The 72,089-nt window shown below is 32.1% G+C and overlaps 2 protein-coding genes across 3 annotated transcripts; both read left to right on the forward strand.

The window, feature by feature from the left end:
* Positions 1-333: 333 nt before the first annotated feature.
* On the forward strand, positions 334-41,148 carry LOC127724279 (zinc finger MYM-type protein 4-like). 2 transcript variants are annotated; one of them, XM_052231202.1, is made up of 19 exons: positions 334-572; positions 7,590-7,662; positions 9,999-10,670; positions 11,745-11,846; positions 12,210-13,222; positions 14,731-14,764; positions 18,572-18,675; positions 19,330-20,575; positions 21,626-21,760; positions 23,214-23,293; positions 24,161-24,320; positions 25,022-25,203; positions 26,223-26,355; positions 30,706-30,882; positions 31,527-32,003; positions 33,383-33,508; positions 33,963-34,223; positions 35,598-35,706; positions 37,303-41,148. In XM_052231202.1, exons 1-19 carry the CDS (start codon positions 528-530, stop codon positions 37,490-37,492), a joined length of 5,319 nt encoding a protein of 1,772 aa, XP_052087162.1. In that variant the 5' UTR covers positions 334-527; the 3' UTR covers positions 37,493-41,148. The 2 variants fall into 2 exon arrangements, with proteins under 2 accessions (XP_052087162.1, XP_052087163.1); XM_052231203.1 differs by having other exon boundaries at positions 30,748-30,882.
* A 12,857-nt stretch (positions 41,149-54,005) lies between these two features.
* LOC127724280 (zinc transporter ZIP1-like) lies at positions 54,006-56,751 on the forward strand. Its single transcript, XM_052231204.1, has one exon. It carries the CDS (start codon positions 54,091-54,093, stop codon positions 55,162-55,164), a length of 1,074 nt encoding a protein of 357 aa, XP_052087164.1. The 5' UTR covers positions 54,006-54,090; the 3' UTR covers positions 55,165-56,751.
* Positions 56,752-72,089: the final 15,338 nt, after the last annotated feature.

Raw genomic sequence — 72,089 nt, forward strand, 5'->3', positions numbered from 1 at the left:
TGTATATCTGATCAATATATTTTAAACTATTTTATCCAGGAAACTATACTTGAAAACATATAATTTTTTTTCCATATAAAATATGAAATACAGCAGCTTTACATTCAAATATATCTATCATCCTATTTCTTGTTACTGATTTTTTGTCAAACTATTAAGTTTTCCATTTAATAGATATTTGCCAATAGGGTTGAGAGAGACGGTTTTTAATTCTTGAACAAACTAGAACTAACATAGTATAGTCATAGAAAGATTAAATTATGGGGAAGTAACTCTTGACAATTTTTACGATTTAAAGGGCAGGTCGCAAGCAAACGCTTTGTTTTGGTTCGATTTCGAAAGTGAGGCTATTCACCAGCCATTCATCATTTAAATGAGTTACCGCACTTTGTGATGTGAATTAAGTGAATATTGACAAAGTAGAAAGCATACCGTTTAATAAAAAGTATTACAAAACCAGAGAAAAGAAGAATTTTAATTTTTAAACCGGAAGTGAATAAAAAACCGCGACCAGAAGCGGCGTGGAGATGGATGAAGAGAGCGGAGAGCTATTGTCCCAGAACAAAATAGAGGTTTTGTGTTATAATTTTCTTAAATTAAGCTTAATAATTAGTCCTTATCATTTCAAGAAGGTCCACTGAAATGCATGATTATAATTTTCTGCGTGTCCAGGCGGAATCATAACAGATATCGTGCATTTTCGAAATCGTTAAAGGGCGGCAACTCCAGCGCGGCATATATTAGAAATTAAGAAAATAATCGACAGATAAACAGGTGATGCATAAAAAAAACATAACATTTACATGTCCTTATGATGTTTCAACTAAGTTTCAATTTAAAATATGAAAGATGAAAAAAAAGCTCCTAGTGATATACAAAAAAAAAAGAGTGGTCATTAACTCACAAAGATCTGCCCAACCTAAGGGAGTACCAGAGATGGGTGCAAGACAACTCATACCCTCTACAAAAAGACAACTTGGACCGTCATTAATTCCATTTCGGACAAAGTATTAAAGGAGAGTAATGCACTTGTATTCAAATTATAGAATCACCATGATGAAGTAGAAATTAGAATTTACAAGTACATTAAACCAATTATTTTTGGCACAACATTTTTTTGCAAATGCAGCAAGGTACAAAGGCTACTTTAATGTGACGTGTTCGAAAATCAGTGCGATCATTAATTTTTTAAAGAATCGTGCCCTTGGAAACATTAATTATATTTAAATTCTCCCTCATGAATTCGTCCGAATTTAAAACATTTCTATTCTAAATACATGGCTAAATAAGAGACAAGTCATAATTTAGGTTTGTTTGCTCGCAGTAACTTTCTTATTTTCTCAGCGAAACAACATTTAATATCTTGTAAACATTTTACAAATTACAAAAATATACCACAATTCCATCTATATACATTCACAATGTCCTCTAAATACATATCAATACAAACATAACTGTAATATATTATGCAGAGCTTAACGTTAACTTCGTCTATCAAAGTTACTGGAGCACATCGATAATAACCAAACGTAATCAGGACTTATATATGCCTATAAAACCCCACCCGTACTACCGCCCTCGAAATATTCGTGCAGAAAACAACAGTAACATCAGACCACTTCTGATTTACATACTAGCCAAACTTGTACCACAAGTCTAAAGATAGAAATAGAATAGGGAAATTCCAAATATAACGGAATAGAAATAAATTTAAATTCTCCCTCATGAATTCGTCCGAATTTAAAACATTTCTATTCTAAATACATGGCTAAATAAGAGACAAGTCATAATTTAGGTTTGTTTGCTCGCAGTAACTTCGATAAAACAAAGGAATAAATAATTTGAGAACTATATGCCAAGATTCAAGGAAACAGCCATTTGAGATTTTAAATTGTCTTTAATATACCCATCTTAGGCTTTATCCGAAGCCCATCTACCGTGGACTTTAAGTAACCTATCAGAGACTCCTCTATTAGCCCCCGTAGAAGCGCCACCACTTCTCAAACTATGAAGCCCAAACTTAAACTTATCTAAACCAATATCTGATAAACTCTCTAACAAAATTTCTCTCGCTCTGGTATAGGACAATGGACTATTTATATTACATAATTTATAAACATCTTTCAATTTCATAAAAGACAGTGCTCTGAAAATATAGCTATCAGAATTTTTGCTCAATTCAGCTAAATTGATATACTTATTTAACCAAAAAACTGGACATAAATCTGTACCTGTAGCAGCTATAACAACAGAATTACCCCTTCTGTATAAATCAGTTTTGCTTTTATCAATGCGAATTTTAACATGACTGACTTGAAACTCAATATTATTCATCTTAATGTTAGCCAATTCACTATACCTCAAAAATCCAGAAAATCCTAACAGAAATAATACTACTACACGCAATTTTTTGAGATTATTATGATCTCCGAACTTCAAAACAATTTTCCTTAATATATCTGACGTAATAGGTTCTTTTTTGTTTATAGATTTACTTAGCAATCTCCTTCCTCCTTCATAAATAAGACCAAGGAATTTGTCTGAACAAGGATTATGTTCGAAATTAAAGTCATGAAACCATTTTATTGAATAAAAACTTGCATCTAAAATCGCAACACTGGATCCCTGTTGAATGAGTCCACCTATATACATAGAAATCGTAGTAGTTGTCGCTGGTAAACACTCAAGTGAACATGAAACACACCATTTTTCAAACTTTTTAAAATAGCACTTGTATTTCTTAATTGTAGAATTTGATCTAGACGATTCGACAAAAGAGGGTAAATCTCGTATGATACTGGCAAATCTCGAATCATTGGCATAACACTCAAATTGTTTCCATTGATCTGTAAAATAAATATAATAATGAATACCAAGTAATAACTATAAACAAAGTAAATATAATTAACATTACTACTATAAATGAATGCGGCATTTCCCTCGCAAACAACCCAGTGCGGCATTTCCCTCGCAAACAAATAAATGCGGCATTTCCCTCGCAAACAAATGAAAGCGGCATTTCCCTCGCAAACAAATGAGTGCTGCATTTTCCTCGCAAACAAATGAATGCGGCATTTTCCTCGCACACTTACTGTGGCATTCAACCTCACAGTATCTAAAAAAGTCATATACTTATATATATACAGTGGCATTAACCCTCACTGTATTCATAAACAATTAATCAACAATGTTAACAATGACATATCTAATTGTTGCAGTTAAAACATCACAATGTTAAATTTAACATACTTACGAATATAGTCTCATATCTGATAACTGTGGCAAATAACCATCGCAGAAAACTAAATCAACTACAGTCTGTATACAACATTCAATGCATAAATCTCAATACTTCGAGAAATCCAACAACAAAACATATACATTACTGTTAAAAGGTCTCTGTGCAAATATACTCTTTTCTTGTGAACCTTTTGTAAAAAAGTTCATAGGTTTTTAAAATAACGCACTGTATCACCATATTGCCAAGAAAATCCTAAATATTTTTGATGATCAGGGTGAATTTCTATATGGTGATAACCAGACTTTAAATCAAATTTAAACCCAAAACCGCTAAAATTTACAAATGTCATAGCTTCTTTAACCCTAACCAACCTAAGGGAGTACCAGAGATGGGTGCAAGACAACTCATACCCTCTACAAAAAGACAACTTGGACCGTCATTAATTCCATTTCGGACAAAGTATTAAAGGAGAGTAATGCACTTGTATTCAAATTATAGAATCACCATGATGAAGTAGAAATTAGAATTTACAAGTACATTAAACCAATTATTTTTGGCACAACATTTTTTTGCAAATGCAGCAAGGTACAAAGGCTACTTTAATGTGACGTGTTCGAAAATCAGTGCGATCATTAATTTTTTAAAGAATCGTGCCCTTGGAAACATTAATTATATGGAAAACTGCATCGTTAGCACTCTCATGTGTACAATTCTTGCCAGATTTTTATGAAACTTATATTGTAGGTTTATATCATCATTCAATGTAACAGACTAGTTCGAAAATCAGTGCCATCAATAATTCATGATATGGAAAATTGCATTGTTATAGCGCTCTCATGTGTACAATTCTTGCCAGATATTTATGAAACTTATATCATAGGTTTATAACAGCAATGTCTCAGACAAGTATGAAAATCAGTGCCAATCAATTATTTTTAAAAGAGTTGTGCCCCTTAGAAATATTAATTATATGGAAATCGCTTTCACAATTTTTGCCAGATTTTTATACGACCGCAAAAATTAAAAATTTTTTGGTCGTATATTGGTATGACGTTGGCGTCGTCGTCGTCGTCGTCGTCCGGCGTCTTCCGAAGACACATTGGTTTTCGCACTCTAACTTTAGTTTAAGTGAATGGATCTCCATGAAATTTTACCATAAGGTTCAATACCACGAAAGGAAGGTTGGGATTGATTTTGGGGGTTATGGTACCAACAGTTAAGGAATTAGGGGCCAAAAAGGGGCCAAAAATAAGCATTTTTGTAACTTTCAGACAATAACTTGTGTGTAAGTGTATGGATCTCTCTGACATTGTACCACAAGGTTCCATATCACAAAGGGAAGGCTGTAATTGATTTTGGGGGTAATTGCCTCAAAATTTTAGGAATTAGGGGCCAAAAAGGGGCAAAAAACAAGCATTTTTCTAGTTTCATGACAATAACTTGTGTGTAAGTGTTTGGATATTTCTGAAATTGTACTACAAGGTTCCATATCACAAAGGGAAAGCTGGAATTGAGTTTGGGGGTAATTGCCCGAAACGTTTAGGAATTGGGGGCCAAAAATAAGCATTTTTCTAGTTTCCAGACAATAACTTGTGTTCAAGTGTATGGATCTCTCTGAAATTGTACTGCAAGGTACCATACCACAAAGGGAAGGCTGGGATTGAGTTTGGGGGTGATGAATCATAAGGGGGTTCAAAAAATTGGGGGGGGGGGATTTTTTTTTTTTTTTTTTTTTCTTTTTATTCCTTTTTTTTTTCTTTTAAAATTTTCCATTTTAAGTTGGTTATTTCTGATTTATATTTAAAAGCAAATAATAATGATATGGTAGGAGATACACACCAAACAGGATGTGTAAATTATTATATAATAAGTATTGCACAATAGCAAGAAATCTTCAATTGCACAGTATTGCGCAATAGCAAGAAATCTTCAATTTAACAGTATTGCGCAATAGCAAGAAATATCCAATGGCACAATATTGCGCAATAGCAAGAAATTGTCAATTGTACAGTATTGCGCAATAGCAAGAAATATTCAATTGCACAGTATTGTGCAAAAGAAGATACTTCGTATAAATTGCTTATTTCTTGATCAATTTCAATGGGGTTTTATTCTTGAATTCTTGGGGTTCTTTAATATGCTGAATCTAACCGTGTATTAAGTTTTTGGATTTTGGGCCCCGTTTTTAAATTGGTCCACATTGAGGTCCAAAGGGTCCAAAATTTAACTTTGTTTGATTTCATCAAAAATTGAATTATTGGGGTTCTTTGATATGCCGAATCTAACCGTGTATTTAGATTTTTAATTTTGGGTCCCGTTTTTTAAATTGGTCTACATTAAGGTCCAAAGGGTCCAAAATTAAACTTAGTTTGATTTTAACAAAAATTGAATTCTTAGGGTTCTTTGATATGCTGAATCTAAACATGTGTTTAGATTTTTGATTAAGGGCCCAGTTTTCAAGTTGGTCCAAGTTGGGGTCCAAAATTAAACTTTGTTTGATTTCAACAAAAATTGAATATATGGGGTTCTTTGATATGCTGAATCTAAACATGTATTTAGATTTTAGAATTTTGGCCCAGTTTTCAAGTTGGTCCAAATTGGGGTCCAAAATTAAACTTTGTTTGATTTCAACAAAAAATGAATATATGGGGTTCTTTGATATGCTGAATCTTACCATGTATTTAGATTTTTTATTTGTGGGCCCGCTATCAAATTGGTTCATATTGAGGCCAAAAGGGTCCACAATTAAACTTTGTTTGATTTCATCAAAAATTGAATTATTGGGGTTCTTTGATATGCCAAATCTAACTGTGATTTTAGATTTTTAATTTTGGGTCCCGTTTTTTAAATTTGTCTACATTAAGGTCCAAAGGGTCCAAAATTAAACTTAGTTTGATTTTAACAAAAATTGAATTCTTCGGGTACTTTGATATGCTGAATCTAAACATGTGTTTAGATTTTTGATTATGGGACCAGTTTTCAAGTTTGTCCAAGTTGGGGTCCAAAATTAAACTTTGTTTGATTTCAACAAAAATTGAATATATGGGGTTCTTTGATATGCTGAATCTAACCATGTATTTTGATTTTGGACAGTGGACCATAATAGGTAAATTAAAAAAATTGAAGTTCTTAGACCACATTCTTTCTGTGTCAGAAACCTATGCTGTGTCAAATATTTAATCACAATCCAAATTCAGAGCTGTATCATGCTTGAATGTTGTGTCCATACTTGCCCCAACTGTTCAGGGTTCGACCTCTGCGGTCGTATCAAGCTGCGCCCAGCGAAGCATTTTATTATCAAATTCATACATGTCATATCAAAGGTTAATATCAGCAATGTCACAGACAATTTCGAAAATAATTGCTTATCAAATATTTTTAATGAGTTGTGACCCTTGGAAATATTGAATATATCAGAAATTGCTCTTAAGTCTTCAACTCTCTAAGATAATTTTAAAAAGTTTTAAAAAAACAAAAAAAAATGTTTTTCAGTCCGTGCATCCGTCCGTTCGTTCGTCATTCCTTTCGTCCGCCTGTCCCGCTTCAGGTTAAAGTTTTTTTTTTCAATCAACTTGAAACTTAGTGCACATGATCCCTATGATATGATCTTTCTAATTTTAATGCCAAATTAGAGTTTTGACCCCAATTTCACGGTCCACTGAACATAGAAAATGATAATGCGAGTGGGGCATCAGTGTACTAGGGACACATTCTTGTTTTTAGTTATTGACTTTGAACAGATAAAACATGTGCACAGCGGGGGACATTGGAACTCTGTTCATTTATTTCAATAGGTTTGGCTACAGAAATATCCAATTATGTTTCGTTGTTGATCATGTCACTTAGAATTCTTCAGCTTTCTTTCCATAATTTTGCTCATAGCAATCATGGTACAATGGTAATTAGACAAATAGTCATAAAATTGATAGGACATAAAGTGAGAATTAATTGGTTGTGAATTGTTTAAATAAAAATAAATATTAAGAAATATCTTCTTTTGATAGAATAAATAATACATATATGTAGACATTTTTTATTTGCAAAATTTTGAATGAAGATCTATATTCTAGTTATACAAAGGATATATTCCTTGACACCATGCATTAAACAACAAGACAATTTGAGCAGTTGAGGTAGCTTGTTTTCTTAACAATAACTTGATCATGTTTTTTTACAATAAATTAAGCTTGCAAACATGGCAAAGTAAAACAAAATAATCTCTAAACCAAATTTTGTACTTTATCCTGTGACCAAGTGGTCTTAATTTCAGTAAATTTTCAGTTAATGAAAAATGACTGTGTAAAACTTAGAAATAACATGAATGTATATATATGTTATTTCCTTTCAGGGAACCAACACAAAACAGGATTCTGTTACAACAGTGATTAATGGAGATCCTGAAAATAGTTCTACATCCAAAGGTAATCAGGTTATTTGATGATCAATAGATTATGATATTATGACAAATATGTTATATTTTTTAAACATTATTTCTTTTTAGATCAAACAAGGTATACTTGTTTCCTGCCTTCTAGCAGATTAAAATGGGTGAGGCAGGTGGTAAATTAATTATGTTTTGAAAAATATTTTTGGAAATATTCTGGACTTAAATGGTACTTGAACTAAAAATGTCTATAAAATATTAGGGTAACCGTAGGTTGGGAGACAGGAAACAGAACTACATTTTTGTTTTGCCTAAGTTGAAGAAATCCACATCAAAATGTTTTCAATTGTTTCTGGAATAGAATCTTGTGCACAACCAGTCTTCATGCTTAGCCACAGGCCCAGCAGCCCAGGCTTGTAAAATTGTTTTGGGGCCTGTCCAAATCATCTTTACAGGCCAACAGAATCTAACTAAAATTTGCTGAAAATTGAGCTCTGGGCCTGTAGATTCAAAGGTTTATCGTGAAGACTGCACAACATTTTTCCAAAAAATTGTCTAATTTTTAATAGGCCATTATGATTATAAAATTCGTTATTTTCCCTTTCACTCTCAACAATTTCTGAATGAGCTGAAGTCGCCTATAGACTTGCCCCTTATCCTTAAGGGCATACAATACAGTTACAGGGGAGGTAATGAAGTTGCTAATGTAAATTGTTATTTTCACGACGTCAAACTGTGACATATCGGGAAATGATGCAGTTTTCGACTGTTTTTATCATTCAAAATGATTTAACTTGAAAACGAGTTCATGGACCCCTCTTTTTTAAAATGACATTTGGTTTGATTACGATTATGTGTACCAATTTTAATGAAAAAGTCAATAATGCAATTTTTTTTAATTTGATAAATATACAGCAAAAAATGACGTTTTTTTTCTACATTCATGAACATTTGATAAATATGAGTTATTTGTGAAAATAAAATGCACAAATTTATAGGACATTTATATAAAACAGAATTTACAAATAATTTAAAAAAAAAACAGCTTGTGCTTATCTTTTTAAACAAAAAAGTTATGTATTTCTGTCGAAAGGAAAAATACGTCCACAAATCCGAATTTTGAGCAAATAACTGAAATTTCGACCACAATTTACTCAAAAAGTAGCACATGAAGGTATATTTTTTATTACATATTTGATTTAATCAGGTCAAGAATAGCCTGCATACAAATATTCATCAAAATTTCATTATGGGATCAAAACTGTATCGTATGCCCTTATTTAAGAAGTTCCTTCAGCAAAAACAGGTTAGTCAAAGTCAATTAATTTCAAAATGAAATTAATTTGATCCATGTGTACCAATTATCAGGTTGTCTGCATATTGATATTGTAAAATATCAGCTGCGAGTCACAATATGAAACTTTTTTTTCGAGTGAGTGCTGCAAATGAGTTCAAAAAGGCTTCATACATATGTATTGTGTCGAGCAAACAAGTGTTTTTCTTTGTTTCCCCAGCAAACCGAAAGATGACTTAATAAGTTCGGGTCAAACTTATCAATGTCGGTTCATTCATTACACATGACGTCAGTGATGTCCGGGTCAAGGTTATTTAGGCTGGGTTAATGTATTTGATGTCACAAAGCCTTGATATGCAATTTTATGAAGAGCTGAGCAGAGTGATACAGACAGTGGGAACACGGATAAATATTGCAAACATCTAGAAGGGTCTGTTAATAGGACCAGTTCAAACTAATATTATGACTAAGTTATTCATTAGACTTATCATGCTTATATAGGTTTAAATTGCCAAACTTGATTTGAATATACAATCCACTCTGATACAAATAAGTCCAAACATGTTTAGACTTCCACTAAACAAAATAAGTTTGACACAAGAGTTACCTTTCATTTCTTTTACTAGCCTCAACTGACTCTAACAAGATGATAGCTGTCAAATTTCAGTCATAGTTGACCTGAACAAGTCTAAAAATGTCAACAGTAACTGTGAACATGGTGAAGAATGGTGATTTCATTGATTTAGTACTACAGTGGCAAATTAAAAAAATCCTCTCTTGATAATAAATTAGCTGAAAACAGAAACCATTCTGAACGAGTCAAAAAATTTGCTGTCATCACATAAACAGAAGTCAAAACATGAATTCAGCTCTGTCTGTATAATTTCATTTGTTGATGACGAAGTACAAATTAGTGTTAACAAATTTTCTTTTTAAAGATTTAAATGGGTACAAAAAACTTCTTGACCTGATTCTATGAATCCAAATACAGTAGGTTATTCTCGAGAACAATCATATGCTGAAATATTCTTTTAAATAATTGACCAAAAAGGTTATTATTAGTTATTTTATTTTGGTAGATCTGAATGTTGAAGAAAATCAGAGGATTAATGGAGAAGTTGGTGATAGCATCACTGCAGAAAAATTAACAAGCGAAAGTATAGAGACAGGAACAAGTGTAAGTGGAGAGACAGGAAATGGAGTGACTGACGAAACTGGAGATTGTTCATCTGGGGAGAAATTAAACAGCTTGGCCAAAACCATAGATGATGAACCAGGAGTGGTTGATGCTTCAGGAGATGGGGAGGTTGAGGAGACAACTGATGGTCTGGAAGGAGAAATTGGAGACTCCTCTGATGTCATGCCAATACAACTTGGAGATACAAGTCAACAAGACGATGATGATGATGTGTTAGATTTAATGGACGATAATGGAGAAGATGGAAAGAATGATCAAACCGATGGAATGGTTACCTCTGACATGCAAGATTGTGATGATCAAGTCATTGATTTGCCTGAGGAAAGTGAACAAGTTTCGCAAACAAAGGAAATATGTGAAATTGTTGAGACTAATGAGCAGACATCTGGCCTGGTAGAGGAAAAACTGATAGAAGATACCAGTTTAATGGTACCAGAACAAACAGGGCTGTCTGGGGAGCATGAACAAGTTCCAGACATTTCTGATGGAAATGAGCCAAATACAGAGCAGGAGGATTATGATGTTTTGGATCTAAATGATGAGTCTGACTTGCGTAAGAATAACTCATTAAAACATGTTACAATATTTGTGAAAAAGATGTGAAAAGAAACAAAAGTTCTATAAAAAACCTTCATTCAAAATTTAAAAATTTAGGTTGAACAAACAAGACCATTTACAAAAGATGAAAAAATTAAACTACAAGATCAATCACTAAATCTACTCTAGGAATAAGAAAAAATGCATCCAATTTAGGAGCAAGAGTTGAATTAGGAAGATTGCATATAGAATGTTTTATTAAAACACAAACCCTTTTATATTTAGCTAGACTATATAATAATAATATTAATCCATTGATAAAGGTACTTTTTTAACTAACCGTAATAAAATTAATGTACATTAAAGGAGAATGAAAATTATGTTCCACGTTTAGCAGACATTCTGAACTCAAGATTAAAAGTCTGGAAAAAATGTCTCAAGTTCTAGATTTGATGTTTTTTTCTTGAAGGTAAAGGTCGTATACTTTTTTTTTCTTTCGAAAATACATCAATCATGGACTTCAAAATTTGATTCTCAAAATAAATTGGTAAAAATTTTATCAGACTTCTTACAGAACATGCAGAAAGCATATTGTGTTATTCATTTTATTCAGTCAAACAGAATATTTTGGAAGGCCTTTCATACTTTGCAGGTATTATCTTTCCCTAATACAAAATCAAAAGGCCCTAAAACATTAGAAATACACCTACTTCAATGTCTACAGACTTGAGCACTCAAAAAATAGAATTGAAGCAGAAGGCTTTATCTGAGTGAGGAAAAAACACTTTTGATGTATTCTAGGTGCAATCTTTAGTGACCAGAGTATTAGGCCAACAAAATAAAATGTCACCATTTAGAATAAAAATTGCATTTTTACAAGATTGGCCTTAGCATCATTGGCATGCCTGCTCTGTGCATGCACCACATTTGAAGACAAGGGAGATAATCACTTGCCAGTAAAATGTCATCTGGACCCTTAAAAATTGTGACAGAAAATAACCAGACGAAAATTTTACCCAAAGATGGCCTATGACTGTTATATATTTCACTTATTCCACTTACATATATATATTAAGATTGTTTTTTTCAGCTGCCTCTTCAGACCAGGATAAATTGGAATCGCAGGAGGATGATAAAGACCTAATAACAGACACCAGAGATGTCATTGAAGAAATTAAACAGTTAGATACAGGTATTTATCATCCTTTGAGTTAGTCAAAACATACTGTTTTTGACTTGCCATATCATTAACATTAAAGGAGAAATTGGAAAAAAAAGGTTACAAACATATGCGAAAAGGTAGTCATTATATAAATGTCTTAAATTTGATTGATTGACTTATTCATGGATGTTTTAAGCCCAACTAAAAGTATAAATTATATTCCGGAAAAAAACATTGTAAATTTAATATGAATGAACCCTGTTTTATAGTTTAGGGATCCAACTGACTCCCTTTGACTTGAGCCGAACAGCATATTTCATCTGCTATAATGCAGTAATGCATGTATTTAATAAGAACAAACTTGGTTTTATGAAACTTATTTTTATAACGTAGAAACTGAAAACCAAAGTGACATGGAAACAAAAGATGAGATTAGTCAGTCTGGAGAAAAAGATGAAGTCATGGAAGTTTGTAAAGATGAAATTGAAGATAATGTACTGAATACTGACATTAATGATGATGATGTCACAACTATCAATGATCAGGAAGATTGTCTATTAAATACTGAAATGGAGGCTGAACCAGAAGATGCTTCAACCATGGAAACAGGAAATGATGCAGGAGAGATTAATCTTGACACAGGTGAAATGGTTCAAAGTGAAAGTGGAGTGGAAAATGTTGACATGGAAAAAGCTGAAGAACCTGTTGAAGCAGTAATGGAGAATGAAGAAATAGAAAAAGATGTAGATATGGTCGGAAGTGAGGAGAAAGGAAATATAGATGATAAAAACAAAAATGAAAATGATGCTGATGTTTCAATGGAAAACATGGAGGATAAGGAAAAAACAGAAATTGTTGAAAATGTAAACAAAGAGAAAGAAACTGATGTTAGTCAGCCAGATGATTCCACAGTTGAGGAAGCGGGAGTCGATAGTGATGGGGGACTTAAAATTACTCAAGTTGAAAGTATCGTTGACTTGAAAGAAGACAGTGGAGGAAAAGAGAGTGGGGAAGAAATGGCTGTTTCTGCTCCTGAAGTGGAAAAAGAAAGTGGAGAGATAGAAAATATACTGGAGAAGGCTGTCACTACTAATGAAGAGGAAAAGGGGGTTGTAAAAGAAGGAACTGGAACAGAGGCAGCTGTTAATAATAGTGAAGAGAAGAAAGATAAGACAGAAGAGACTTCAACTACAGAAAATAAAAATGAGAAAAAAGTTGCTGAGATTAAGAAAGATACTGACGATGTACAAATTGTGGAAAAACCCAAAGAAGAAGAGATTGACATCATAGATTTGGATGCTGATGATAGTGATACAGAGAAAGAGGTAAAGAAAGAGAAAACTGATGGTACTAGTGGGATACAGATAGCTTCCGTTAGTGGTGGTACTGATATATCCAGTGTTAAGGTAAGTTTTGATGTCAAATAAGTTATGGTAACTACCAAACTTTAGTTCTTATTACATTTGATAGTATCTCATTGTGCTCTTGGAATTCAATATATTAGAGGCACAGCCTGATTATATATTGTCTGAAGGACCTTAGATTTTGAATGTTCTTCAGAAACACTTGTGTGGTAGTCAGGTCTTCAAATTAAAGTTAGAAGGGTGTTTGATTATGATAGTTTGCCTTGAAGGAAGTGTTACACTATAACTTATAATTTTATACATTGTAAGGTAAAATAGAAAGCGTCTAAAAAAAACCATCCAAGGCCAAAAATAAATTAAATTGTTTGATATTGCCTACTTACCAACCTTACAAGCAGCCTTCCCAAAATATTTTATGACACAAATTGTTTCAAATTTTTTTTTAAAGATTTTTCTTGCTTTTTTTGTCTAAAACATGTAATTTATGTTGTTGGCCCAAAAAAATCCCTACCTACCTACCCAACCCTACAAGCTTAAGGCATGGGTAGGCAACATCAAACAAAGAAATTTTCAAGGGTGGCACAAAAAAACCCACTGAAAATCCCATGCTCCGTAGCGGAGGGGGCATTAAGCTTTACCCTTGTCCGTCTGTACGTACTTACGTCCCAAAATTGGTTTCCGTTCTCTAACTTTAGTTTGCCTCAACCATATTTTATGAAACTTATACACGATGCTAATTACCACAAAATACAGATCAAGTTTGAATTTTGGTAGCGTCACTCTAACTGTTCTAGAGTTATGCCCCTTTATAAATGGAAAAATTCACAAAATTTTTAGTTTCCGTTCTCTAACTTAAGTTTGCCTCAACCAAATATTATGAAACTTATACACAATACTTATTACCACAAAACACAGATCAAGTTTGAATTTTGGTGGCGTCACTTTAACCGTTCTAGAGTTATGCCCCTTTAGAAATGGAAAAATTGCAAAATGTATAGTTTCCGTTCTCTAACTTAAGTTTGCCTCAACCAAACTTTATGAAACCTTTACACAATACTTATTACCACAAAAATCAGATCAAGTACAAATTTGGGTAGCATCACTTTTATCGTTCTTGAGTTGTGTCTCTTTATAATGTTGTATGCAAGCGGGGGCATCATCTGTGTCCATGGGGACACATTCTCCATTTATTTTCTAAACAACTGTCATTACAGAGCTGTATTAAAATTAGAGATTCTACTGGATATAAAAACTTTTACTGTGTAAAAGTCAATACTGAGTATCTAAATTTTTGCATGTGCCTAATTTTCACTTTATTTAAGGTAGTTTTTGTTACCACAAAATTTAGCCTTTGCTTACATTTCACTTACCATTTAAATGCATTATACAAGGCTGATTTATGCAAATAATAAACATGTAGCCAATATTGGCCTTCTATGGCCAAAACCCAAACAAAACCTGATATACTGTATATGAGATAAGTATGTGGGATTAAAGTGAGCATGTCTTTACTGAATTTTATGTATGACTGGTATTGTCTATCTTTGTAGGAATCAGAAAAGGTCAAAGTAGAGACAAAAAAAGGTAAATACAAATACAACTTATCTTTACAGAATTATTTCTTCATTTGTATAATGTTTTTTAGTAAAATAGGCAAATGATTATTGTGAATTCCAAAATTATTGCGAGGTTTTTATAATGTGAATAATGCAACTGGGTGAGTATCGCAATAATAAGAACCTGCATTTTGATATCTGATACATATATATATATATATATATCTGTATGCAGCTTTTCCAGAAATTGCAATAATTAATCTCACATTTTTGTTCATTCTTCAAAAATAAATGCATGCAATAATTTCTGTATTTCAGTATTTAAATGTTTTATAGAGAAGAAAGAAATAAAAAAAAAAATGTTAGAATTGAGCTGTTGTATTGCATTAGAATTTATAAATCACTGTAATTTCAGAAATTAATTTGATGTTTTTATTCATGCGAACAATGTGACAGTATCATGATCGCAATAATAAAAACTTGCATTCTTAATTTCAATAGCGATTTTCCTTCATAAAGGAGTAGGTTTGATACGGCCCTAAAATGGCCCCTATTTCTAGCTCAGAGCTCCAGATAAGAATTCACAAATTGGGGTGTTTACCCACCATTTTCTTATTTAATTGGGTGATAAAGTTTTTTAATTGCATTATCCATTTCAATTCACCCCTCAAGTTGATATCAAATTGGGTTTTTCACCACCAAGCTCATTATTGTATTGGGTTTTTTCATCCACACATTATTGAATATTTAAGCAATATCAACCCCAGATGTTTTTCAATCTTAAATACATGTGTATGTTCCTTTCTTTGTATATGTGCTATAGATGTTTCATTAGGTTTATTCACTGACGAGCGATTGTAGGTTTAATTTGTGTCCTGTTTCAAACGTCTGCCAGTTTTGTAGTTTGTCACAACTTATATAAACTGTAAAAAACGGATATGTGTATTCACAGACACTCGTCTCAGATTCCCCCCCCCCTTATATACCTTTATATAAAAAACTGAGACAAATGCATGTATGTGTACTCACTCATTAAATGTAAAATGGAAGAAATATATGATATAAACTGTATACTTGAATGTTTTTGTTTAATTTAATTTATATAAATCTGGGTCAAGCTGTCCCTCATTAGAACTTTTGGTTTCCGATGTTTTCCAACTACAATATTGGCCTTTAACTTTTTCCAACTGATTTTGTTTTTGACGAAACCCCGTGTTAATAAGCAATGTTCTCGATAAGGTACGCATAAACACCCGTGCGTTCTATGGAGGCTTCCTAATAACAATGGCTGAGTCTTGTTATCATCATAAATTTCACTTAGCTATTCAAAAGAAGCTGAAAACATGCTTCTATTCAATATTTCTACCGGACTTTCACTTTTGTTTTAATTCAATGTATGTTATGATAAATCCCGAGCAATTCGAAAAAAATATGATAACATGACACACACTAATTGGATAAACGCCGAGAAGATCAAAATGTTTTCAAAACCACGTGTACCTTTTGAGCAACGGAAAATTTAAACAGGGACCCATTTCAGCTTCTTGATGCAGAGATCTATTTTAAGAACGAAAGGAAATTTCCAATTATTATAAAAATAGATTTACGCGACGACTGTAAACAGATAAGGGTAAATAACGCAAACGGTAGCCAAAAAAAGGGTTGAGAACTCATGGTTTTGGCATATAATTGGGTTTTCCTTTGAATCAATTGGGTTATTGAACCCTGCAATGGTCAATTGCATTGGGTTTTTTATACGCTCGTTTACGGGACGTATTATGGTATACCGTTGTCCGTCTGTCCGTCCGTCCGTCTGTCCGTCCGTCTGTCCGTCGTCAACATGTCGGACATTAACTCAAGAATGCTTTAACCAATTTGCATAAAACTTTGGTGAATTGTTTATATCTATTGACGTGAGCTCCCTTTTGTTTTTTTATAAAATTTAGATTTTACGTTTCCGAGTTATGGGGTTTTATTCATTAAAAAAAGGGGGATTTTCCAGTTTTCGGACAATAAGTCAAGAATGCTTTCACCAACTTGCAAGAAATTGTGGTGAATTGTTTATATCTATTAACATGAGCTCTCTTTTGATTTTTATAAATTTTAGATTTTACGTTTCCGAGTTACAGGGTTTTATCCATAAAAAAAGGGGGGATTTTTCAGTTTTCGGACAAAAACTCAAAAATGCTTTCAGCAATTCTTATGAAACTTTGGTGAATTGTTTGTATGTATTGATGTAAACTCTCTTTAGAATTTTATAAATTTTACATTTAACATTTCTGAGTTATGGGGTTTTATTCATTAAAAAAAGGGTGATTTTCCAGTTTTCAGACAATAACTCAAAAATGCTGTCACCAATTCTTATGAAACTTTGGTGAATTGTTTATATCTATTGATGTAAGCTCCCTTTTTATTTTCATAAATTTCTAATATGGCATTGAGAATTAATTGAACTTTATTTGTTTATAGTCTTGACAACAGATTTACTAAGTGTTGCACAACAGCAAGAAATTTTTAATTGAATATAAATTCAATTCATATAACCAATTTAAGTTCTTTGAATACATTTATTCAGAAACCTATAATATGTCAAATATTTAATTACAATCCAAATTCAGACCTGAATCAAGCTTGAATATTGTGTCCATTTCTGCCCCAACTGTTCAGGGTCGGACCTCTGCGGGCGTATCTAGCTGCGCTCAGCGAAGCAGTTTATTATAATTTGTATTGCGTGATCACGCAAATACGCAGCTTATCTGGAGCTCTGCTAGCTACAATTTCAAATAAGGATTTATTGACTAAAGTTACAGTGAATCATAGCTAATACAATGTCTAGAAAGAAAATATGTCTTTTCATTGAAAATTTATGTACTTACGTTCTATTCATGACTTCACAAATAGCACTCATTTTAATTTTCCATGAAAATATAATGAAAACTGATAAATTCTCATTGATTTTTTTTAAAGAAAACATAGAGCGCATGTGTTGACAAAAAAGATCTTTTAACATCATGATTGATATAACATTTTACATATTTGACTTGAATATATTTTTTTTTATCTGTTTAGGATGTAAAAATGAATGCTTTACAATAAAACTTTGACACGTGTCTTTTCATCAACTTAAAACATTTTTTTATCTTGAAACTTGGAACTTAATAATTGGGGACAAATATGTCCCTTATCGAACTTACTCCTTTTTGAAATTGCATTACCTTGATTTGAATTTTGCCAGTGGTCAACGATTTGCAATAATAAATGTATGCATTAATTTCTGAATTTACAGTACCTGGATATTTGAAAATTGCAGTGTTTAAGTTTCTTCAGAGTGCATTCTGTTAAAATTGATTTGTTCATTAACATCTATTTCTGAATAATTTAATTTCGGATGTAACATGTCTTCTGATTGGCTGAAAGTTTTTTGTCTATCAGCTCATAGACATAATTTTGTCATGTGACTGTGACTTCATCAATGTTTTTTTCATGATTTACACCTTAAAAATGGAATTTAGAATTAAATTATAAAGACTGACCGTAATATTTTTACTGTCTATTCGAAATAAACTACGCGGGTTATTCAGTGTGAACCACATTTTTGATGTTATTTCATCATAGACAGAAAAATATTACATTCATGCCTTAATGAACTGTAAAATAGTTTAAAATAATTTTCTTTTGTTATACATTTCTGCTGTTGGCTTACTGTATTATAGATGTAAACCTTTTGTCTTTATCATTGCAATGTCAAACTTTGAATACAAGAAATGTCATATAACTGAATTTCAAGGCATTAGTGAATAATTTTTTAGTATAATTTACAATATGACTTTTTCAGATGTTAAACCAGTTGTGCCTGTAAAACAAGAGGTGAAACATGAAGTTAGAACAGACAATAAATCTCCAAAGAGTAAAATACAGACTTGTATTGTGTGTAAAAAGGTAGGACTGTTGGTAATTGTTGATACTGACATACTGAGAGAGAAAAAAAATTAGTGAAAATAAGAACGGCATAATAATATCAGATCCATAATCCAAACAAAAAAGTACAAACATCACCTTAATTAAATTCCAAAAACAAAATTTGCAGATAAAAATTTTAAATCACATTGTTGAAATAATTATTACAAACTGATTTTTGTTTGTTTATTTGATGAAATTTTTACCAATGAAAATGTCTGGAAATTTTTTGCGATCAATTGTAGTTTCAACTCATATTTCAATTTATCATGTTGGGCTTTAAAATATTATTTGTTGCAAGCTATTTCCACAACTTGTGAAAGTTTTATTCCCTGCTTGCATAAAGAATTTGCAGAAGTTTAATGAAAAGTTTAAGAAACTTTAAAGATTAATTAATTTATATATATGGTTTACCAAAAACAAGAATATTTTGTTACATGCTATCAAAGGGAATTCTGTAATAATAAGAACAAAACATGTTTTCACATGCAAAGAAAATGTGTTTGATGGAATCAAACTCATAGAGTTGTTTACTAGAATGTCCAAGGCTGAGGTGTGAGATCTTTAATAGTAGTAAATAAAGTATTACCATTTTTTAGTTTTTTTATTGATAAGACTAATATATTTGTTTTTCAGGTTGGAAAATGTAAATATAACATTGTTAGAAATGGTGACATCAAACATCTATGTGACGATGACTGTTTTAAACGATTCCGATCGAACCCTACAACATATTTACGATCATCAACACCACCACAGCCACAGGAAAACAAGACAGTCGCTCCTGCAGTGAACAACCAACATGGACAATTCAAAACCTGCCAAGTTTGTCAAGTCATGAACATCAATGCGTCAACAGCAAAACCATTTCTGAATTGGCAGGGTATGGATTTTTGTGGTGAGGATTGTCTTGGAAAATTCCAGAGTAGTCTGAATACGTCATGTTCAAGCTGTTCAAACGTTATTCAGCAAGCCACTAAAGGAAAATTTTGTTTCAAGTTTGGAAACCAGATCAGGCAGTTTTGTTCTCAGGGTTGTTATAACGATTTCCTGAAAAAGCAAAAACTTTGCGAATGTTGTCAAAAGGACATTACTAAAAGTTCAGATGCATTCGTAGCCCCAGCAGGTCCCGATAGTTCATTTAAAGATTTCTGCAGCCAAAGCTGTCTTCAGAAATACGAAGAGAAAAATAATCGTGACATTGAAATCACTGGTGTTGATCCGGGGAAGAAAAGTGGTCCTGCTCCTAAAGGTACCCATACTTGTTCCGTCTGTGCAAAGGTCAATACCATGAAACATCAGATTCAGCTGGAAGGGAAAACCAATTATCTCTGTGGGGATCCTTGTTTCTCAGCATTCCAGTATGCCAACAAATTGACAATGAACACTTGTGACAATTGTGGCATCTATTGCTACAACGAAGGGATGCATCCACAGTATATTCAGTTTGAAGGGCAGCAAAAACGCTTCTGCAGTTTCATGTGTGTAAATACATTCAAAACATTAAACAAAAAAGTCGTCTCATGTTCATGGTGTAATTGTAAGAAAAGTAACTTTGACATGATTGAGCGAGTTGATGCTAATAACAAGTACCAGTTATTTTGCTCACTGAATTGTCTGTCCTTGTATCGTGTGAATCTCCAGGCTACTTCGAATCAAGCGGTGCTATGTGACCAGTGTAAGAGATACGTTCCAGCACAATACCATCTGACCATGAGTGATGCTTCTGTTCGGAACTTTTGTTCTTATAATTGTGTCATGAAATTTCAATCACAGTTTACCTCCAGTGCTGCACCGTCGGGGACAACAACAACTGCTCCAAAACCTGGGGGGATACAGACCAGATCAACAACTAGGCCACCCCAGCCAGTGCAGCATAAACGTGAGTACTGATTTACTGATAAACTTCAGGATTAATCTATTTAGGTATGGAAAACTCACACACACAAATCTTTTCAATGCATATCTTTTGAAATTTAACTTAAAAACAGAACTTTGCATGGGGTTGAAGATCAATTCTATTTTATATGGTTCATTTTGTTAATTTGCGCTATTGTTTAACCTCCAGGACCTAGAGAGGTTAGATGTAGCATTCTATAGCCTGCATGGACTGGGCAATACATTTAAATGAAATAGCAACTCTGTAAGAATAAATTATGCCATCAACAATAATCTTAGAACTATTTATTCTTTAAACAAAATCAAGCTGCAGACAAAAATTTTGTAGTTAGACTTAAAGAGATCATTTATTAGGCACTTCACAAATTTTTTATTGCAATACACACTATATAAATCTTGATAAGTGATTGACTGTGGAACAGGAGGATTGCTTGTGATTGAAGGTGATTTACTTCCCTGTGATATTTCTCCTTCAGAAAAACTCATCAATGATACCAGGCTTATAATTTGGTATGCCAGTCGCCCCTTTCAACTACAAGGGGCCTCGATGGCCGAGTGGTCTAAGTAGTCGAACTACGGTATCACTAGCCAGTCAACACTGAGGTGGTGAGTTCGAATCCCGGACGGGGCAGGTGCACTTGACTCCAATTTTAATTGACAAGGATTGTCAGTTTTCCTACTGAAGGTCTGGTTCTCCCCGGGCTTTCTGGCTTCCTCCGCCAATAAAAACTGACCGCCACGAAATAGCACAATAGTGTTGAAAGTGGCGTTAAACAACAATCAATCAATCAACCTCTTTAGTACATAAGACTCATCATTGGCATATTCATGTAAAGATTTCCAAGTGAATCTAATGTCACAATTCTTATGTTATTACATCACATGAAGAGTAGATGTTCAACAATGATAGTCTATTTTAATGTTCCTTTTGATAAGTGTGATTATAGAGTCACATTCAAGTATTGTTGAACAAATATTTTCATCATGTTCAAAATATGCATCCCAATGATTGTTATCAAATTATATATTTCAGCTGCCATGCCACAAACTGCAATTAGGTCTGTAGCACCACACAATATGATTCGACCGCCTTTGCAGAACAGACCAACCAATCCAAACATGAATCAGATACCAATAATATCAAATGTGGTCTCTCTTGCACCTCAAGGTATGTTACCTGTATGGATGAACTTTAAGATTTTATAGAGTGTGGGTTATAACCATTAATTGTCATTTATATGTCCTAAATGTTTTCACATTTTCATCTTTTGTCTGAAACATTTGGTTACCATGCTTACTGTTGATTTTGACGTATTTAAAGTAGTTGATACTTTTAGTTATGTTGTGTTTTTATGTCTGTAGGGAGAATACAAATTTTTTCTTATGCCTGTAGGGAGAATACAAAAATTAAGTTTGTTTGACAGTCATAGTTGATAGAGTGGATTCAGGGGAGATAATTGTTTAAGCAATAAAGTATGTTCATCATCCAGCTGTAACAAATTTTTTTTATGACGATGTTGTTATATCAGAATCTTATCTCAAGACTACCAATACTAACCATCCAATGAGTTACCATAGAAATCTATAGTTACAAATGTGTAAAATGAAATAGAAGACAAATATTTGCTTTTGTCATAATTGTTGGATATTTTTGGGTAGCATATTGAATTTGGCGGGAGGAGATTTATAACTTTTCTGAACGTTGGAAAGTGATTTTCCACCAAAATATGAGGCAACAATAAGACTTTTTAGTCTCTATTTGTAGTAATATTTAAGCATTACAAGATTTATAATAATACAAAAAAGTGACCAGAATTGACAAATTACTAATTTTGAATAATTACTAATTTATGATTAATGTTAAGTTTATGTGACAGTTGTAATAAAGCTTTATATTTAGGACTACCAACATAATATCAATGATTAATAAAGAAGGCGAGATATTTCAGCGTGTCCACTCTTGTTTTCAAATTTTCTCAAAATGCCAGCTATTTGGACTCATTTTTTTTGTACTAAAAGTCAGAAAGGGGGCATGTTAGATATTCACAAAAAACGGTTGTTGGACTTCATTTCCTTCTCACTTGCTATATAGTTGAAAACATGGTTTGTACTACGACAGTTTAATGTCCCTATTACAATAAATAAGATTTTTTAGTATTGTCAAATATTTAATCATTACCGGGAAGTTGAATTGGTAACCACTGGAAATAGAAAGTTGAACTTGGTTACTACTAAAACTGGAAAGTTGAAACCTTTTGGCTAGACAATCAATCCTGCAAGTGTAGAAATTCAGAATAAAAATAAAAGATAGATCATCATTCATAGTGTTATAATTTCTTATGGTCAGGCAGGGTCATCATTTGTGTCTTACAGACAGCGCAACAATTTCAAGTTGTACTTCAACATAACTGTTTGTCAAATCTAAAGTATGTGGAACTATACTCATGCACATGGCAGAGCAGAGGGGGAATCGTCCATGTCTAGTTTTTTAATTGACACAAAACATTTAAATAGTAATTTTAAGGAAACCTCAGACAATGACAAAACCTCCATATTTTTTTTTAAATAAAAGATAAGTTAAAGCTAGGATTGTGTTTGACAGTTTAATTTTTGTTTTTTAGTCAACCAACAACAACAAGTGAATTTCAAGTCAAATCAACAAGTTCCATTGGTTATCAACAATAAAAATACTAATATCAGGGTAAGTACTTCCATGTCTGACATTGCATCCTGGGAAGGCACTGATTTGGTGAAAAGAAAGATTGCATAAGAAATTTCTAATCCAAATTTTCTATTGGCTGTTTCTTAAGTACAAAATGCTAATTATGGTTAAATGTAAAGTAGACATATCAAGCAAAAGTTTATTGGAGAAAGAATATTACACTTTACAGATAAATGGAAAAAGAATTGATTATGCAACGGAAGTACAAAACTGGTTCTTCAAACTTTTAGTTAAAATCTAGAACTGTAAAATTAAGAGTACTAAAATCCAGTCAGCTCTCGTCTTGAAATTGGTTTACTTGCAATTCTACATGAACAGAAATATTTAAATGGTCCATCTGTTGAAATATATAAATATTAATCATATTGTTAATGATATAAATTTACTCCTTTCGAATGACTCGAACTTAATCTATTATTCCAAAGTAAAATAAACAATGTAAATTTTGTTCATTAAGTTGATATGTTACTCCTGTTGATAATTGATTCATACCAACTTATGCTCCTGATAAATTTTTAATTTTATCAAATTGATTTCTGTAGTTTCTCCATAGTTAAAAAGAAAAATTGTCACATAAAATAGACAAAATAACCAGATTTATTGTTATATTGTTAAAATTTCATAAACTAAATTAGTATAAATGATATATTCTTGAAATCTTTCATTAGAATTACGATTTGATTAAAAAATGCATGAAAATGCAATTGTGACATGACTGCAGATAAAAAGAAGAAAATCCTGAATATGAATTACTTATTTAATAGGTAAAACTGTAAACACACACTAATAAATGAAAGCTATATAGGTACAGACTGATTAAAATATTTACCATATATATATTTTCAGACAACAGTACCAGCTCAGGCAACACAAACTATACAGACAGTTATTATTCAACCACCACAACCAAAAACAATCAAAAACAAGTCATGTCTTTGTAAACCATTTGTACAGACTAAGGCCACATCATGCCGTCCTCACACACAAACAAAGGAAACACAAACAGGTATGGCTTGTATTCTCATGTATTTTTGTAGTGCAATTAATTTGAACATGCAATTATCAAAATACTTGGTTCTAGATTACTGGCTTATATTTCATTAGTCAGATTGTTCAGACTACTGCTTGTATTTAGCATCTGAAGAGGTTTTATGCATTATCTCCAAACATAAGTCCGACATAGGAAAATAAAAGAATAAAAAAGGATATGGTGTATCAATTCCAAATTTAAACTTGCACATGGAATAAATGAAATCAAAGAAATAATGCTTTTATTGCTGTTCTTCATCTCAAAGTCTTAGTGAGCCCTCAAAACAGCAAAATCTCGAGTTCGAGACAGCCTCTAGCATCAGTTTGAGCAATATTTATTTTAAAGATAAAGACTTCTGATGCATTAAGGATATTTCACATTGAAAGTAACAGTCCATAACATGATTTGATAGTTAGATTTATTTATGATTGATAAGAAATAATTCACAAAGGATACATTTAAAATTTTTAGTTAGGATTTCATTATTTGTGTCTTTAAGATGGTATTACTTTCTAATTATTTCTCTATCATGTATGGATAAAACTTGCAAATGTGAAGAAATAAGGTGACAATTTTATTCAAATTAAATTTTCATGTAAAAATACATATGTGAACAAAAGCGAATGAAAATTACAAATAAATAAAACACAGTTTAAAGTTTTTCAATTTTATTTCAGACAAAGATATGGAACCCCAGAATGTGTTGATACCCATCCCGATACCTTTCTATGTTCCAGTACCAATGGCAATGTATTCACAGCCAACACCCATTGCCTTTCCCTTCCCCATACCTATACCCATACCATGCTTCATACCAACCACCAAGAAAAGTACCAACAGTATTCTGAAACACATAAAGGTATGTACTAAAAAGATGGTCATAGTGTTTAGTAATGGATGTTTATTTAAGGGATATAACTGGATGTACAAATGACCTATGATATACCTTCTTAACAATACAGGTTTAATTTTCAATGCAAGGGCCAATAGGGTTTATGTTATTGATTGTTGAATGAAATACTGATTCTTAAACCCAAACATGCCACCAAGATCGTGTTGTCAAAGGACACCTATGGCACCTGAACATTAAAATCGACAACCTCTCTGCACAAAGATAACATGAGATCATCTCAAATAGAAAATCCTTTAGAATGGATCAAATGAGTGAAGGGCATCCATTTAGTAAAAGCTGACCATTTGAAAGATTGATTAATAGCAAATAAATTGAGTGATTGACTGGTGGGAGTACATTAAGATACCACCAAATAAAAGATTAAAACAAATGGAACTGTGGTTAAAAAATACTGAAACCTGAGAGCTAATACATGTATTGTGTGATATTCAAAACTATGGAATTTAATTTCTCCCTTAATGTAGGATGAATGAATTGTGAAAGCTATTTGTTGAAATACGTTGAATGATAATGGATTTATGTAATGTTTCATGGGTAGAATTTTACGATTATATACATATTTCATAGTTCATCAACAGTGACCACTAGTCAATTCTGAGGTTGTTAACTTGAATCCTGCTCATGTCGTGGTGTATTTAACTGTGATATTAAATGCTGATTGCCAGTTTCCCTGCCGAAGGTCATGGTTTCTCTCTAGGTGCTCCAGCATTCTCCACCAATCTCCACCAATTAAAACTGGCTGCCATAAAACAGTCAAAATAGCTGAAAGCAACACCAACAAACCATTTATATAGGATGGAGCATACCTTTGATCCCTTTTTGTCATTTAATCCAAAAGTGAAGAGTAAAATACCCTGATGTCAAATTAATTGCTTAGGATAAAGCACTTGATGTACTTTTATTATTTACATTTGCATAAATAATTTTAAAACTAAAACATTAGGAATTTTGTGTTTTGATTTAAGGAAATTCGTGAGAAGATACCTGACGATCCTTTAGAAGCAGAACTTTTAATGATGGCAGAGGCAGTGAGTGCCGTGGCAAAGGACTCATCAGAATCTGAATCAGAAAATGAGGCAGAAATGGAACCAGTAGAAGGTATAAACAGAAAACCAGTCTTCTAAGCTCAAATAACGATCCCATTTTTTTTTTTTTTTATTCCTGTCTTTGGTTCTGAGATTTAAAAAGCAAAAAACTCCTGTCTACCTTTAAAAGATTTATTATAACCTTTTATTAAAGATTATTTACTGATGCTTGTTGAAATGTAAAAAAAATGGTGGTTTGGCACAAGCTTATCAACTATACTATCACAAAATATATATTATAATCTCTTACTGCGCTATTTCTTTCTTTTAATGTTTATGTTGTTTTCTGTGTATATTCTGTTAGAATAGTATGTGTATGTTGTTTTTGTGTATAATTATACATCTAGCCTGTTAGAGTAGTTTGTGTATGTTGTTTTTGTGTATAATTATGCATCTAGCCTGTTAGAGTAGTTTGTGTATGTTGTTTCTGTGTATATTTATGCATCTAGCCTATTACAGTAGTTTGCATGCCTTGTATATGTATATGAAATTATTTATATTATGTTATATCTTGCTAGCAGTTAGCTTTTTTTCATCTAAAATGAATTTTTATAATCTTATTTCTGAAAAGAGCTTGTTCTAACTTATTGCGAATATTTGAATCCAAGATGAATATTAAATATATTAACTCCTTTAAACTCTTTTTTTTCAAATGACAGTTGATGTGAAAACTTAGTTTTTGTTTGAAAAATCATATATTTTGGAAACATCTCTTTGTGCTAGGATTTTAACAAAAATTGAAATGTAGGTATGATATGCTACATGTATATTCAAAAATTTTCCCAATTTCACAAAATTTTAATTGCTAAACTATGAGAAATACCTTTTTGTGTTAGGATTTCGATGAAAATTCATTTATGGGAATAATAATTTATTCCAAACTGATTCCTGGCATCAAATCTTTTTTGTGCAAATAAAAATTAATATATGCTATGGTATTTCAAATAGATTTTAATGAAAATTGATATATTGGTATATAATATGCTTTTCCAAACTGGTTCCCAGTGTCTATGTCCACAACTTTCAAAATTTATGTCAAAATATATAAATAACTCATAGTGCTTGGATTTTAACAGTTTTTATACGCCCGTTTACGGGACGTATTATGGTATACCGTTATCCGTCTGTCCGTCCGTCATCAACATGTCGGACTATAACTCAAGAATGCTTTCACTAACTTGCAAGAAATTGTGGTGAATTGTTTATATCTATTGACATGAGCTCCCTTTAGATTTTTATATATTTTAGATTTTACGTTTCCGAGTTAAAGGGTTTTATTCATAAAAAAAGGGGGATTTTCCAGTTTTCTGACAAAAAATCAAAAATGCTTTCAGCAGTTCTTATGAAACTTTGGTGAATTGTTTATACCTATTGACATGAGCTCCCTTTCGATTTTTATATATTTTAGATTTTACATTTCTGAGTTATGGGGTTTTATTCATTAAAAAAGGGGAGATTTTCCAGTTTTCGGACAATAACTCAAAAATGCTATCAGCAATTCTCATGAAACTTTGGTGAATTTTTTATATCTATTGATGTAAGCTCCCTTTACATTTTCATAAATTTCTATTATGACATTGAGAATTAATTGAACTTTAATTGTTTATAGTCTGACAACAGATTTACTTAGTATTGCGCAACAGCACAGGAATATAAATTCAATTCATATAACCAATTTCAAGTTCTTTGACTACATTTATTCAGAAACCTATAATATGTCAAATATTTAATACAATCCAAATTCAGACCTGTATCAAGCTTGAATATTGTGTTCTTTTTTGCCCAAACTTTTTAGGGTTGGACCTCTGCGGGCGTTCCCAGCTGCGCTCAGCGAAGCAGTTTATTGATATTCATGTATAAAATATCCTGAATTATGTTCTGGTGTCTTGAAAACAAAATGACACCCTATGAACATATATTGCTTTGTTTGCATCAGCATTTATTTGTTTCTGTTCTTCCAAAAATGTACAAGCAGTGCCCTTCCTTACATGTCAGATTTCTAGCTGTTTATTGTATGTGTAAAATATTGACTGCATTTTACCAGTGACTTTATAGAAGTGTTATGAAGACAAGATATAAACATTGAAATCTTTTTTAACTGAACCACTAATATTATCCATAAAATTAATGTTTCTATTTTGCACTCCTGTGTACATCCAACAAAAATCATGTGAAGTACATGTACATAAAAATGTAATAGGAAATAAACTATATATTACTGATTAAGGTAGAATGGGGAGTAAACAAAAAATGGCAGACTTTTTTCATACTTTGCCTAAATATTTATACCGTGCAAATTTCAAAAATATAATAAGTAAAGGTCACCAAGCTTATATTCAATCTACAAATTTTGAAAAATTGACACAATTTATATGGAATATACAGGGAGAAAAAGCATTATTATTTGTACATGTTGTAATGAATGAAAACAAAATCACAGAATTTTGAAATAAAATATGAGAAGATAGTTATATAAAATTACTTTGAAAAATTAAATGAAAAAATTGGGTCACAGTTCTTTTTTATGGCTCCGCCGCGGTGGAGGGAGCATTAAGTTTTACCCTTGTCTGTCTGTAAGTCCCAAAGTTTATTTCTGTTCTCTTAACTTTAAGTTTGCCTCAACCAAATGTTATGAAACTTATACACAATGTTTATTACCAACAAACACATATCAAGTTTGAATTTTGGTGGCGTCACTTTCACCGTTATCGAGTTATGTCCCTATATGAATGTAATAATTGGCAAATGTGCAGTTTCCACAATCTAACTAAATTTTGCCTCTTAAATATTATGAAACTTATACTAAATGCTTATTACCACTAAACGCAGATCAAGTTTGAATTTTGGGTGGTGTCACTTTTGCTGTTCTGGAGTTATTTCCCTTTGTTAATTGATAAAAAATTGCAGAATTTATTGTATATTTACAAGCTTGGGCATCTGTTTCCCATGGAAATATTCTTCATTTCTTTCTATTATACAAAATAATTTGAATGTGTTTCCTCTAAAAAAAATAAAATTACATTTTAAACCTGGTTTTCCGACTAAAATCTGGCTATTGATTTAGGGTTGTAAGGCAGGCAGGTTAGCCGATGGCTCATGTTATTTCAGTACAACAACTTATAAACCAAGGCTTTTCAAATTTTAATATGTTGTTACTGATGACAAAATGGAGGTCAAGTTCTATATTGAAACTTTTCTATTTTGCTGTTCATGAGTTATGGTCCTTGATTGCTTTTACAATGAATCTCAAAAATGTAATAAAAACCCAGTTTGCTGTCATTAAATAGGCTCTTGTTCAATTTTAGAATCAATCAAAAAATATTCTTTATTTAAAAAAAAAACAGTCTTAAACAATAAGATAATCCAAAATGGTGAAAGACCCCCATACTAACTTAAAGGGAGAGAAATTTTATTGCTTGTCTTGTCATGACAATGGCTTAAAGAGATTGAACCACAGGGTGTTTATCTTTCCCTTTTAAAAACTTAAATGAAATATTTCAGTTGTAAAACTCCCTAAAAGGTATGAAATTGTTCATACGAAAAGGTTAACCTATAATAACAAAAAGCTTTATAAAATTAGATGTTTTTATGCCCCCAACGCTAGGCAAAGGGGGCATTAAGTGTTATCCTTGTCCGTCTGTCGCATATGTCTTCCAAAATTGGTTTCCGTTCTCTAACTTTAGTTTGCCACAACCAAATGTTATAAAACTTAAACACAATGCTTATTACCACTAAACACAGATCAAATTCGAAATTGGGTGGAATCACTATTACCTTTCATTAGTTATGCCCCTTTATAAACATAAAAATTGCTGAATTTTTCGTTTCTGTTTTCTAACTTTAGTTTGCCTCAACCAAATGTTATAAAACTTTACATACACAATGCTTAATACCACAAAACACAGATCAAGTTTGAATTTTTACTTTTACACTTTTACTGTTCTATAGTTATGCGCCTTTACAAATATTGAAAAATTGCTGAATTTTTTGTTTCCGTTCCCTAACTTAAGTTTGCCTCAACCAAATGTTATGAAACTTATAAACAATGCTTATTACCACAAAACTCAGATCAAGTTCCAATTTGGGTGGCGTCACTTTTACTGTTCTTGAGTTATGTTCCTTTATAATATTATATGCAAGCGGGGGCATCATCTGTGTCCAGGACACATTCTCCATTTATTTTGTAAAAGATAATAGTGATTTAAGTGAAATGAGATACACATGTATTCATATACAATGTATTGTAATTATAATTTAAGTCTTATTTTATTGAGACTGTAAAGCAATCTTTCCTGAGAGTGCTTTCAAGCACTTTTATTTTTTTCATTTGGCTAGATGCATAAATGTACACTTCCTCCTTCAGAAATAGCAGTCACCAAAATCTCTCCCCCTTCTGATTCCCCAGAACCTGAAGTTCCAGAAAAACCTGCTGATCTTGGAGAGGACATGTTACAGATGGCGCTCAGAATGGCAACAGAGATGACCCCTGAACCGGTTATGGATCTAGAGGAAACCATTGAACCTGTTCCTGTCAGTACAGGTATGATAGATCTGTGAGGTCATGTTTAAATAATACAATTAAATATGGAATGAATATACAGGATTTTTTAATACTGTAATTCAGAAATTACGACGGGATAGGTTTGGAAAAAATAAAACTTTTGTTTAAATTTTGAAAGCATTATGTATGGAAGTCACAAAATTCATCTTGCATTTTTGTCCATTGTTCAATTGTTGAAATAATGGACTTAATATTTGCGGCCGTAGAGAACCCATATCAAACGGAACCTACTTTTTAGGCTAGATATAAATTACTGTATATTACTGTAAAGTGATAAACAATTTGTTACTTAAACCTGATAAGAGACATTTTTATGTCAATTTTTCTTATATATTACATACCTAATCTTTTAATATGAAACATATAGCCTTAACATCATGAATGTTCTTAATGAATATAAAATTAAGGATATGTAGTATGACTGACAATGAGATAACTATACAATAAATTTACAGAATTAGAACAGTTATACTACTGAATATTAAAGGGAGTAAACTGCATTTACACATGAGCATGCTTTTTTACTTTGTCACAAAAGGTTGTGGTAAAAAAATGCAATCTCTCGAATCTGAACTTCATTAAAGATATAAAATTATATTCTTATTTTCCTTTTTATATTAAAGAACCCCCACCAAAGCCAAAACCCAAAGAACAAGAGGATACTGAAGATGAAGAAGATGACGATGAATACACACCTGTCCGAGAAACTAGGTCGCAAAAGGGCAAGGGGACAAAACGACCCGGTAGCAATCAGGCAAGACGTAGATCAAAAAGACAGAAAGCACCTGTAGTCTTGAAAGTGGAGGAACCGTCTGCTCCGGAGCCTGAACCTGAACCAGTAAATGAAACACCGCCTGATGCAAATATGTATCTCAAATATACGTATGGTGTGAACGCATGGAAACATTGGGTTGTTCTGAAAAATAATCAGTTGGATAAAGTAACCAAACAAGGTTCTGGAAAGTTAAAACTGTTTAAGACTGACATGTTACAATGCTCTGCAGATGAGCTGAATTATTCTTTATGTTTGTTTGTTAAGGAAGTACGGAAACCAAACGGGGAAGAATATGCACCAGACAGCATTTATTATCTTTGCATAGGTATGTGATATCACTTCCTGATATAATACATACTGAGAATATATTTTTGAGAGGAACTCTTAATTGAAAAATTGCAAAGATACATTTTTGTAACAATAGGACTTTTATATATATATATGTCATTAAATATCATCCATTGTCCAAAAACAGGAAATCAGTACTCCTAGATGACCTTGGTATCATCATGATCATATGTAGAAAAAGCTTAATAATATAAGTATATTGGAACTGACAATAATAATAGTATATTGGAATGATCTTTTTAAGGTTAATAAGTTGATTGGTAAATTTACCGACAGTTTTGTATAATAGGTTGAAATAACAGTCATTTTTATACGCCCGTTTACGGGACGTATTATGGTATACCGTTGTCCGTCTGTCCGTCCGTCCGTCTGTCCGTCCGTCTGTCCGTCGTCAACATGTCGGACATTAACTCAAAAATGCTTTAACCAATTTGCATAAAACTTTGGTGAATTGTTTATATCTATTGACGTGAGCTCCCTTTCGTTTTTTATGAAATTTAGATTTTACGTTTCCGAGTTATGGGGTTTTATTCATTAAAAGAAGGGGGATTTTCCAGTTTTCGGACAATAAGTCAAGAATGCTTTCACCAACTTGCAAGAAATTGTGGTGAATTGTTTATATCTATTGACATGAGCTCCCTTTAGATTTTTATAAAGTTAAGATTTTACGTTTCCGAGTTACAGGGTTTTATTCATAAAAAAAGGGGGGATTTTCCAGTTTTCGGACAAAAACTCAAAAATGCTTTCAGCAATTCTTATGAAACTTTGGTGAATTGTTTGTATGTATTGATGTAAGCTCCCTTAAGAATTTTATAAATTTTACATTTTACATTTCTGAGTTATGGGGTTTTATTCATTAAAAAAAGGGGTGATTTTCCAGTTTTCGGACAATAACTCAAAAATGCTGTCACCAATTCTCATGAAACTTTGATGAATTGTTTATATCTATTGATGTAAGCTCCCTTTTTATTTTCATAAATTTCTAATATGACATTGAGAATTAATTGAACTTTATTTGTTTATAGTATGACAACAGATTTACTAAGTATTGCACAACAGCAAGAAATCTTTAATTGCATATAAATTCAATTCATATAACCAATTTCAAGTTCTTTGACTACCTTTATTCAGAAACCTATAATATTTCAAATATTTACTTACAATCCAAATTCAGACCTGAATCAAGCTTGAATATTGTGTTCATTTTTGCCCCAACTGTTCAGGGTTGGACTTCTGCGGGCGTATTTAGCTGCGCTCAGCGAAGAAGTTTATTGTAAAAGTGTTTACTTGATTATGTATTTTTCCATAAAAATTAATAAAAACATGACATAACAAGCTTCTTTTAAATTGTTACAGGTATTCAGATGTTTCTTTTTGAAAATGAAAGAATAGACAACATCTTTACAGATATTTACTATGAGAAGTTTACAGAATGTCTAAATGAAGTTCTACAGCGATACACACCCAAATTAAATGCAGCAGGTATATCAGTTTGTTAGTCTATTTTAAAAGTCATTTCTTGAGTAAACCAATGTAAAATTGTAAAATATTCTTAGATATTTTTCTTCAAAGTAGCTGTTCATTAGTAGTGTTCTTCAAAGTTTTTGTATTTTTTTTTTATCTTGTGTAGCGTTGGTAATTTTTTTATGTCATCATTTTCATCATTGAGTTCACATTAGATGCTGACTGAGAATAGCTATAATCTTTGACAGAACACAAACACTTTATTGTTCAGAGAAATAAATGATAGAAGTTTATCTTTCAATTATTATCGTTTTTACTCTTAAAATAAAGAAAAATTGTTAATGGCAGCATGTAATTATATTTTGATAACATGTTGCAGACATTAAATGTTAAGATCAGAGTCTTAAATGATACAGACATTATCATTATTTATTATTATTGTTAATAATTTTGTTATTTTTTTACCTTAAAGGTCAGATTGTATGTAGAATTGAAGAAGAACATTTATGGGAATGTAAACAATTAGGTGCTCACTCGCCACATGTACTGCTTAACACACTTGTGTATTTCAATACCAAATTCTTCCAACTGAAAACCCCTGAAGAACATTTGAAATTGTCATTTACGCACATAATGAAACACTGGAAGAAAACGCCTGTTGGTAAAGGGAATACCCAGGGCAGAAGTGTGTATCTGAGATATTACTGCCCTGCCCCAGTGAGACCTGCATCAGGTATGTAGTTCATTTACCATTATTATACTTCATGTCAAAATGCCAGATTTTGATTGGTTAATACGAGGGAGACAATTTACTCTATCCTATGGTAAATACTCTATTACCCTTCACAGAGACGCTTGATCAAGTGTGCGCTTTATTAAATACGGATGGTTGTTATGTACAAGACGTCATAGTTTATTACTTTGAATTTGAAATTTAATCGACAGTAATAACAGAACATTCAGTATAATAAATTAAATAACACATATCTGAGAGGGTGATAGAGCGGATTGTTACTCCTCGAAAAGACATTGTCAACCTTGGCTTCGCCTCAGTTGACAATGTTTTCTCAGGTATATATCAGATATATAAATAGTTTTACTTTATATGCCTTGGTGCCACATCAAACTTTCCTCTTTTTTATTCAAGCATCACTGATGAGTCCTTTGCAGACAAAACATGCTTCTGGCATATATATTTTTAAGCCTGATACATAGAGTATCTATGATGAGTATTATTATTAGGGTTAGAATATTGTTATTCCTGGGAAAAGTTGTAAAATTATTGAATACTGTAAATTCAGAAATTATTGTGAAGTTTTTATTAATGTGAATAATGCGACTAGGTGAGTATCGCAATAATAAGAACTCGCATTCTGATATGTTACTGTAAATTCAGAAATTATTGCGTGCATTTATTATTGCGATTTTGTCATTTTAAACTAAAATGCGATTTTAATTTTTGCGATATTGAGAAAAATCCTGTTTAATTCATATAAAAAATTTCATAATGCGAGTTTAAATTATTGCGATTATAACCATATCGCATTTTTCGCAATAATAAAAACATCGCAATAATTTCTGAATTTACAGTATACATTTATCTGTATGAAGATTTTCCTGACATCGTAATAATTAATCTTGCATTTTTGTCCATTCTTCAAAAATCGCAATAATAAATGCACGCAATAATTTCTGAATTTACAGTACATTACATTATTATGTTCAGTCAAAAAATGTAGAACAATATATATTTATTTAAGGAGGAAATCCAAAGCACATTTTATTTAAGCCTCTATATGAAACAATGTAACTTCTGCATTATAATTTCATTGTGTAAAAGTGAAATGGACTTCCTCATAAAGCATTTATAATTTGCAACAATAAATATACACATACTCAGGATTCATTTATTTTTGGGGACCAAATTTTGTTGATTTAGGAAACATGGCATTTTTATGGATATTTGATGTATATTTATAAGTTTGCATGGAGCCTATAGAAAATTACACCCACGAACTTCATGAAAATTTGTATCCCACGAATAAAAATGAATCCAAAACATTATTTTTTTGTAAAAACAAGCTATAGAATTGTTTCTATGTTACAGATAACAACAGAAAGAAGAAAGAAGAACTGCCTGTATATGAGCAGGCAGAGAATTTAGATAACCCTCTTAGATGTCCTGTCAAGTTGTACGAGTTCTACCTATCTAAATGGTAAGATTCAAATCATTTACGAAAAGTTATTATGTGCTCTAGTAATTACAAAGAAAAGTTAACCAGATCTTGTGTTGTTATGTTTTCAAAAAAAGAAAATAGATTTCTGGTAAACATTGACTCTTCAGCTTCCTTCCTAAGGGAACATCCATTCTTTAAGGGGAGTTGGTTTTTATACGCCCGTTTACGGGACGTATTATGCTATACCGTTGTCCGTCTGTCCGTCCGTCGTCAACATGTCGGACATTAACTCAAAAACGCTTTAACCAATTTGCATAAAACTTTGGTGAATGGTTTATATCTATTGACATGAGCTCCCTTTCGTTTTTTATAAATTTTAGATTTTACGTTTTCGAGTTGTGGGGTTTTATTCATTAAAAAAAGGGGGATTTTCCAGTTTTCGGACAATAACTCAAGACTGCTTTCACCAACTTGCAAGAAATTGTGGTGAATTGTTTATATCTATTGACATGAGCTCCCTTTAGATTTTTATATATTTTAGATTTACATTTCCGAGTTACAGGGTTTTATTCATGAAAAAAGGGGGATTTTCCAGTTTTCTGACAAAAAATCAAAAATGCTTTCAGCAGTTCGTATGAAATTTTGGTGAATTGTTTATATCTATTGATGTAAGCTCTGTTTAGAATTTTATAAATTTTACATTTTACATTTCTGAGTTATGGGGTTTTATTCATTAAAAAAGGGGAGATTTTCCAGTTTTCGGACAATAACTCAAAAATGCTGTCAGCAATTCTCATGAAACTTTGGTGAATTGTTTATATCTATTGATGTAAGCTCCCTTTACATTTTCATAAATTTCTAATATGACATTGAGAATAAATTGAATTTTTTTGTTTATAGTCTAACAACAGATTTACTAAGTATTGCGCAACAGCACAGTCTATTGCACAACAGCAAGAAATCTTTAATTGAATATAAATTCAATTCATATAACCAATTTCAAGTTCTTTGACTACATTTATTCAGAAACCTATAATATGTCAAATATTTAATACAATCCAAATTCAGACCTGTATCAAGCTTGAATATTGTGTCCATTTTTGCCCCAACTGTTCAGGATTGGACCTCTGCGGGCGTATCCAGCTGCGCTCAGCGAAGCAGTTTATTTTTCTTTCTGAAGATGTTTTAAACCACACAAGCATCAAATTATTTATTATTTTGTTGCACAAAGCACCAATTTTTTTATAAGAACTTACCATTGTATTTAAAGCCATAAACTAGATAAAAAAAATTGTGTTTTCATTCTCCCTGATAAAAATATTTTTTGCAGGAGGATAAGTCGGGAATCAGAATATTTAAATAAAATAAAACCATACTCCATCTCAGGGATAAATTGGAAGGGAAGTTAAGCAATATATACATATGATTTTGATAAACTTTGTAATGTTAACCTCTACTAATCATAGATTACAAATAGGCTCTGTAGCTAATTTCTAAATCTCTTTTATTTCATTGTTATTAAGAGCATGCAATACAAAAAAGATCCCTCCTACAAATGGAAAAATGGCCGTAAAGCACATATCCGTTTTATGATACATCAACATCCATGTACAATGCATATTTATTATTTTACAGTCCAGAAAGTATAAAGAACAGAAGTGATGCATTCTACCTGGTACCAGAACGATCCTGTGTCCCTGACAGTCCCGTCTGGTACTCTACACAGAACCTTCAGACTGAAGCCATGAACAAAATGTTAAATAGAACATTACTAGTCCGTGAAATACAGGAGTCATTTATACATACACAACCAATCTATGCATAATATCATTGTTCAGCTTTAGATCATACTTTTACAATAATCATGTATATATCACCCAAGCCCAATTGCTAGTACTTATAATTTTTGTAATTGTTCAATGATTTTCTTTTTAATTGTATAAAATATTCTATTTTAGTCTGACAGATTAAATCATAAAGAGGTGGTTATGTCTAGATCAGCATTATGTTAACATAATTTGTTCAGTAAGACTATATCAGTATTATTTCAAAACTCTATAAACTTTAAAATGATTATTGAAATGGTTTTAAAACATTTTCAAAATTGAAAGCAACATATTTAATTGTAAAACTTGGAATTAAAAAACTTTCAAATACATTGCAGTTCAAAAGTTATGTAACTGGTTTAATCTAGTATAAACTGATAATGTTTACAATTCAATTTTACCATGACACACTTAAAACTGGAATCGGTTACTTCCCTATTTCTTTATGCACGAAATATAATAACTATGTAATTAAAGAAAGTTGAAATAATCCTACAATCTTGAGTTCTGTCATTTTCTTGTTTTATAGCTGTATTATATGCTAAAACCATATATATATCAAACTTTTATACATTGAGTTTTATCCACCAGCATAATCATTCATTTAAGATGTTGCAATAATTAAACATCATGTAGATATTAGTTTAAATGTATACATATAGGTTGTCCTCCATTAGAATATGATTTTTATTTTAATCCTTAAATTTATGATGTCATGACCAATACAATCACCACACATTGTCTCCTCTAAGAGTCCTCTTCACTCATATTGGGAGACAAATTAGTCATGTCTGTCTGTCTGTTAGGAAAAAGTTTGTCAACAGAAATATCCCTATTGATTTACATAGGAATAGATTGAAACTTGACAGAATTACTTAATACAAGTTTAGTTGTGTACCTCATATTAATTATTTTTATCTTTGGATTTATGTGGATTTCCCATAGCAAAAAACAGCTTAGGAAGTTTTCCAATGCAATGATACATCATACATATAACGTTGTGATGAAATTCCAGCATGATAGAATTATTTCATACCATAGGCAATGATAGATTGAAATGAGTTAACAGTTTGTAGTTAATGTGGATTGGCGTCAGAGTTTGTCACATTCGTAAAGAAATGAACAAAAATCTTATCAAATTCAGGCTCTGGAATTTCCTATGGTTTTGAGCCTTCATTGTTTAATAGCCAGTTTTGTATAATACCCATGACATTGTCTGTTTTGTGCTATGTTTTTTTGTTTGTTCCTGGACTATATGAAGTCTGAAGGTTTTTTCAGTTTTAACTGGCAAGTTTAGGTTGTTGTATACAATTCCCTTCTACCATTTGATATTAATTACTGTAAATTAATTAGCGACTACAAATTAGCAGGAATAAAAATGACGGGAAGACATGTAATTTAAACCTAGAGACTTCATATTTAGCAGCTTTTGATTACACATTGAAAATTATTTACATTTTTATCCAAATTTTTTAACAATTTAAGTGGGGAGGGGGGGTTATTTTGTCTATCCATTTTTTGTTGCAAAATAAAAGAAAGATAAAAAAATTCTTATCATTGTCTTTACAATTGATATTTCTTCTTTATTCATATTTACCATTGAATAGCATTACATTTCATATTTCATATAATTGTTCACAAGACATAATTTGTTGTATATTTCATGTATTTGTTTTGTATATAATAAGTAGATAGAGTTATAAATTGTTACAAGTATATGCGAATATGTACTTATCATGTTGTTGGTTATTTTTCAAAGTTTTATATTATTGACCATCATTTGTAGTATTTTTATGATTTGAATTTGAGTTGTTAGTCAATTAGACAGCTGTCGCCACCCTCTGTTACTTAAAATGTTTAATGAGGGATTATTTGTTATGTATGTTTCAAAAACTTATTTCCTAATCTTCAATCAATAGTGCACTTTAGAAAAGCTTAAATCATTTGCCCTTTAAGTAAATACATTTCTTTTACTTTTTGTAAGATTTCAACCACTATTGCATCATTTGTAAAGATTATTACATTCTGTTGCATAAATAAATTACATTTTTTGCAATAGCATATTATTTTTTTCTAAAAATGAAATTGGTTTTTGATTATAGAAAAATATCAAGTTGAAAAGTCTTTGACGAAATTAAATGTAATTAACACCAAATTTTATTTTTGATATGAATTGTATTTTATTATAGAACCATTGCTTAAAACTTTTCAGGAATTTGTTGGATTTCTCAGATTTTGACACTATTTGCCCCTGTATATTCCTTTGCAAAATATTGATTTTTTTTTTAATTGGAGTTTTGTTTATTACTGTACTTTTCCTGAATCGACTACTTTTTGTTCTTCAATGTGTATATATATTTTGGGGGAAAACTATTGTCAAAATACAGTGTCACTGAACAAGATTGTACACACTTAACAATTTTGTTGTTATATAAAAAATGAAAATGAAACTTAAAATAAAATGACTTTCTCAGATAATTTTCTGTATAGTAATATTCTAAAGAACATATTTCTGCTGCAGCTGCTACTAAAGATGTGTCGATAAATTTTATCATCTAAAAGAAGCAATTTTTTGTTGCATCTAAGGGAGAAAATATTGCCATGTGACAAAAAGACAATTTGAACTCATTCATTTATGAATTGTTAAATTTTGGGTGGCGTCACTTTTACCGTTCTCGAGTGATGACCCTTTTTAAGCGTTAAATGCAAGCTGGGGCATCATCTGTGTCCCAATGGAGACATTCTCCATTTACTTTTTCTAAGACAATTCTATTTTCAAATAGAAATTCATATCTTGATGGATTTAAAAGAAAATCATCAGTAAACATTTAATTTTCAGATGCCTCTAAATTTTGCTGATTTTTGTCACCAAAACAAACAAAAAAATTTTTTTGACAGGTGAATTTAATATATACCAGTTAACATAAAATACTAGAAAGAAAATTGTATGCCTCACAAAATTATGTCACAGATATGTAGTTAAATTGTTGACAAATCTTGAAGTTTTTATGCATACTTAATCAAGTTTTTTTCACAAGCATAATGTAACATTTTAAAAGATACTGTCTGTTGCAGAAAATATAGTTGAAAAATCATCTTTCAGAATTCATTTGTCCAACAACTTATATGACACAAAGATGTCTTTTGGTTATTTGTGTTGTTGGCTTGCCGTCTCATTGACATATACCTTGCATCTGTTTTTATTCATAAATTGATAGTAATTGAAGGATTGATGAAATATTATGCTGAAATACATTCAGATCATGTACTGATTAAAAAGTATATCTTACATTTGTAAAAAAATGTCACATACTGTAAATTCAAAATCTTTTAATCATTTTTATTATTGTGGAAATTGTGAAGGGATAGGATTTGCAAAAATAAAAAATCTCTTTTTAAATTTTGATATTATTAACTGTATCTCATTTGCTGAAAAGGCAATAGTTAAATATCACAATTTTGTCCATTGTTTAACAATCACCATAAGATTTGTTATAGAAGTAAACTGTGTAAAATGCCAAACTTAAATATTTTTTTTTTTTACATATATGTATTTGAAACTTGTGAAATTGATGTACTTATCTGTTATAAATACAAGTTGTAATTTTTGCAAAAGTATTCTGCTGCTTCATAATTAAAAACTAATTTTGTACAATCGTTTGTTCACAAATATTTCTCCCCTACAAAGGTGTTAAATTTCTAAACCTAAAGTTCAGGTAAATTTTCTGGAGGAGTATTTGTCATATAATCTCTTTCGGTTGGGTTTTCCATAATATTTTCGAACATTCAATAAATTATTAGATTTTCAAAACAAAGATAATCAACATTCAACTGCGTTGGTGATGGAGCAAATATTGGTAGGGTTTGTAATCTGAATAATGTGTCAGTAAAGGGGAATATTTCTTCCTGCAGTCTGTTTGTTACCTTGTGGTCAAGTACAAAGCATGGTAGATTCATATTTTATTGACATGCTATTGTCAGTAATATCCATGTAATGTACCCTGGTCCGTCAACATCCAAATGAATCCAATTATTAATGAACTAATCAGCTAAAACAATATCAGGTAGCTTGGGCATTTTATATTTAACACAATTTTTTGTATGCCCCACTTACAATAGTAGAGTTGAATTATGTTTTTCTCATTTGAGGGTCTTCCTTCCTTCCGTCTGTTTGTTAATCCATCTTTCTGTCCCATACAAGGTTAAACATTTGGTTTAAGGTAGTTTGTGGTCACATCAAAATGAAGCCTTACACATGTGCTAATTATAAAGTGAACTGTTTAATACCTATTCTAATTGGTGTTTTAACCCAGATTTAACTACGTCATCCCGTTTCCGGGACCAGATGAGATGTTCGTGCGCATGTGTAGCTTCAGTTCGTAGCTTTATTTCATAGAAGGCAGACGTGGTCTGTATTTGTAGCTTCTATAATGAAATATTTTATTACTATAACTACGAGGTAGTTATTATTTATTGCTTAATCAAGTAAATAAACTCGAGGGGTTTATTATTTATTTATTTTTCTTTGTTGTAAATTTACGGTAATTAGACCGATTTACGGCAGTTGATATTTTTTAGTAACAATGGCGGACGCCATGCTCTCTAAAACTGATGTAAAATCTTTGAAGAAAGGTTCTAGTGCTTCAAATGAGGCAAAAGGAAAAAACCCTAAAAGAAAAGCATCCTGTGATGATTCTCGTTCCAAGAATGACGATACAAGTAGTAGTAATGGGGCAAAGATTGTCAGCTCTGGCGAGGCCGGAACTGTTACTTCACGACAAAAAGTTTTTAGTCAAAATACTAGCGAAGCTAGCAAAGAGCCCACTTTAGCTGATGTTTTTTCAGTCCTGAAAAATATACAACAAGAACAGAGTTCACAAAAAACTGATTTCGTGTCTCTCAAGTCTATGGTAGACGAGTTGTATTTTGCTGAGCCTGAGGGTTACGATGAGAGCCAGGGTGCAGACCCTGAAGGAGCTTATGATGAAAATAATAATCATGACAATAATGATCATGTTGTAGATGCTGAGGTTGCGGAACCTCCAGCTAAAAAACAAAAAACTGTTGACAAAGAGGGTGATAATGTTTTTAAAGCTGCTGCACAAGCTTACAGGTCTAAAGATAATGTAGATACAAGTGTAGATGACACATTAGCTGATACTGTTAATGAATTTTTCCGTGAGGGAATTTCTGATGAAAAATACAATGAACTGATGAAATCAGTGGCTAGACCAGAGAATTGTGTTTCTCTTACAAGAACTAGAGTTAATCAGCTTATTTGGGATTTACTCTCTCCTCAAACTAGGTCCTTTGACTCGGTTATACAACAGCATCAAGAAACTGTTGTAAAAGCATCTTGTAACATTACAAAATTGTTAAACATGTTGTGTAAGCTAAAACCTGACTTGGGTGACGATTGTCAACAAGAAATGCAGTCTTGCATAGATTTGGGGATTGATTCGTTAGCTTTACTGTCACAATATAACAAGATGACAAATGTAAAGAGAAAGGAATATCAAAGATTTGATTTAAGTCCTGAATATCATCACTTGAGTTCACCCTCAATTCCTTTCACTGACATGCTTTATGGTGACAATGTCCATCAAAAGTCAAAAGAAATTCAAGATATGAACAGACTTGGTCGTAATTTAAATAATAACAATTATGCTAGAGGTAGAGGAAATGGTTTTTCTCGAGGAGGTAGTTTTGGTAGAGGACGAGGTTTTGGTAGAGGCCGTGTAGGCTCTCGTCGTGGTGGATACAGAGGTGGTCGTGGCCGTGGTTACGGTGGTAGAGGCCAGTATTCAAATGATCAAGGTGCTTCAAAAAACTTGAGAGGTGTTCCAAGTTTCCTGAGGAAGTAAATTATGCTAAACAGGTAAGTTTAGCAGGTGTCTCTGATATCAAAACTTTTACAGCAGGTAGATTGAAAAATTATGTTGAAAACTGGCAAAAAATTACTTCTGATAAATTTATTTTGGATACAGTTGAACACTGTCACCTTGAATTTATTTATAATTCAATACCCACTCAAAGTCTCACACCATATCAAAGAATTTTTGATAAAGGCCAAGAAAAAATTATAAATGATGAGATAGAAAATTTGAAAAATTTGGGTGTAATAGTGGAAGTTAATTTTGATACAGATCAATATATCTCTCCAATTTTTACAGTTCCAAAGAAAAATACAAATGAGCATAGAGTGATTCTTAATTTAAAAGAGTTGAATAAATTTATTATTCCCCATCATTTCAAGATGGATACTTTTGAAATGGCTCTAAAATTGGTGAAACCAAATTGTTTTTTCAGTTCAATTGATTTGCGTCATGCATATTATTCTGTTCCTATAGCAGAGGAACATCAGAAACTGTAAATTCAGAAATTATTGCGTGCATTTTTTATTGCGATTTTGTCTTTTTTGACTAAAATGCGATTTTAATTTTTGCGATATTGAGAAAAATCCTGTTTAATTCATATAAAAAATTTCAAAATGCGAGTTTAAATTATTGCGATTATAACCCTGTCGCATTTTTCGCAATAATAAAAACATCGCAATAATTTCTGAATTTACAGTATTACGTTTTATATGGAAAAACAATATTTTTCAATATACTTGTTTACCAAATGGTTTGCTATCAGCACCTAGAATCTTTACAAAGTTAATGAAGCCTGTTTTTGCAACTTTACGGCAATTTGGTTATATGAATGTAGCTTATATTGATGACTCTCTTTTGCTTGGAGATACTGAAGATGAGTGCATAGAAAATGTACAAAATACTAATGATTTAATGGAGTGGCTTGGTTTTATAATTCATGAAAGAAAATCTGTTTTCAAGCCTGCAAAACAAATAGTTTTTTTTAGGCAATATTATTGATTCTGTATCTATGACAGTTGTGTTGCCAAAAGAAAAAGTAGAAAAAATTGTATTAGAATGTCAGAATCTGATCAAGAATAATACAGCTAGTATAAGATTAGTTGCCCATGTTATAGGCTTGTTAATATCCACTCTCTCAGCTGTGGATTTTGGTCATTTATATTACAGAAATTTAGAAATTGAAAAGATTCAGGCTTTAAAATTGTCATTTGGAAATTTTGATCAAAATATGAATATTACATCTGCCATGAAAGCAGATTTAAAATGGTGGGTTGAAAACTTACATTGTCAGAAAAGAGTCATTAATAGGAAAAATCCAGATTTTTCTATGACAACTGACGCCTCATTAAAAGGCTGGGGTGCTTTATTTAAAGACCAAAAAATTCAAGGACGATGGAATGATGTTGAGCAAACTTATCACATAAATGTTCTGGAATTGTTAGCCATTTCTTATACTCTGAAGGCTTTTTGTAAAAAATTTTCAGATATACATGTGAAGATTTTTTGTGACAATTCTAGTGCAATTGCATATGTTAACAATATGGGTGGTATAAAATCCATGCAAATGAATGAAATAACCAAACTTTTGTGGGTCTGGTGTATTGAAAGAAATATATGGATTTCAGTAGAACATATTCCTGGTAAATATAATGCTGCAGATGTTGAATCAAGAAAAATTGATGATCATTTAGAGTGGATGCTTGATAAACAAGTTTTCCATAAATTAGTGGACATTTGGGGTACTCCAGGCCATGATTTATTTGCCTCTGGAATAAATTGTCAAGTTGAGAGTTTCTCGTCGTGGAAACCTGACCCTGAGGCAGTATTTGTAAATGCTTTTAGTATTTTATGGTCTGATGAGGTATTTTATTATCTTTTTCCCCTTTTTCTCTAATTAGTAGATGTCTACAGAAAGTTCAGAAAGACAGTGCAGAGGTTCTGATGATTGTACCATTATGGCCGACTCAGACATGGTACCCAGTACTACTAGAAATGTTGATAGATTTTCCAAAAATGTTGCCTCGAAAGAAAAGACTGCTGTCCATTCCAGGAACGAAAAAGATTCATTCTCTTCACAATCAGTTAAAGTTTCTTGCTTGTCGGTTATCAGGAAAAATTTGGAAAACCAAGGCATTTCAGACAAGGCTTCCAAAATCATTTTGGCATCTTGGCGAGACAGTACGAAAAAGCAATACTCAACTTATGTCAAGCAATGGTTCCGTTTCTGTAGTAAAAGGAAAATTGATACACTTCAACCAGCTTTAAATGAAGTCTTAGATTTTTTAACAGTGCTTTTTGATAAAGGATTAAGTTATAGTACGATAAATTGTGCAAGATCTGCTTTGTCAGCCTTAGGAATAATGTTTAATGGAGTGACAGTTGGCTCTAACGCTACAATCATCAGATTTTTGAAAGGTGTATATAATTTGCGACCTTCAGAACCTAGATATAGTGAAACTTGGGACGTATCTAAAGTTTTTAATTTTTTACGGAAGTTATCTCCCGTAAAATATATTTCGTTGAAAGATTTAACATTGAAGTTAGTAATGTTAATTGTTTTATCCACGGCTTGTAGGACACAGTCGTTATTTTTGCTATGTTTAGACAATTTAGTAAAAGGAAAGGATAGTTATACCTTGTTTTATTCAGGTTTATTGAAACAGAATAGACCTGGGTTTAATGTACATTTTGTTGAACTTTTTGCCTATCCTCCAGATAGGAGATTGTGTGTTTTTACTGTTTTAAAAGAATATTTGATGAGGACAGCTAAAGCTCGCGGTAATAGTCAGAAGCTTTTTATAAGTTATGTAAAACCGTTTAAACCAGTCTCAAGAGAAACAATTAGCAGATGGGTCAAAACTGTTATGTCCAAATCAGGAATAAATTTAAAATCATATTCTTCACATAGCACGAGGTCAGCTGTTGTTTCTAAGGCTTTCCATAATCTGATTCCTGTGGAATGTATTTTACGAAGAGCTGGTTGGACCAGTGAAAAGACTTTTGCTAAATTTTATAAGAAGCCGATCGAGTCAGATGCACAACGTTTTCAGAGAGCTGTTCTGAGTACATAGAACTTTATTTGTAAAATTAACTTTGTATATAGGAGGGATATATTTTTTGGAGGTTTTTAAATATTACTTTTTGACTTATCTCAGGGCTTGTGCTCTTTGAAGTCTCATCTGGTCCCGGAAACGGGATGACGTAGTTAAATTCCAAAACTAAACGAGACTTACCTTGGTAAAAGTTAAAGTTCAGTTGGAATTTAACGTAGTCATCTTTAGTTGTAGGGATCAGATGCCCTCCCGATATCCCTCCCCTTTTTTGTGATGTTGTACTTAGTACTTTTGTATGCACAAACCCTTCGACTTTGAAGACTGAAGCTACACATGCGCACGAACATCTCATCTGATCCCTACAACTAAAGATGACTACGTTAAATTCCAACTGAACTTCAACTTTTACCAAGGTAAGTCTCGTTTAGTTTTGGAATTTCATTGTTCACTGACCATGGAAATGTGATAGTGTGAGTTTGGCATGGTGTCCTATGTACAGGTATTTATGTTGAAATAATTTTAGAAGTTTCTACACCAAAGATACTCCGTAAATTGGTGTGCAAGATTTTCTCTCTGTGTTGGAAGATCCATTGGTGGCCTTGGGCTGTTTTCTGCTCTTTGGTCGGGTTGTTGTCTCTGACACATTCCCTATTTCCATTCTCTATTCTATACGTTCAATGAAAAACTAGTTAAATATAGATTCTACCACTGCATCAAGTGTGATACGATATTTATCCACTCGACACATTTACATTTTCAAAACATGATATTTATCCACTTGAAACAGTTAAATTTCAAAATAAATATCGTATTGCACGTGAATTGGTGGTGGAATCCATTTCTCTGATGAGTTTAAGACGATATGCAGACAAACTTAATCCTTCTTTTCGAATGATCTACAAAAAGATGTGTTTCAATCTATGTGACGTCATCAGGCATGGTCCCCTTTTTGATGACATCACAACAGGAATTTCGCAAAAATAGCAAGAAAATTTGATGTCATAATTGAATTTTGACCAACGAGGAAAGGAGATCAAATGAACCACACGTTGATTAAATAAAAATAATCAACAGGTCAGGAAAAAGGATAAATTGGGTAAGAATTAGACCTCTATCAGAAATCTGGTCATCAGAGGTCAGGGTGATTATGAAATTTTGAAAAAGAATTTAAGAGGCTCCCTTGATGTATGGAGAATTGACGCCTTTGCCTAGGATAGAGGAGGTAAAGACATTGTCTAAGATAGAGGAGGTAAAGACATTGCCTAGTATAGAGGAAGCCAAGATATTGCCTAGGATAGAGGAGGTCAAGACATTACCTAGGATAGAGGAGGTCGACATTGCCTAGGAAAGAGGAGGTCAAGACATTGCCTAAGATAGAGGAGGTAAAGACTGCCTAGGATAGAAGAGATAGACATTGTCTAGGATAGTGGATGTCAAGACATTGCCTAGGATAGAGGAGGTAAAGACATTGCCTAGGGTAGAGGAGGTAAAAACATTGCCTAGGGTAGAGGAACTAAAGACATTGCCTAGGATAGAGGAGGTAAAGACATTACCTAGGGTAGAGGAGGTTAAGACTGCCTAGGGTAGAGGAGGTAAAGACGGCCCAGGATAGAGGAGGTAAAGACTGCCTAGGATAGAGGAGGTAAAGACATTGCCTAGGATAGAGGAGGTTCAGACATTGCCTAGGATAGAGGAGGTTAAGACATTGCCAAGGACAGATGAGACATTGCCTAGGATAGAGAAGGTAAAGACATAGTCTAGGATAGAGAAGGTAAAGTCATTGCCTAGGATAGAGGAGGTAAAGACATTGCCTAGGATAGAGGAGGTAAAGACATTGCCTAGGATAGAGGAGGTAAATTCATTACCTAGAATAGAGGAGGTAAAGACATTGCCTAGGATAGAGGAGGTAAAGACATTGCCTAGGATAGAGGAGGTAAAGACATTACCTAGGACAGAGGAGGTAAAGACATACAAACAGGTAACTCCTTCTGTTGGAAATGACAACATTGATAGGCTAAAATATATCAAAATAGATTTAATATATAAGAAATGGCATATACATGTATGTCAATGATAAGACACACATTATAGATTTTTCCCTGTCCTAAATTTATATTTTATTTTCTTTAATATACATTTTTTTAATCCACTCATCAAGATAACAAAAATAGTCTCCGGTTTCAAGCTGTTACTGGTTATCATTACAATACAAGAGGGTCTGGATGTGGATCCTTCATTTCTGTATTCTTAAATTTTTATAGGCCATTTTTGTCAAGCCTGCGACTTTTGTCGCAAAAGCGAGACATAGCGATCCTACATTCCGTCGTCGGCGTCGTCGTCGGCGTCGGCGGCGGCGTCCACAAATATTCACTCTGTGGTTAAAGTTTTTGAAATTTTAATAACTTTCTTAAGCTATCCTGGATTTCTACCAAACTTGGACAGAAGCTTGTTTATGATCATAAGATAGTATCCAGAAGTAAATTTTGTAAAAAAAAAAATCCTGTTTATTCGTATTTTACTTATAAATGGACTTAGTTTTTCCGTGCCAGTTAACATTACATTCACTCTGTGGTTAAAGTTTTTAAAATTTTAATAACTTTCTTAAACTATCCTGGATTTGTACCAAACTTGGACAGAGGCTTGTTTATGATCAAAAGCAAGTATCTAGAAGGAAATTTTGTAAAAATTTATTTCCTGTTTTCCCGTATATTACTTATAAATGGACTTAGTTTTTCTTCCAGTTAACATTATATACAGTCTGCAGTTAAAGTTTTTAAAACATTTATTAGATTCATAAACCATCCTGGATTTTTACCAAACTTGGAAAGAAGCTTCTCACAATCAAAAGATAGCATCTAGAGGAAAAGTTTTAATAATTTGTTTCCCATTTTTGTTGAGCCTACGACTAACAGCAAAAGTAGGCGAGACACTGGGTTCCGCGGAACCCTTACGAATGTTTCTCTTTCCTTTATACTGTTTGTCCATTATTCTCTATTCTTTATTTTTTTGCTCCATTTTTCTCTATTCTTTATATTTTTTGCCCAGTATTCTTTATTCTGCAAATCCCCATCCACAACCACGTACAATGAATTATACAATCAAGTTAAGCATATTTTGATCTGTGTTACATGTTGCATCTACTGTAATGATAGCCGGTAATAGGGTGTGGGTTTGAGATCTCCAAAAACTTGCTTTACCTCTCTAAATATTCATGTGTGTGTTCCAAGTCGGGAATTCCTCAGTAGTTATGAAAGTTGTGATAAAAGTATCTGTTACATTATTCACAAGTTTTATTAGACTTTATTGTCTATTGTTGAAGAAAGTAAATTTACATATTAATGTCATTGGGTTTCTGTCTATTGATGTATTCCTTCAAGTTGGCTTCAACTACTTTTGTTCATAAAACAAAACATGGTAGTAACAGTTATATACTATTGTATGTACGATTTGTCAAGCTCTTAGTCGTCCAAAGTCAAGAAGTTATGAAGGGGTTCACAGACTACTTAAAATCTGCACTTACAATATAGTTATTGCCACGGAATTATGATTATTAAGTACTAGGTGGTCTTGTGGTAGCCTGCTCGTTTTGAGTGCGGAAGTTGTAGGTTCGATCCCTAGCAAAGTCTTGCCAAACACTTGAAAATTGGTATTTGCTGCTTCTCTGCTAACTACATGGCATGTAGGAGTAAAAGCAAAGACTGGTTTACTCAGAATAACATGTGTTTGGATAGGATGATATGTCTTCGGTTCCCGAGCACTGTAAGCTTCTGAACAAGAATATCAAAAATTCACATCAGCAAGTCGATTTCGTTTAAAGCAGGTTTCAAATTCATAAATATTCTCGTCCTGGTAAGAATGAAATATATGCCAATGGACGTTAAACAACCAATTCATATTATCATCTATGAAGAGGAAGACCTATATTTAGGGACATGGCTTCTACAAATATCACTAGAATTTTTTTTTCAACCATTTTTAGAAACATATTCTTAGCTTCTAGTTAACAGTTAATGTTAATTCTTTTTTTTCATAACTGTCTATTACGAACACATTATAAAAATAAGGAGATGTGGTATGATTGCCAATGAGACAACTATCTTCCAAAGTTCAAATGAAGTGGATTAAGCAATTATAGGCAATCGTACGACCTTCAATAATAAGAAAAACCAATTACGTATAGTCGGCTATTTAAGCTCCCGACCTGAAAAAATATGAAACAATTCAATTGAGAAAACTAATTCATAGGCTATTTTATAACAAACTGTTTAAGTAATACAAATATGACAGACATGAACCAACGACAACCACTGAACTATAGGCTCCTAACTTTGGACAGGCACATACAGAATGTGACGGGGTTAAACATGTTTGAAGGCACCAACCCTCCCCTAACCTCGGACAGTGGTGTAACAGTACATCACTTATTCAAAAACTTACATTACTGTAAACTTCTATGTCATTTGGTCTCTGGTGGATAGTTCAATAGTTGTCTCATTGGCAATTACACCACATCTTCTTATTTTTATATTTACAATAACAGCTGGAAAGATTATGGACATATTATATTACAAACCTGTACAGTGTTTAATTCGTTTTGTCGGTACTCAATTAAAAACAACGAACACAGTTGTGTTAAGCCTAGACAGGCCACAATGCAAATGTTTCATTCATGGTCGTAGTTATTGAAAGCATGTTCATAGTTATTAAATTATTCTTTCTTATGTTTATGATCTATACATGTTCGCTGTTGTAATAAATTTAAAATAGATGTCTATTTATCTATTTAGCTACCTTGATCATTTTCAAAACGCCTGAATTTTCCTAGGGACATGTATGTTTAGACTCCTTAATTTCACAGTATTTCGATCTTTTGTGTATATGGCTGTAAAAGAAAGTTTTACTTGTAATAGTAATCGTATTAAAAATAGTGTTGATAAACTGTTAATTCTGCAGGTTTTTTCACAAACATTGTTAATCGAAATATTGTCTGTCAAATGTAACTCAATCCTTCCGTCCATTAAGATGCAGAATTGAGAGTTAATTTTTGTAAATCCATCTTCAACATCTCAATGCAGCACATACAACATTCGAAAGTATTTAGCTGTGTGTTTTGTGCAATTTGCTCTTTGATTTCGATATTTTAGAACTGCCTTGCTTAAAGTCAGTTTTCTTTTTAAAGAGGCCGGAGGGGTTTCTTATCCAGACACGCCGTATCCCGAGGTGTATAACTAACTTACACCCCATTCTAACCCCTATATTTGTTAACATTGATTATTAAATGAAAAAAAAAACGATAGCATATTTATTGACAATATCAAACCATGATTTATAAGAATATTTGTTTTATTACATGAAACCCCACTAGTAACCTTTCTTTGGTTATCTTCGTTCAAACTTTGACAAGTGAGTATATTTTACAAATGTCAAAGTTGCTGTTTTGCATATTCCCGTTAAATCCATGTGCTAATTCGGATCAGCAGGTCAAGGTCGACTGTTTCGTGTATTCTTATTACAAACAAAAAATACATCATGCTCCTAGTATACAGTTGTCAATATGGACGGGTATAAGACGGACGACATTTTGTGGCAAGCGTTGGATTTGGTATAGAAGAGACTAAAGATAAAGGCAATATTATAACCCAAAGTACTTACCTGAATCAGTTTAATAAAGGTAATCATAACTGTATTTTATATCTTACGATTTTATCAAAAACAACCCCCCCCCCCCCCCTTCTCGACAATAAACAAACATTCATATTCGAACATACTAAGGGATAGGTGTGTCTGCATTAGAAACCCGACTACCAGACACGCTCAACATACAATATTTAATATTGAGGAACTCCCTTTTTTGGGGGGGCAATCAGGGGCTGATCCAGCCGGGGGTTCCCAACTCAAGAGAAAAAGGGGGGAGGGGTCCAACCCGCGGAACGCCCAACCCCAGATCGGCCACTGGGTATCCGGGGAGGGGGGGGGGGTCCGGGAATTAGAATCCCCATTTTTTTTTAAAGATCAATGCTTTAGAATAGAGACATATGACTGGGATAAAAAAAAAATACCTTCAAGCAAAAGAGTATTTAAAGGATTATTTTTGTATTCCATATAGATGCTTATTGGAATTTCCTAAAATGTGTTTTTTAATATCATGAAACAATTTGTAGTGAACACTATTAGTAATTTCTTATATTCATGCTATTTAAAAAATAATCAATTTCTATTGTTACGATTAACAATGGACTATGTTTGCGGGATGTAGAAGCAGGGGTTTCCAGAAACCCCGCTCGTCACACCCTGTGGTCAAAATCCATTGTTATTCGTAACAATAGATCTATTCAATTTACACTTGTTTCAGAAATAGAAACTATGAAGTATAACAATAGAACTGGGGTGTAATTATATAGCCTCTAAATTTAGGAAGCAGTCGTGAATGTAACAAGCATCTTGATGTTTAAAATATAAAATAGTAATTGTTTGTATAAATTGACAACATTACGATATAATATTACTTTTTTTTAAGTGGAAGACAGACTAAATGGTTAATTGTTGTCCAAAAATAAATTATTGTTAAAGTGTGTCATAGTACAAAAAGAAGGTACATGTATTAATTTAAATTTCTGTTAGTCTTCTTGATACATTCATTAGATTCATTGCTGTCTTATTGATGGTTACCTATATAATACAGTGGCGGTCCGTTTTTATTGGCGAAAGAAGCCGGAGTCCCCGGAGAGAACCACCAACCTTCGGCAGGAAAAACTGACAATCCTAGTCAATTAGGATTACAGTGGAACACATCTGCCACGTGCCGAGTTCCAACTTATAACCTCAGTGTTGACAGGCAAGTGATACAGTAGATTAACTACTTAGACCACCGAGATTAGTAGACATGTTCGGAAAACAAATTTAAAAATTCAGCAGTCTGTTTCACAAAAGAACTTACGACTAAGATTAATCGTAAGTCATGAACAATTCAGTATACTTACGACCAATCTTAATCGTAAGTTTGTTTGTGAAATCGACTCCAGGCGTACTGGATGTGATATTGTAATAACAGTCCCGGATGCGGATCCAGGATTCTGAAAAAGGGGGACCCGCGGGCCTCAAACTAGACAAAATTTGGAGTGGTATAGGTAAAAAGTCTGGATTAATCATATATGTAGCCCCATAAGTGGAAATCGGGCACCCCGGCACCCCTAAATCCGCCTCTGAGTCCGATATGTTTTATACATACCCCTTTTTCAAACCCTGGATGATAAGCCCTGGGTAGTTGTTACAATCAAAGGCTGGTATGCATTTCGATTTTTTTCGCAACTACAATTTACATATTTAAAAGAATGCGGCAAAAATTTAAACTTGAAAAATAAATATATAAAATGGATCTAAAAAGCATTGCTGATGAAAATCGTTTGATTTATAAGTTCATAATATTATATTATTTGAGAAATATACAGCAAAACTTCTATTCTAGGACGAAAACATTATTTTGTTTTTTTTTTATTATAGAAAGAAAACATCTAAGAAAAGTTTTCAATCGGATTTGTTCATACTTTTTACCGGTAAATGGTCCATTGTTTAGTATACATCCAAGTCACATGACTTACATTTGTACACATCAACAACAACATTAATTCATGATCATGAACAAATTACAAGTACAACTTAAGTGACACCATGGAGCTTACCACTTTGAAAGTGATAATTATTTTTGGACTGTTCATTACCACATTACTTTTGGGATTTTTCCCAATAAAATTAGTCGCATACATCAAGAAGAAAAATTCCAATAGAATACGATACAGACGGGCAATAAGTATTTTGAGTTGTTATGCGGCAGGTGTGTTTCTTGGAACATGTTTACTGGATTTACTCCCGAGTGTCAGGAGGGACCTAGAAACTATACTCAGAAAATTGCATCTTTTATCTGGATTTCCTGTGTCCGAATTCGTAATGGTATTTGGGTTGTTCTTAATTCTAGTTGTTGAACAAATCATTCTTTCTTGGAAAGAAAATCAGCAAAATTCGTCATTTCTAACAACTGGTAAGGACAATAGTCGAAAATCATTGCTGTCTGATACAGATGACAGAGATTTTATGAGCTCTACACGATCTGATCTAAGTGAACATTCAATTGGTGGAATTAGCGATGAACCTTATGGACACAAGGAACTGTCAACTTGTTCTCACGTACATGTTTCGGGGGATGTTTATAGCGACACAGAACAGGAACCACTTTATTCTAAACAAAGGACTGAAAAAGGGAACAAAAACCAATTTGAACACAACCATTCTACTCTACGTTCTATTTTATTGCTAATAGCTTTGTCTTTACACTCTGTTTTCGAAGGACTTGCAGTAGGATTGCAAAGAAAATCTGCTCAAGTCCTTGGAGTATTTGCTGGACTTTTTCTACACAAGATGGTGCTTAGCTTCAGTCTGGGAATGAGCTTGGTTCAAAGCAAACTATCATATAAATCAATGTTGCAATCTGTTACAATATTTTCTTTGTCTTCACCATTTGGTATCGCTCTGGGCTTACTGATCATAGACTTGTGGGATTCAAGGATATCTGTATTAATTCAAGGATTGTTGCAAGGGATTGCATGTGGTACTTTTCTGTATGTAACTTTTTTTGAAATTTTGCCACATGAACTAAATTCCAGTGATATTAGACTAATCAAGGTAGTATTTTTAATTCTTGGATTCAGCACAGTGACTGCAGTGGTGTTTATTAATGAGAAATCATAAAAACATGTAAATAACAGTAAATATATTATATTTTAGTATTAATATTTATATCTTTATTGTCATATAAACATATTCAGTTTGTGACAAAAAACAAAAACAAATATAATATATTTTTTTAGTTTTTGGGGATAAAGATTGCATGAAATGCAACCAAACCCCTTTTGCTATTGGCATGGCTTGATATATCTTCCAGGGTTTATCACTTGCTTTGATAGTTAAAACAAAATACATTTAGTACAGTGAGGAGAAAATTCTTTAGATCTTATCCAGTCAATGTCATTCAATTTATTAATGATATATATATATGTTATACTCAGATATTTACAATGAATATAATGTATATTTGAATAACCAAATTTATAGAGAAAACTTTGTATTTACCGCCGGCATGGTCAATACTAGTATTGACCGCTTTTTTGCCAACCTTGACTCCAACACAAATATAATTTATATATAAATTGCCTGCATTGTACATGTTGTACCTAAAACAATTCGATGTTCTATTTTAAATTCATATTGCAAAATAAAAGCAATCCTTACCCTTCAGTGTTCACAAACAGTTTGATCTCCAGTAACCACAGGAAAACTTAAGCCAAAAAAACTGTTACCACAGGAAAACGTAGGCCAAAAAAACTGTTTCCAGTATCCATGCAGAAAAAATAGGGTACATGTACATGTATGTAAAAAGAATTTAAATGTCGTCCATGTAGACTGTGTCACTGTGTAGGAAAATGTTGTTGACTTGAATGGATGGGGTAGGCTTGAAAATTTGAGGAGGGACAGCAAACAAAACATATCTCCACAGTATTTTTGTTTTACTGACAACAGACACAACATGCACCAAAAGAAAATAACAAAACCCTTCCGGGCCTTTTGAATATCCTGTTACATTTTGTACTTTCAATTAGAAGGTCTAAACAGTGTCAGACATAACTCTTAAGTTGTTTTTTTAGTTTAATGTATCATGTGTATCATTTACAAACATGTGGGTTTAGGCCTTTAGGGTTTGGATAAGGTTTCCTGGGTGTTGGGTAATTTTCTGTTACGGTCACAGGGTTTATACATGTACATGTATGGAGGCTTTGCATTTGGTAAAGTTAAGTTACAATAATGTACATGTACATGTAAGCTGTGGCTATATAATAGTTTTATCTAAAATGTATGGCTTTGTTTATTGATCAGGGTAATTGATTGATTGATTGTTGGTGTTTAATGCTGCTTTCAGTACTGTTGACTATATAGTGGCAGCTAGTTTTATTTATTGACGGAGGAAGCCAGAGTCCAGAGGCGGATTTAGAGGGTTTTTCAGGGGGCCCGCCCCCCCCCCCCTTTTGTTGAAAAAATTTGGTTGATTATATAAGGAATCACTGAAGCATGACTGGAGTGGGCCCCTCTTAAGCAGTCAGTGGGCCCCCTCTTATGAAAATTTCTAGATCCGCCACTGGAGTCCACATAGAGAACCACCAACCTAAAGTAAACTAAATAAGCTAAGACCTGCATTTAAATGAGCATTTTGGACTTTCTTTTGTTTTTTGTCATGTTTGTCCATGTACATGTATGACTTATTAAATTAATCATACTATTCCATTACATTATTTCATTTTTGTCTAGTCCTTTTGGCATTATCTTTTGAACCCAGCTATATGGCAAGCCTTTTTACTATTTATTCTAACTTTGAGATATCTCATATAATATATAAGAGATATAATCTAGTTTTTATAAGATATCTTACAATATATGTATATACTTTGTGAGATATCTTATAAAGTATATAAGATATCTTATATAGTTTATAAGATACCTCATAAAGCTTATAAGATATCTCATATAATTTATAAGATATCTTATAAAGAAAATTATCTTATAAACTATATATGATATCTTATAAACTATATAAGATATCTTGTAAGATATCTTATAAACTATATAAAATATCTTATAAACTTTTTGAGATAATTTATAAACTATATAAGATATCTTATAAACTTTATGAGATATCTCATATAATATATAAGATATCTCATATAATATATAAGATATCTTATATAATCTAGTTTTTATAAGATATCTTATATATTATATAACATATCGTATATAAGATATCTTATACACTTTAAAAGATATCTTCTAAAGTTTATAAGATATCTTATAAAGTATATAAGATATTTTATAAAAAAAAATTTATATAAGATATCTTGTATACTTTATAAGATATCTCATATTGTTTATAAGATATCTTATATAATTTATAATATATCTTATAAAGATCTTATAAAGAAAATTATATGAGATATCTTATAAATTATATGAGATATCTAATAAACTATATGAGATATGTTGTAAAGTTTATTAGATATCTTGAAGTTAGAATAAATAGTGAAAAGGCTTGCCATAAAGTTACTATATATAGAAAATGATCTTCAGTATCTTTTAGATCTGGAGACAATATTTTGTTTTCAGACATGTCTTCAAGTAATTTATATTGACAAAAACTTGTCTCAAGACACAGACTACACTGAAGATAATTTGCTATACAAAAATAAGGAGATAATGTCTAGTTATAAACTGAATTTTTCTTAACATATTATCTTAGTCTGATACATTGTATATCATTAATTCAAAGTATTATTATCCTGAATTTCTCTAAGGTCAATGAAGGTTGTTTTATGAAATATTGTTTACCTTGAAGCAGTTATTGTTAGATAATTAGTGATACGATACATTGATTTCAAAACCCCTGTTTGTTAAGATACTTTTGTTAATTGCTGAAGAGAACACAGAATGGGTGTGTCATTGCATATAATGTAGACATTACAACAAGTTTAAAAAAAACATGTTTTGATTCAATCCACATGCATTCATGTAGTTTCAAGTTTGAGAAATTGCACACTGTGGAAAATAATTACATGCAAGAGGGATGACACATACATGTATATTATATACATACATATATGTATGTACATGATGTATAAGTACATGTACTTTTGGTAATTTAATAATGTAGAGGTACATGTATAAATAAAAACCATAAAATTAGAAACAGTTTTAATGGTACAGAAACTTTATTCAAAACTGCAACTGAAAAAAGGGGGAGGTCATACTCATGTGCCTGTGACCTCAATTACTCATTATACATATATATTTTTTGTACATGCATATTTACAAATTATACTACGTATCTACTTTTACAATGTTGGTATCCAGATGTGTTCATTACTTTCAAATTTTATGAAAATAAATCATTAAGACTTTGTTTAATATTGAAATAAAATGATTAAGCTGGGTCACGTTCTGATAGGAAGAAAAAAAATGAATAGTAAAAGAAGGAAAAAATTAGTCTACAAAATTGTATCATGCGCTTTCTTAATAAAGCCCTTGAGAAACAGATGTTCAGTTAATCTTCAATCACTAATGTTATAATACATCTCATAGGGTTTTATTGTTCTTTTGCATACTCCCGACCATAATCTGAATTTTGAATCCTCATACATATATATGCATTACGTAACCATGTCGGGAGAGTAAGTAACATATAAAATGTTGCGTCATCGTAAGGAAACACTTGCATCTACAAGTAATACAGATTTATAAACATGAATACAGATATATAAACATGTTCTTTGAATACTAAATGAACTGTTTAATTTCACACGCTGCAGTTTTAGGCATTAACCACCAAATTGTTTCTGCAGTTCGGTTCTGTAATAGAAATAGTGTTTTCTGGGTCTGTAGATGTCTCCCGAATTCCACTTTTCCACAACACAAATCCCAATCCCCCCAAAAATATCTAGAGGTCGTTATACCATCTTCAACAATAGACAAAGAGTCCATTCCAGATGTCAAGTTTAAATCGATCTTAGTCTAGAGAAGTTTTGAATGAATTTAAGAATAACATTACAATACAGCGACTGACAAGGCTCTGACTTAGTACAGGTACTACTACTAGGTATTCCAACTAAAGTTTAAAAAGTAAAAAAAAAAAGAATAGCAATATGGTGTTATGATATTTAGTTCTGCATCAAAAATATTGACTATACAAATCGTTTTACTCTCACTCCGAATCACCCAGTGTGCATTTTGCAAGTACCCTGTAAATAAAAGAGAAAGACTTAAAACCAAATATATGCAGCCGAGGGACTATTGTATAGTATTTTGCCGACATGTTAGACACTATTGCATAACAATTGAACATTAATATATTCTGATATCCGTTCTAGATGGCTGGATTATTTTGATATATTAATAGAAAAACAAAGGATATGGAGTATCCATGACGCAAAATCAGTACACACAAAAAACAAAGGAACAGCGCTTGTATTGCTGTTTTTCATCTCAAAGTCCCAGTGAGGCCTTCAACACGAAGCAAAAAAACTGTCTCTTTTCACTGCAATTTTAAGACGGCCCCTAGCACCGGCTTGAGCGGAATTCTTTGCAAAAATAATTCGGATAGATTTTTGTCGAGCCTGCGACTTTTGTCGCAGAAAGCTCGACATAGGGATAGTGATCCGGCGGCGGCGGCGGCGGCGGCGGCGGCGGCGTTAGCTAACTTCTTAAAAGCTTTATATTTTAGAAGGTGGAAGGTCTGGATGCTTCATACTTTGTATATGGATGCCTCATGTTACGAAGTTTCCGTCAGTCACATTTCCAATGTCCTTGACCTCATTTTCATGGTTCAGTGACTACTTGAAAAAAAAGTTAAGATTTTTTGTAATGTTAGATTCTCTCTTATTATAAGTAATAGGATAACTATATTTGGTATGTGCGTACCTTGCAAGGTCCTCATGCCCGTCAGACAGTTTTCACTTGACCTCGACCTCATTTCATGGATCAGTGAACAAGGTTAAGTTTTGGTGGTCAAGTCCATATCTCAGATACTATAAGCAATAGGTCTAGTATATTCGGTGTATGGAAGGACTGTAAGGTGTACATGTCCAACTGGCAGGTGTCATCTGACCTTGACCTCATTTTCATGGTTCAGTGGTTATAGTTAAGTTTTTGTGTTTTAGTCTGTTTTTCTTATACTGTATGCCATAGGTCTACTATATTTGGTGTATGGAATGATTGTAAGGTGTACATGTCTAGCGGGCATCGTCATCTGACCTTGACCTCATTTTCATGGTTCAGTGGTCAAAGTTAAGTTTTTGAGTTTTGGTCTTTTTTTCTAATACTATATGCAATAGTTCAACTATATTTGGTATGTGCGTACCTTGCAAGGTCCTCATGCCCGTCACACAGTTTTCACTTGACCTCAACCTCATTTCATGGATCAGTGAACAAGGTTAAGTTTTGGTGGTCAAGTCCATATCTGAGATACTATAAGCAATAGCTCTAGTATATTCGGTGTATGGAAGGACTGTAAGGTGTACATGTCCAACTGGCAGGTGTCATCTGACCTTGACCTCATTTTCATGGTTCAGTGGTTATAGTTAAGTTTTTGTGTTTTGGTCTGTTTTTCTTATACTGTATGCCATAGGTCTACTATATTTGGTGTATGGAATGATTGTAAGGTGTACATGTCTAGCTGGCAGGTGTCTTCTGACCTTGACCTCATTTTCATGGTTCAGTGGTCAAAGTTAAGTTTTTGAGTTTTGGTCTTTTTTTCCAATACTTTATGCAATAGGTCATCTATATTTGGTGTATTGAAATATTTTATGATGTACCTGTCAGTCTTGCAGGTTTTATTTGACCTTGACCTCATTTTCACGGTTCATTGCTCAGTGTTAAGTTTTTATGTTTTGGTCTGTTTTTCTAATACTATAAGCAATAGGTCAACTATATTTGTTGTATGGAAGGATTGCAAGCTGTAGTACATGTCTGCCTGGCATTGTTCATCTGACCTTGACATCATTTTCTTGGTTCATTGGTCAATGTTTAGTTTTCTTGGTTAAGTCTGTATCTTAGAAACTATAAACAATAGGTCAACTATATTTAGTGTATTGAATGATTGTAAGGTGTACATGTATTTCTTGTTTGGTTTATATGACCTTGACCTCATTTTCTTGGATCATGTTAAGTGTATGTGATAGTTGTAGTAAAGCTTTATATTAAGGACTATCAACATAATATCAATGATTAGTAAAGAAGGCGAGACATTTCAGCGTGTGCACTCTTGTGTAAGATGTAACAACACCAAATCGGACCCGGTCGGAAATAATGCCTATAAGATCCGTTAAACAAATTTACAAAACTATTTTTGAATAAATACGAAACCAGTTTGATTTGAATGTGCTTTAATTCAAATTCATAAATAATTTATTTACATCAGACACATTTATAAATGTACAAGATGACAGAAGATAAACACTTGTAAATTTTACAACTTAGCCTAATTATAAATGTTTACAAGTACTTTAGAAGGTATTGCTGGTAGTGGAACGTACATTTCAATTGCGATATTTAAAATCGTTTCACCTGAAATGTAAAAAATAGTTTTTAGGTGTCCCAGTTGGATATTTAATTTAATTATTTACCCTTTCATGATGGGAAATTCAAAAGACAGCAACAATTGCTAGTTTTAGAAGTCAATACCACAAAGATCTAACAAAACACGTTTAACCCCGCTGCATTTTTGCGCCTGTCCCAAGTCAGGAATCTTTAGCCTTCGTTAGTCTTTTGTGTATTTTAATTTTGGTTCATGTAGATGTTTCGGAGTTTAGTGTAGCTCCTTTTCGCTGAACTAGTATACATTATTGGTTTAGGGGCCAACTGAAGCCTCCTCCGGGTGCGGGATTTTCTCGCTGCGTTGAATACCCATTGGTGGCCTTTTAGTATTTTCCTCTCTTTGGTCGGGTTGTTGTCTCTTTGACACATTCCATTCTCAATTCCAATCATACTTATATTTAACTTTATTGAGTCATTTATCATATGCTTCCTGCAGCAGGCCGCAATAAACCAACTGACCGTATAATTTTAATGACGGGACTCTTTGTTTAGACGTGTAGTAGATTTTCTCGGTATGCCACCTTTTCACACAAACCTGATAAAATACTTATACTAGAAAATCAAGATGTAATCAGTTATGTTTTAAGTTATATATACTTCTAAGCCAGTTATGTAAGCACATGAGGCAATATCAGAAGGTCAGTCCATTCTTTGCCACGAGGATTAGGCGAATATATTTCATAATTATGAATTCAGATTTTCGTTGATAAGAATTTAGAATAGAGAACTTAATTCGCATTTCCAGAAGTTACCGTTCCATTGAAAAGATATATATGTAACATATCTACAAAAACAATTCTAATGATGAAGAAAGTTATCAGAGAAATAGAAAATTTAGTTTTCAGTGAAAGTCTTTTGTGATATTGTTTTCCGGAAGTTGATAAAGTGGGATACTGTAAACTGGCCTCCCGCTGATTGATGTGTAGATAGGAGCGAAACAACAGTCAAGGGATGCTGGTGCCAGTCGTATTTGATGGTTCTATTGAAAGAAAGGGAGAAAAAAAAACCGAATTCAAGTATTACCGTATACATGAAGAAATTGAACAGATTAAAACATAAAAGTCGTAAACAAATGTATCATGACATGAAGATTTGCTCAATGTTTAAATTAAAAAAAAAAAATTGCTTTTTTGTGCTTTGCTTAATGAATAGTTGATTTTCTCTTCGTTCACTGGCATCGGTTTCTCTTTGATTTTGTATTACTATCTGTAGCATTAATTGAGGAAATAAAAGAGATAAAACTATGAATAATACATTTTGATATGTATTTACTAATGGTTTACATCAATGATATTACGAACAATCAAAACTTATGAACACGATCCACTTTATAAACGGTGATTTCACGGCGATTTCACCTTTATATTAGAATGATTTTCAATTAAGTTTTAAAAACATTCAGCAAAATTTTGACTATAGATAATGTTGTTCTTGTAACTTTATGTACATGTTGATTTGTGAAAGTCGCCAATTATAAAATGAGCTCCAGGGAAAGACTGTTGAATGGGTGGATGCTTACATATTTAATTAAATGTTGCGAGGTATTTAAAAACTACTATTAGGAATGACAGTTATGCGATGAAAGACAAGCGAAAAAAAAGGAGTTAAAATTTTAAAATATAAAAAAACAGTATTTAAAATCTTTTCAAAATGAAATCATTGTTTTTGGCTGTGATATTCGGAACAATTTTAATGGTCAAGTCTAATTGGACTTCATTACATAATTCATGTAAGTATAACACATTTACTAGTTAAGGTTCCTGTAACAAAATCAATACCGACAGTGTTTCTCATTGCATGGAAACCTTTAGGTGTAATACCACCAAATCATAGTACGTCACATACGGTTGCACACGAAAAAGGGTCGAAAAAAAATAATGAATTTGACAGTTGTAGGAAATTAATCCTACATTTCATTGCAGTAAAAAATTTCTGAGTCATAAACATATATCTTGGGTGTTTTAAAGCACCCTTATTTTTTTATTTGGTGTTTCTATAGAATATTTTGGAAACTTGAGGTTACAGAGTTACTAAAGCTTGTACACAGGAAAAAATGGGTGAAAATTTGATTGGTTAGCTTCCAGTGATGGTTCTTTTCTTATATGCAATGAAATGTTATGTGAAATTTTGTCTGTAGTACTGGACAGGATAAAACTTTACTCATGCCAAGTATTTCTTTATTTGAAACAAAGATAAATTCTGCGCATTTTTTTGAAAAGTGCAAATTTAACAAAGAGTAATTGGGGAAAATCAATGATGGTATTACACCTTAAGATTAGATCAGTTATATCTAAATGATATATTCTGTGGATTATTATTCGTTCGGTACCATTTTTTGTTGATTTCGTGGTTATAGGGAGACCGCGATTTTAACTGATCGACGGAGTATAAATTTTCTCAAGGCTTGAATACAAAATTTAGCGAAACCACGAAATAAAATATCCATGAAAATTGGTACCCATACAACTAGATAAATCCACATGTAGTTCATCTAACTAGTTATGTTTTAACAATTTCGAATGTCCTAATATATCAAATATGCGCATTTTCTGGTTTCAAAGAGGTTTGGGCACTCTACCATGTATTTGTTACATTACAAGGGTGGTCAAATTTAATAGGTTTGAACAAATGCATCAAAGAGTCCAGTATATTGCAAAGACATTTCTTAATTTAATCAAATTTCACTGTAGAATTTAATATTAAATCACAAACTCTATTATAATTAAAGAGATTTGAATGTTGTAAATTAAATCCTTTTTTTTGAAAGAAGCTTACATGCTCAGTACAAATTTAGACAGAGAAGGTGTATACTCCTGATTTACCTATGCAAAAGATATGATTAGAACTTAATTTAACAAAATACTAGTTCAGACCTAAAAATAAATAATTCACATATTGTGAATTAAATAGGGAACTGAAAAACAACTTTTTAATAATTTTGAAAGAAACATTTCTGTTCAAGATTTATCTGATGAAGAAAAACTGATTTTTATTCTCAATCCATCAACACCATCACAAGTAAATAAATTGGGGTCCTACATCAAAAAGTCATTAGAACTGATGACAAGGGACTCTGTACTATTTACTGTAATCGATTGACTGTGTATATATATATTCGATTTTCAGTTAATGTATACTCATTTTGTATTTGTCACAAACTTATTGCTTAAGGATGTATTCTTCTGACGTTTCAGTCTCGTTGAATTCTCGTTCTGGAATATTTCCAAAACATGTGATACAAGTGGAAAATATCAATGAATTTATATATAACAAATATTATAATACAGTTTAACTCTGTGAAAAAATTGTGTGTATTTACAATAAGTAGTTTTTGAGTAAAAAAAAATCAAATTTTATTACGGTAACCAATAAAGTCAGTCTCATTAGCCAAAATGTTGAGAAAATGGGTGAGGGGTACAGAAGATGATTTTACCAGAAACATGTGCATCCCATATCAATTTTTTTCTTTTCAAATTTCTTAGATATTTTTTTTTCAATCATTTATAACAAAGAAGTTGAAATTATATGCTTTTTGTTCTAAAAAAAAGAGAAAAATCCCAAATTTACAAAATTACATGGCAATAAACATTTGAATTTGAACTAAAACAAAATGATTTTCAGCTATTAAGCCTTGTGCATTGCTTTCAACAACAGATTTGATACAAACAAGCTGCAAACTCTACATGTTTGGGCAAATTTGTATCGAAGTACATTAGTAATCAAATGAAATGATTTGAAAGATTGTTATAGATTGATGTTCGATAGAATATTTATAATAGCGTCAGTGCAATAAATTTATTATTAAGTGTTTTTTTTAACGAAAACTTGTTTTTGCTTAAATTATTAATGCATTTGTACAGATATACAAAAAAGCATACATAAGTAAGAATGATACAACTGTATTTAAATCATTTAGGAGGTTACACTAAAAAGGTCAAGGACAAACCAAATCGGAGCCACTAAGCTGTTTCTACTGTTTAATTAAATTTTGGTCTACTTGAATGACCATACGATTAGCCTTACGGTTGTAAAAACGGAAGATATAATTCAAAAAACAACAAACGTCAATGCTATTAAATTAAAGAAAACTAATTTGTAATAAAAATATTAATGCATATGTACTGATATACCAAAACATTCAAAAGTAAGAAAGAGACAAATGTATGAACCTTACTGTAGAGCTTACACTAAAAAGGCCAAGGGCAGATAAAATCAAAGTCGTATAGCTATTTCAATTGTTGACTTAAATTAAACTTTTTTTTATGCTCCCGTGACAAAATGTCGAGAGACATATTGATTAACCCCTGTCCGTCCGTACGTTGGTCCGTCCGAATAGAGATACATGGTATGTCCGGCTATTTCCTCGTACAGTTTTTTTTTAACTACAGCTTTAATACTTTGTAGGATTTTTGTACACATAATGGAGTGTGGATGTCCACAGGATTTTGATTTTTTTTCAAATATTCTCAAAATTCCAGATATTTGGACTTGACATTTTTATGTACTAAAAATCAGCAAGGGGGATGTTAGAAATTCGCAAAAACCGGTAGTTTGACTTCATTTCCTTCTCACTTGCTATATAATTGAAAACATGGATTGTACTACTACAGTTTAATGTCCCTAATGCAATAAATAAGATTTTTTAGTATTGTCAAATATTGAATCAATACCGGGAAGTTGAACTTGGTGTCCACATGAAATAGAAAGTTGAACTTGGTGACTACTAAACTAAAAAGTTGAAATCTTTTGGCTGGACATTCAGTCCTGCAAGTGTAGACTTTCAGAATAAAATAAAAGATAGATCTATGTACATAGTGTTAAATTTATAATATCTTACGGTCAGGCGGGGGTATCATTCGTGTCTTACAGACAGTGCAACAATTTCATGTTGTACTTCAACATCACTGTTTGTCAAATCTAAAGTATGTTGAACTATATTCATGCATATGGCAGAGTTGAAAGTGGGAGAGGGGGGCGTCATCGTCCATATCTAGTTAACTTGGATGACAACACTTCTTAGCCCTACGTGTTTAAAAACAGAAGAAATATAATTCAAAATATAACAAACTTCTATGTTACTAAATTAAAGAAAACTAATTTATATTAAAACTATTAACGCATTTGAACAGATATACAAAAAGCATACAAAAATAAGACCAAAACAAATAGGCTTAAATTACTTTAGAGGTTAAACTAAAATGGCAAAGGAGAGACCAAATCAAAGCCGTATAGCTATTTCTACTGTTGACTTTAATTAATTTTCTTTTTACTTGAATGACCATGCGATTAGCCTTACGGATGTAAAAACAGAAAATATATTTCAAAAGACAACAAACGTCAATGTTACTACATTTCTAAATTGAAAACTAATTTATAAACTAAAAATTTTAATGACATGTGTACATATATACAAAAGCATAGACAATTTAGACAGAGACACATATATTGAAATTATTTTATATGGCAAAGGACAGACCAAACCAGAGCCACATAGGTATTTCTACTCTTTACTTTAATCATTTTTTTGTTACTTGAATGAAAATTCTCCTTAGCCCAACTGGTTTTAAAACAGAAAAATTTATATTTCAAAAGAAAACAAACGTCAATTTTTCTAACTTAAAGAAAATCAATTAAACTAAAATTATTGATTTATACGTTCAGATATACAAAAAAAAACATAGAAAAGTAAGTCAGAGACAAATATATTGAAATTACTCTAAAGCTTTTGAGGCCAAAGACAGATTAAATCAAAGCAGTATAGCTATTTCAACTGTTGACTTGAATTAAACTTATTTTTTTTTCTTGAATGACCATACTTCTAAGCCCCACGGTTTAAAAAAACAGAAGAAATATGTTCAAAAGTCAACACACGCCTATGTATCTAAATTAAAGAAAACTAATTTGTAAAAGAATTATTAATGCATATGTAAAGATATACAAAAATAAAATTGAGAATGGAAATGGGGAATATGTCAAAGAGACAACAACCCGACCAAAGAACAGACAACAGCCGAAGGCCACCAATGGGTCTTCAATGCAGCGAGAAAATCCCGCACCCGGAGGTGGTCCTCAGCTGGCCCCTAAATAAAATTGTGTGCTAGTTCAGTGAAAATGGACGTCACACTAAACTCCAAAACATATAAATGAACTAAAATTAAAAAACATACAAGACTAACAAAGGCCAGAGGCTCCTGACTTGGGAAAGGCGCAAAAATGCGGCGGGGTTAAACATGTTTTGTGAAATCTCAAGCCTCCCCCTATACCTCTAGTCAATGTAGAAAAAAGAAACGCAGCAATACGCACAGTAAAACTCAGTTTAAAAGAAGTCCGAGTCCGATGTCAGAATAGGTAACAAAAGAAACTAAGCAAAATGACAATGAAACATAAATGAACAAAGGACTACTAGCAGTTACTGACATGCCAGCTCCAAACCTCAATTAAACTGATTGAAAGATTATGTCTTCATCATATGAAAATCAAGTACAATCCCTCCCGTTAGGGGTTTAGTATCATACCATCATAAAATATATGAGAAGAACATAACCCGTATCATGCCAACAACTGTTTTTAGAATAAATGTGTTTATTTCCGATGCAAAGACCCTAAGAGTGAATCAATATTAATACCAAAATATGCAATCCTTAATGACTTGACAACAGTATCGTAACTGTTTTATCGTAAAAAACATACAAAAGTAAGTATATAGCTGTATTAATTGTTGACTTCAATTAAACGTTTTTTTAACTTGAATGACAACACTTCTTAGCCCCACGGTTTTAAAACTGAAGAAATATAATTCAAAAGACAACACACGCCATTGTAAGAAAAAAAAACATTTATACTAAAATTGTTTTGATGTCCTGTTCCCAAAACATAAAATGAAAATCTTAGTGTACCTAAAAACCATTTAAAGAAAGAAAAAGATATAAAGAGAGAAACATTTGAGACCTAGTATATGCATTTTACCACCTGTTACATAATTTGGTCATACTAATTGATTCAAATCAAAATTTTAGTTACGCCGCGCCTTATGCATAACATATATATATATTAATATCCTAATGTATCATTGTCATTTTGCAAAGTTTCTTCTGTTACTTATTATGACATCGGACTCAGACTTCTTTAACTGCTTTTTACTGTGCGTATTGCTGTGTGTTTGTTTATTCTACATTGTCAAGAGGTATAGGGGTATGGTTGAGATCTAACAAAACATGTTTAACCCCGCCGCATTTTTGCTCCTGTCCCAAGTCAAGAGCCTATGGCCTTTGTTAGTCTTGTATGTTTTTTGTATGTTTTTGTTTAGTTGATGTATATGTTTCGGAGTATAGTGTGGCGTTCATTTTCACTGAACTAGTACACATTTTGTTTAGGGGCCAGCTGAAGCCGGCCTCCGGGTGCGGGATTTTCTCGCTGTGTGGAAGACCCATTGTCGGCCTTCGGCTGTTTTCTGCTCTTTGGTCGGATTGTTTTCTGTTTGACACATTTCCCATTTCCATTCCCAATTTTAAACATACAACACAATTATAAAAGATACATTTTATTAGACATGTATTATGGCGACAGTAGTTCAATGTTCAAATCTCGTAAATCATTTAAGACAATTCAAGGTAACGTATATAAGCTTATGAAAACTCCAAAAGCAGAGATTGCTTCGACAGAGCAATCGTCCCCTGCTTTGCATGCACCACTCGCCAAGCAAATTCACACTCAGTCAAAATGTCACCATCGGGAATAGAACACAATCAGTAACATTACAGATTAGATGACTATTGTAGTATATAAAGATCTAAGACAACGAAAACATGTCGTCAGGGAGTTGAGACACCGCACATCGTATCAATCAACCAATGTGATGGTGACCATAAAATTATGAAGTGTTGTAAGCCAATCGTTTAAGGAAAAGAAGTCTTAAGCTTTTGTCACCAGTTAAGAATGGAAAACAACTCCGATTGTCATAAGTCATATGGTAGATGTAATTGAAGTATGAAGTTTTCTTTCCAACATATGTTTCCTGATTTTGAAACAATTTTTACATTAATTTTTAAGCTTAACAATTTTATTCACAGTGGATAGAGTTTTTTTTCATCTTTGAAACTAGCTTCACGAATTTATAAGATATAAAAATAGAGATTTTTAAAAGGAGGAAAACGAAAATTAAAATTATAAAAATATTAACAAAAACGTTAAATTTTGAATTAATTTTTAAATAGCAAATTTATAAATGTGGGTTTTTTTTAAAGACTTCTTAATTAAAATATTTTTTTTTTTTTTATTTATTAATAATTTAATTTGTTAATCATGAAATAAAAAGACCAAAATAGGAACTGCATCCTCTGGAATCCAATTGTTCGATATAAAGACTTGGGTCAATAAAAAATTATGTTTCCGAAATATATGAATGCTAGATATTTTTCTTAAAATTGATGGCCCTAGAAGCTTTCAGAAAATTTACAAAAATTGGAATCACATATTTTTAAAATTTAATTTACCATGTCATTATGATTCGAATTGGTTACTTCCTGTGTAATAAAGGCTTCTGGTTTCGTATTATAGGTTAATCGAAAATATATGGTTTCTATATACTAGTATTTAGAACATATCACTTCCTATTTCATATGATAGGTACCCGACACTGATTAAAAAAATATATGGTATCTATGTTCTTTTGCATGAAATAAGGACAACAATGGTACACACGGTTTACACAAGGTCACCGCCGGTTGACTTTTTTCAAAGTCATAGTCTCCCAACTTAATGAAAAATACCCTACGGCTTTATCATGTATTAGTAACAGTGTGAAGTTATACCAAAGATCAAAATCTAGAACGTCTTATTCACCTTTGACCTTGACCTCAATTTCAAAGTCAAATGGCATGGACCTTGATTCAAAAGACTCCCGATCTATCTTATGGTTAAGAAGCACCTTATTCTGAGTTTTGTTGGTTTTCTGAGGAGTTGCATTAGAAATCAAAGTTTAAAATTTAGAACATGTACTTGTCCTTTGATCATGAATTCAATTTTCTGGGTAAGGAACAAGGAACAAGGACCTCATATCAAAAAACTATATTTCTCTATGACTTAAGAGTTAATGAGTGACCCCCAACTCATCATTTTGATATCAAACACAAAAAGGGAAATAACGCATATTTCAGTTTCCGAACAAATAGTTTACGGGGAGATAATATCCATATGGAAAAGTGTTCGGTTAAAAAAGGGCGAGTTTCAAAAGCACAATAAATGTTCTACCCCAAATATCTAATCGACGAAAGTAAGATTTCAGTATCAAAAGTGGCGGGGATTTTAATTAATTCTGCTAAATCAAATTTAGATATTATTTAAATTAGGAAAATTTTACCGGGAAAATGCATTAAGTAATATGCAATACTTCAATAATTTTCAACTTCGTACTTTTAACTTTTTTATTCGAGCGTAACTGATGAGTCTATTGTAGATCTGGCGTACACAATTTTATTCCGGGTATCTATGATACCATTCAATTATGTGTTTAATTTTCCTCGATTTTTCTATTACAGCATTGGGATTTTTCAGAGATAAATTATTTCGTTCTTCTCTTTTTCAACTCGGATCTTACAAATCATTTGAGTAACCAGGGTATAGCCGGTAAAACAATAAATTCTGAGAAATATCATGAAATGTAAAATTTTTTATATTACAGTCTTTTTCAAGTATCTAAAAATCATTGGTAAGTGTGGGAGGTTTAATTTACCCCAAAGGAAAATCAGAATAAAAGAAGTATTTATATTGGCGAAATTGAAACGTTTGATCAGGACTCATATCTTGAAATCTTGGTAAATAATTTAAAAGAAATAGTGATGCGAAATGGAAACAATATGCACAACTTTATGATTTATACGAAAAAAAGCTTTATAGTAAACAAATGCTATTCCCTTTGATCTATAGTTATATTCGATATGACTCATTAATTCAGCCTTTTTCTGCTATTTCTTGTGAAATTGGGGTTCAAAAGTTTTTAATCTATACAAAAAGTTCATTTTCAATATTTATAGATGTAATGATAAATTAAATCACCTTGTTATTTGGTTTTTAACCTAAACTAGCAAATTCTAATTGCAATTTGCCAAAGCTAAAGTAAAATTTCTAGACAAAGGATTTGTTGACAAATGTACCGAAATTATTAAGTATTAATGTTTCGATCATCATATAATATGTATCAGTCAGAAACATGCCTTTCTAAATAGCTCCAAAATGTGAAGTGAATTTCATTGAACTTTTAGTGTAAGCACATTATAAAATAGTCAATATGTTTTATGCAGTAAGTCTAACAATATTTATCTATATTACTAAATGAATAGAGTTGAAATTTGGTGTCGCGATTTCTTCTTTGAAAAAATTCACATAAAGTCCACGAATATTGTTTTATACCACAAAGGGGTAATGACCAGCGTAGTTTATTATGTGTTCATTTCAAGATCTTTTGGGGTATTTGGGGGTTAAAATCG

Source organism: Mytilus californianus, unplaced genomic scaffold, assembly GCF_021869535.1.
Source record: "Mytilus californianus isolate M0D057914Y unplaced genomic scaffold, xbMytCali1.0.p SCAF_14, whole genome shotgun sequence".
In the NCBI taxonomy this organism is placed as follows: Eukaryota; Metazoa; Mollusca; class Bivalvia; order Mytilida; family Mytilidae; genus Mytilus; species Mytilus californianus.

Coding starts and splice junctions, on each gene's coding strand:
- LOC127724279 (XM_052231202.1), top strand. CDS start 528: ATGGATGAAGAGAGCGGAGAGCTATTGTCCCAGAACAAAATAGAG. Junction 11,847..12,209: donor AATTAAACAGTTAGATACAG/GTATTTATCATC, acceptor TTTATAACGTAG/AAACTGAAAACCAAAGTGAC. Junction 25,204..26,222: donor GTATTCTGAAACACATAAAG/GTATGTACTAAA, acceptor TTTTGATTTAAG/GAAATTCGTGAGAAGATACC.
- LOC127724280 (XM_052231204.1), top strand. CDS start 54,091: ATGGAGCTTACCACTTTGAAAGTGATAATTATTTTTGGACTGTTCATT.